A 72,089-nucleotide genomic window follows, 5' to 3' on the forward strand; every position below is an offset into this window, starting at 1 on the left:
GGCGTGCAAAGATTATAAAGCATACAAGTAGCAATTGAAGAAGGTTCAAACGTGTTGCTCCGTTGTAGAGCCCGTGGACATTTTCATAAAAGACAAGTATAGCATCATACAAAGCTTAAGAAAACGTTTGATGAGAATCATAAAAAAATTAGAGCAAGTTGTATGTGTTATCTCTCATGCCTCTCTACCGACAAGTAAATGTCTCAAGCAATGCATCACCTTCATCAGGTCCATTGTTGTGGAAAAATTCCGACCATTCCAAATTAATATACAATTGTTGACCATAGAATTAGTTTACAATGAAATGTGGGAAATTCAATTAGAAAAAAAAAATGAAAGGACACCGGAGTAGAAATTTAATGAGTGCTGTGCCTGTGCCCTTGTGCGTCATGTTGCATATATTGAAAAGTAAAAATATCCTCACCCTTGTGATTATGATCAATGATGAATCATTTGATGAGATTGACACAAAGAAACTATCTTCAATCATTGTTGAGAATTAGCATTTGGTTCACCAATCCATTAAAATATAGCAAAACATGGGATAACAAGTTAAAATATGCAGCCTAAAGTTCTTTGACAGATCATGTTCCTATAAAATAATTGGCAGGATTACAACTGAGTATTGATCCCCTGGATCATCCAATAGAGTAATTAAAAAAAAAAAAAACTTCTCTCTGAATATATGTCAACCTGGTCTTGCATTTGTTTGTGAAGAAAATAAGGCTTTTCTTCTTCGCCAAATAATCTATATAGATGTATTGCAGTTTTAAATGGTAAATTATATTCTTCTTTTTTTAAAAGTAAATGTGTCTCAATCTCAAACCTTTTTATTGTTGGGTACGTGAGTCAAAACTTGGGAGGGGTGGAAATTGCTTATAAATTACAATCTCAAACCTTTTTAATGCATTGCTTGAGACATTTACTTGTCGGCAGAGAGGCATGAGAGATAACACTGACAACTTGCTCTAATTTTTTTTATGATTCTCATCAAACATTTTCTTAAGTTTTGTATGATGCTATACTTGTCTTTTATGAAAATGTCCACGGGCTCTACAACGGAGCGAACCTTCTTCAATTGCTACTTGTATGCTTTATAATCTTTATATGCCAATTTTGTTTTTGTTTTTTTTGTTTTGTTTTGTTTTTTTTTTCCTGCCAACAACCTGTGAAGGTGGTGGAGGAGAAAGAGAGAGAGAAACGTAAATGAGAGAGAGAGAGAGTCAGAAGTCAAACTTTTTTTTTTTTTTTTTTTTTAAAATACAAAATAGAATTTCTACTCTAGTCTAATCTAATTAGAATATTTGTAATAATTATAGCATTTTTTAACTGTTGGATCTACTTAAATCCAATGGTTTAAAAACACCAGGTGTAACTTGAACTCATCTCTCTCTCTCTCTCTCTATATATATATATATATATAATAAAATATTGTCGATGTTGCATTTTTCTTTATATATATTTCGATTGAAAAATTTCTTATGGTTGAATAATGGATTTAGATTCAAATTCTATCTTAAAAAATAAAAATAAAAAAACTAAATGACGTTGTTGGGCCAAAATATTGGTTTTTGTTCAAACAGATGTCTAGGCCCTTTTGAATAAGGCAAGTATTTTCGAGGGTCATATAAATCAAATCCACAAAAAACTTTTCTGTAAAGCTGCAATCTTAAAAGAAATTACCCCAGAAAACAAAACAATCCTAATAGATCTTCAATAGCATGCATGTACGTGTGCTGTTGATTAGTATATTCCTCTCTGAAAATTCAAGGGCTAAGTAAGTGCAACTTGCAATACAGCTACTTATCTTTAATAGAGGAAAGAAAAAATCTATCAAATTGTCAAAAGAAAAATCCCTACAGAACAAGTTCATCATTCGAGGGAAAATTTAATGAATGTGCTCAGGATATTAATTTAGCAGATATTTATAAAAACTTTTTTATCGAAAAATAAAATTGAAATATTTAATTTTTTTTTGACAGGTTTTATATTTTTCATGAAAGCATTATAAAAAACATTCATAAATTGGTCTATTAACAAGTACCTAAGAGCAGCATGTTAACAGGACCTTTTATTTTCTATTTAAATGAAAGGCAGTAGTCATCGATCTCCTTGATCTTGCTGTTTATCCAATGCTTTATGTAGAGCTACTGGACTTAGTATTAGCACCTTGACCACCATGGTTGCCTGCTTGGTCATTTTGATCAACACTTCCATTTATGTTTATAGTCCGCATCTTGAAACGCTCAAGCTTCAATTTCAGTTCATCTCCCTTTTTAATTGGAGGTGTTCGTGGCGATCCAATGCTTAAACTCCTTTGAATGCTTCGAACTTTCATTTGATGCGGGTTCACCTGGGGTGCCCCTTGATTTAATTTCTTAAGCAACCTTCTATGAACTGATTTTCCCACCTTATTCCCTTCAAATTTACGATAGTCGTCACCCAAGTTGTCGTTCACCTTTCTTTGACCTAATAGATGCATATCATTATTTTTAGCACCCAAAATGGTTGAATTCTCAGTGCTTGTCGCCGGAGTGGTAGTTAAGACTACCATTCCGTCATCTAAGAGATACCCTTCGGGCAGCTGATCAACCTCATGAAGATTAGCCATGGAGATTGTACTCTTTAGAAGAAATATTGAGCTATAGGTATATAAGGCTTTGTGGATGATATATAGAATATGTACTATGATATATATGAGTAAGCGCTTTGTGGAAAAGGATATGAGTCTATGAGAACGGAAAGAAATAATGTTGAAGTAGTTGTTGGTGGACTAATGATGTTATGACTTATGAGTTGGATGTTTGGCCTTGGCAATATATATAGAGGAGCCAAAAGCAGGGTTTTTCTTGTTTGTTTTATTTAACGTTTATAAATAAAAAATTAAAAAACGAGTTTTTCCAAGCTATATGACTTGGTCTTTTGGAACTAAGAAACTTGTTAGTGACCTATGCAGATCAATGGATCGCTAAGCTACATGCATGAAGCTTCCTCTCATTTGAAGCTGTAAGCGTACCGCGTACGTATAGCTGTAATTTGATTTATGACTAGATCAACAGACGTGTAATCCAAAATGTTCACATTTACCAACCGTAACTTCTATTCATCAAGATATTAATGTACACTCATGTTAGTTAGTTGAGCACTTGAGCTATAGTTTGACATCAACAGCTCAACCTCACATTAAGCACGTACGTTTGGTAGATTGTAATAGATACTATAATGTAATAGTTATTCCTATAATTTAGCCATTCAATAGTTTGGTTATGGTTTTATTATAAGGAATAATCATTCCTTATAAATAGTTATTCTTTAAAATGAGGAATAATTATTTATTTCTAAAAGGGATGTAATAGTTATTCCTTATAAATTCAAAGTCAACACTCACTACCAAAGCCAACATGTTGGACGATGCAGATTGAAATAAACACACACACACACACGGAGAGAAAGAAAACTAAATTTGAATACACAAACACAATAAATCAAGTCTTAGAGAGTGTCTAAGAAAACTCAATCAATATTTGTATGAAAACTGTAAAGGAAACAGAGATTATGATTTGAAATCGAATAATGAAATTGCAAAGGTCGAACAATTAGAAATCGAAATAGGGAAATCGATGATGAGCTCAGTTTTCTGAGAAATGTGAAACGAAAATCATGGGGAAATCAATGAAAAGTGTGGGTAAACCAAAAAAACAAAAAAAAAATCAAGAGGAAATTAGGGTTTGTGATTCGTACCTAACCGGAGCTGAGAAACACAACGCCAAGAGAGAGGAAGAGTCACAAAATCGAGATCGTACCTAATCGGAGCTGTGCGATCGTACCTAATCAATGATCGTCGAGCTCTATGAGATCTCCATGATCGTCGAGCTCTATGAGATCTCCATGCGCTCTGTGAGATTTCTCAGTTTCAGGCTTTCAACGAAAGAGTGATAAGAGCTCTGTGTTTGTTGGTTACGTTTGGGCTATGTTTTTAAATTTTGTTGGGCTTTTTCAAGGGATGAAAGTTTTGTTGTGGGCTTTTTTCAAGGGCTGAAAGTTTTGTAATTTTTTATCAAGGGTTGTGGGCTGAAAAAACTGACGTGTTTTTTTTTTTTTTTTTCACACCTATTTCAAGGGTGTTTTAATTTGTTTTGAAGGTCTAAATAACTTTTGAAATAAAGTTAAGTAATATATCCTACCGCATTTGTATTTATAGGTTGTATCCACAGATTTTAGTAAACCCTCGATAAAAGAGGGTTGAAATAACTAAAGTTTGTTGTAGTGTTAGTAGATGTATTAATTTATAAAATTAATATATTTCCAAAAAAAGAAACTTTTCATATGCACATAACAATTATAAAAATAAAAAATCATAAAAATAACTAATCTCTCTTTCAAATTTTAAAAAATAATAATACTTTTTAGAAAATATAATTATATGAGTAAGATATTTCCTAAAATATATCTTAAGTTTGTCACCAAACAAATGAGTAGTAATAAGCAATATGTTACAGCGTCTTGTATTTCTTATAATACCTATTCATATTCCTATATAATTACTGTTATGGCCTACCAAACGTACCCTAGTTGTTTCAACAAGTGAAAGCCATTATGGAGTCCTTAAGTCGAACTAACATCACTTGAATTTAAAACCAATCCCACATAAAGACTCTAACCATTAGACCACAACTCCATATCATAAGATTGAAAATGAGTTCGCTAAAGTTTTTATGAACATATTTAGGGTCTTGAGTTTCAACAACCAATAAAAGAATAAAATTAGTTCTTATTATATATAATGCACATTACATATTTAACTCAACCAGTCAAGTAAGTCATGTGCATTGCACATGATGTGACACATGTTGTCTTTTTATTAGTGATTAGAGCCCAAGACTCCAAACATATTTAGACCCAAACATTTTGTACATTTTAGACTAATAATTTTTTTTCACTCTTTTACTTTTAAAACACTAAAAAAAAAAATCATCTTTAGTTTTAATGTCAAAAATAAATTTTAAAAATATTTTAAGAGTAATATTTGAAAACCCAAACCAAACTTCACTAAGTCTTTTTTTATTGATAATTTTTTAAAAATAAATATGGTGGAGCCTCAATCCATACTATTTCCTCTTCTAACAAATTAGCTTTTTGTGCAACTACTACTGCATGAACCTGCCTCAGTCTTAATTTTGATGTCTGGTAGTGGTTGTTGTTCTACCAAACTGGGTCCTACTAATTGCTTTTAGATTATGGTTACAATAAATTTTGGTCCGAATTGTTCTCGTTATCAATTTTGTCCTTGAAGTTATATTCGTTGTCAATATAACCTTCATGTGCAACTCTATTGACATTGTTCTGTTAAATATTATATGACAAAAAAATTTCCATTGAGTAAAACAAGAGGAAATTTCAAAATTTTCCTTTTAGTGAGTACGATAGAAATGATAATCTTGTGAATCGTAAGTAAAAAATGTTTGGCAACATTACCTGTATAGAGCATTAATCATGAAAGCAACCTCCATCTCTATATGAAAGCTAGCTTCCTCTCAACTACACACAAAACTCAAAGGTTTTGCATATATTGTAGGGTTTGAATCGATTTGAGTTCCAGTAATTGGGCTTTGTAAGTTTTTGTTCTTGTTTTGTTTTTGTTTTTTGTTTTTTGTTTTAAGTTGTACTATTAAGATTGGAATCAAAATCTTTTTTCTCACATATTGTGCTCTACTCTACATTAATAAAAAGATGATACGTATCTTTTTGCTTTTCTTTTCAAACTAATGAGAAAGAAGCTAATGCCTAAGAGTATTCACATCAAATGCATTAAAATAGCTAAAATGCCATTTTAATACCTAAAATCTTTATTAAAAAAAAAAAAAAAATCACTACATCAATAGTACAAAATTCAAAACTTTTAATACCTAGCTATAGTAAAGTGTCATCTTTGATACCTTACTGTAGCTAGATGGTAAACACAAAAATTATTATTTAAATGAAAGTTAGAGAGAGAGAGAGAGAGACTCGAGTGATAAAAGAAAGAATATTTATATGAAATGATAAAAAAATAGAGTTTTTAATGTTGGATGTATTTAAAATGGTGTTTTAAAATATATAAAATATTTTTTTTAAGTTATTAAAAGTTAAAATTTTAAAACCTTCGATGTTAATGGTTTTAGAGAGCCATGTTAATCCTCAGTCACAAACACCTACCACCTATCTCTCTATTCGCCATCTGCCCACTTCCCATTTTCACTCTTATTTTCAACCGCTAGCTACTGCACCACCAAAGAAAAGAAGCATTCTCCAGTTAAATTAATCTTTGCATTCCAATGGTTGAAGTTGCAGGTAAGGGTAATTTCTTTTCTTTCGGTGACTTTGGGGTTTGTTGAGGGCAAATCTCTCAAATTCTTCTCTTTTGAATTACACTAGGAAAAGATGAATAAAAATAAGTTGATCTTGGGCTGGGTTTTGCGTTTACATTGGGTAGGTGTGGACTTAAATTAACTTATTAGAGATTTTAGAAGGATCCAATAAGTTATTTTCTAAAATTTTGGACTTTGACTTGAGCCTTTTACTAATTTTTTTAATTAAAAAAAAAATTATTGGGTCCCTACTACTTTAGTCCAATACTAAAACCTAGTATGAGTTTTTTTCCTCTTTTTTCCCTAAAAATTTAGACCACACATTGGCCCCACTTTTCATATTTTCTTTTCCTTGACACTCCAACTCTATATTTTCTTTCTGGACCATGAACATGAATTCCATTAGGAAAAGATGAATATGATAAGCAGGTCTAGGCTGGCCCTGCTTTGGGTTTTTTGGTTGCAATTGGGTAGGTGTGTGAAACAAATTTATTTTGACTTATATATTATGTATTGATACTTTTACATTTGATAAATTTGGATATCAATGTTATAAATATATTTTTATTTGATTTATTTTTTGTTTTGTTAAATATTAAAATAGTCAATAGTTGCATGTGTTCTAATTTTATAATCAGTATACAATATATATATATATATATATATTATATTCTGTAAATTTTACATATTGTTTGTGTATCTTACGATACATGATACAACACGATACATAAAAAAGAAAAAATGATTCACGATACGATTAGTGTTTTGACAACTATGTCTCTCATATAAATTGGCAATTAGAGAGGGAGAATGTAGAGAGAAGAAACGGGGTTTAGCTCTAGGGTTTTAGGATTCTCTCTAACTCTTCAACATGAGAATCAGGGTTGAAAATTTCATGGGAAATGAGGCTTAGAGAGAGAGAGAGAGAGAGAGAGAGAGAGAGAGAGAGAGAGAGAGAGAGAGAGAGAGAGAGAGAGAGAGAGAGAGAGAGAGAGAGAGAGAGAGAGAGGCTAAAGGCTTATATTGTAAAAAAGTTCATAACTGAATTTGTTGGGAAAATTAGACCCCGATTGATAGAATTAACAAGTTTTAAATCCAAGTTATTAATTAGATTTATTATCTATAAAACTTGTTAAAACAAACAAACATCAATATCATGTCAAAATCATGCAGCGGAAAAAATAAATAAGACAACATATGATAACCTAGGAAAACTAATGAAACAAACTAGTTTCACAGTAAAAAAACCTGGAGGGAAACCTTCCTGAAAAGCAATCCACTATAGTAAAGAGAAGTTTCAGATCTATTACAAAACCTTTGTCCCTAGACTCTACAATCCCCGTAAATGAACTAACAGCAAAAACCTTCTACCGTTTCAGAACCTCTGAACTCTTCAATATATGAACGCCACCTTTTGTGTTACACGGATTCCAGTACGTGACTAACTCTTTTGCACGGATCTCAGTACGTGACTCACTCACCAACTTGAGGAAGAAGAATGTTGGCTGCAAAGTTCTTCACTTCATCAACAATGAAGATCAAGAAGCACTTGGTTTCAAAACCCTAAGGCGCAAAGATGCGGTAGCTTCTTTTAGAGAGAATAAGGCATCGGTCACTTTTTGCATATGTTCTCCTTGTATTCTCTTATGTGACAACCTCTAAAATATGCCTTATATAGGTCTAGGGTTGTGAGAAAAGAAACCCTACACAAATACATAAGCTTGGGCCAAAAATTAGATCTAGAAATTTGAATTCCTGTAACCTCGATCGATCAGGAGGTGTCGAGGAGGTGTCAAGCTTTAAACTTCGACAAATACAGCTATCAAGAAGCTATCGAGGAGCTGTCAAGAAGACAGGAGCTTTCTCGATCGATCCACTAGCTATCAAAAGGTGTCGAGATTACGATAACAATCAACTGACAGGCTCGATAGATAGCCCAGCTGTCGAGAGGTGTCGAGCAGGTGTCGAGCTATCTATCTACAGGTGTCAAGCTATCTGTCCAGCTTTAATGAACATCTTTTCTTCACTTGTTTCTTGGTCCAATCTTCATGGCTTTAATACTAGACTTGAACAACATGTTTCTTGAAGTATTAAACACATCTTAGATCTACCCAAATATAAGTAAAGTGCGTTTTGTCAAAGGATTAGCCAATTACATAAAAGAATGACATATGTTCCTAACAAGTGAAACACATATGTCCTAACAGAATTCTCTCAAGTTCAATCATATTCGTGCTTAAGTCAATGAGAGATGAGAGAAAGGTGAAATTGCTATCTTAATTGAATTTCAAAAGGTGAACTCACTTGGCAAATTGCCCGGCCCTTTGAATTGTGCTTGTGAAAAATTCCTTTGCATGCAACTCTAAACTATAGCTTTTGATCTCTTTCAACCCATTACAATTTAACTCACTATTGGGGAGAGATCTCTTTGAGAAAACTCCAATTGAATAGTTAATATACTCCCTTTGTCTCAATTTGTTTATCCTGTTTGAAAAGTCAAACTTTTTAAGGAAACATAATTTATTATCTTGTCTGCCTTATAAAAATGTATAAGTTTTCAAAACTACCCTTAAGTAAATTTATTAGCTTTAAAAAAAAAAAGTTATTCTTAATGAGACAACTAAAAAGGTGCCCTAATTAAATTGATTTTTTTGAATATTTGTTAATTTTCAATTCAAATATTTTTGAAAATAAAGTAGGGGTATATTAAGAATATTTGTAAATTAATGAAATAGGGGACAAACAAACTGAGACGAAGGAAATAACATATAGTGATACAATTTAACCCAAAAATGTTAAAGCTTATAAGTTTAGAATCAATTATGTTATACTAGTATATAGTCTTGTGCATATGCATGAATATAATTAAAAACAATCACAATTATACATTTTTTTAGAAGAGATTCAAATTATACATAGTATTATCTTACACTTTTTTAAAATCATACATTTCTAAAATATGTTATTGTTTCTCATTATATATATATATATATGATTTAGAAATTAATTGGATTTATACCCTTCTGTTTTTTTTATCCAATAATTCACTTGTCACAAAAATTTAAAAATAAGTGGACACATATCGGAAAATTAGACTCTAATTGAAATATAATTTAGAATTTAATTGGATTTGGGCTCTTTGATTTTTACACTCAATAATTCACTGGTTACAAATTTTAAAATTATATAGAACATGTAGCGCAAAATTGAGAATCAAATTAAAATCTAATTGGATTTTCTCTAAATTTTGGCTATTAATATATACTAGTATGTAATCCATACTTAAGCATGTGAATGCTGAATTGTAGTGATGCTATTGATGTTAGTTTGTGTTATTAAATATATAGGACATAGTTTGACCAAGACTATTAGGTTCTAAGGATTAAGAATTGATGTATTAGAACTCTAATTTGTAATGTTGGCAAACCATGATCAAAATAGGTTTTAGTCTTGTTTAGACTTGCTTAAAGTGTATGCGTTTTATGTAAAGTTGGAATCGAGTTACTGCAGAATTTATTGTGCAATTTTGTCTGGCTTGATTGATCGAGAATTAGACTCGATCGATCAAAACTTGGGCAAAACGTTTTTCTACAGGATTTTTCAACTCAGCCCAAGCTCGTTTGATGTGTAGGGTTTTATATTTTGTCATAAGTATAAAAGGGAAAAACCCTAACCACGTTTTTTGAGATGCTCCATATGCTGTGTGTGTGAATCTTTTGTGAGATCAAGAGGTGTTTACCTTCACACATACTTAGGGTTTCCAAGTTTCAAGATTATGTTAAGAACTTGGTGATTGATTCAGTTGCTGCATTAAGAGCTTAAAGATACACAAGTGGGTGTGCTTGTAATTGTTGGGAATCCAAGAAAGAAGTAGTCTTTGGACTCGGAGCTGTCACGTGGTCGTGGTAGTAAGTTTCCTACTCGAGGTAGTAATAGGATGTTAGTGGTAAAAGTCGCTATTGTGAAAATTTCAATTATTTCATAGTAGATTCAGGTTTACCTTGAGGATAGCTAGGTTAAATCCTCCCCAGGTTTTTACTGGTTTGGTTTCCTAGGTCATGATATCTTTGTATTCTTTATTTTCCGCACTTTACATTGATATGATATATTTGTGTTAACTTAGATCTGATTAATTTGAATAAGTAATCACTTGGCTAATTAACTAGGTTAATCTGGTTGTGTTTTAAGGGGTCTAAAAACAAATAAGTGGTATCAGAGCGGGTTGCTCTCTTGTTGTAGATCTTTTGATCTTTGAGCTGATCCTTGACCTCGGTTGTCATGGAACACGGACTCTCTCTTGTTATTCCACATCACTTTGATGGGAATAACTATGCTTATTGGAAAGTAAGGATGAAAGCATTCTTGAAGTCTATTGATGAGAGAATCTGGAACTCTGTTGAATACTGATAGGAGAAGCCCACTACTCCTGTTAGTGAGTGGCAAACTTTTCAAAAAGAAATAGTTGCATTCAATAGCAAAGTTATGAATGCTATCTTTAATGCCGTTTCTATAGAGGAATTTAAGAGAATCTTTAATGTTGAGATTGTTCATACTACTTGGAATAACCTCCAGACTGTGCATGAAGGCACAAAGGCTGTTAAAATGAATAAGTTGCAGCAATTAACTACTAGATTTGAAAGTATTAGGATGTCTGATGATGAATCTTTTGATGAATTCTATGCTAAGCTTAATGATATTGTTAATTTAAAATATAATTTGGGTGAAATCTGTGATTAACCTAAAATTGTGAGGAAAATTCTTAGATCTTTAACTGAGGATTTTAAACCCAAAGTGACAGCCATCACTGAAAGTAAGGATGTGGACTCCATCCCTGTTGATGAATTTGTAGGATCTCTTTAGTCCTATGAGTTGGACCTACCTAAGACTAGCAAATCCAAATCAATGGCTCTCAAGTCTGTTGATGATGTTGATGCAAGTGGATTTGATGATGAGCTCTTTGCTGCAGAGATTGCTTACCTTGTCAAGAACTTTATAAACTTTCTTAGGAACAATAACAGAAGGGCAAGAGTAAAAACACTGCTGAACCTTGAAATTTTAGGAGGAATGATCCCATTAAGGTTAATAACACTGAAAAACCTAAAGAAAAAGTAGGTCAACCTTCTAATTATACTATAGCTCAACAATGTTATGAATGTCAAGGGTATGGTCATGTGAAATATGAATGTCCTACATTCTTGAGATCTAAGGGTAAGACTATGGTTGTAACCCTTAGTGACGATGAAGTTTCTGACAATGAGTCTGGTAGTGATGATGGAAATTTCATTACTTTCACTGCTACTGTAGTAGTTGATGAAAGTGTTACTTGTTACTGTTGAGGAGAACCCTTTTGATGGGGAACTATTTGAGGATGTAGATTTACAAGAAGCCTACAATGAACTTTGCAAAGTTGCTGCAAAAGATGCTATGAGTGTTGATTTAGGCTTAAAGAAAATTGCATCTCTTGAGCTTGAAAAGAAAAATTTGCTTGTGAAACTATTTGATGCTAATGAATTATTGAATAATGTGAAGATTGAGAACATGCTTTTGCTTGATAAAGTTAAGAATTTGGAACTTGAATTATCTGTTGCTAGAAAACAAACTGATAGGTCTGCAAGCTCCAAACTTGATCACATTCTGAGTGTTCAAAAGTCTCCCTTTGATAAAACTGGCTTAGGTTTTGTAGAAAGTATCTTTGTGCCTGCACCCCATTCTACAAACTTTTTTCCTTCTTCTTCTTCCGAACCCCCTGTAAGTGAGGTTGTCAAACCCTCTGTGAGTGAGGCTAAATTTGTAGAAGTTACACCTCCTAGGAAGATTAGGGTTGATTTTCAAGAGTCTAAACTTAAGGCTCCTAACCCTTCTAAGGGCAAGTTGCATGATAAGCCTGCATGGGTTTGTCATGCATGTTGTGTGGGAAGATGTTTATAGTTTTTGATCACATGATCTTGATCTTGAAGTCACATGCTTTTGATTGTCGGATTTGAACTTATTGAGAAAGGCATAAATAACCATCTCATCACTGTTTACTAGCCAATCATAAACACCTTAATGCATATTGTAAGATTTTGTACTCAAGAAAGTATAGCACATGCACAAAAAGAACATAAGGTGTAGCCTCGGCTTTAATAACTTCAAAATCAAATAAAATTGGTGTGTACATTATCCCGGCTATTTTAATAAGTTTCTGCTCAAATAAAATTGGTGTGTATATTATGAGGCAAATCAAGAAACTTACATGATTGCAAGCTTGTTTTTTAGGAGATGTGAGAGTTATATGATGTAACTCTTTAGGTGATAGTCTCTTTCAAATTCTATGTGATGAATTTTGTAGAAATTGTAGTTGATTTCTATTTACATATTACCTCACATGTATTTCAAGTTTTTGCTAGTTGCACACACTACACAAGTTACTCTTTGCTAAACTTTGTACATGTTATTGTGTGTGATTTTGGTTTGGCCAACCAAGTTTGAAAATTTCTTGAATTTTATACAAAATGTGTTTGAAGCCTGAGAATTTAAGGAGAATTGTTTGAAAATCTTAATTTTGGGAAAACTGGGTTCAAAACAAGTGTTTTTGAGAAGCATTTTATCTCATGCTCATGCATTTTATTCATAAAATTCAATGCTTTGAAGATTTTCTGTATAAAATTGCTTTGTTTTTCAAAAAATTGGTTTTTCCAGAATTTCAATCGATCAAATCTGTTTCTCGACCGATCGAAATTGCGATTAAAAGTTTTGGCTTGGCTTTGTGTATTTCGATTGATCGAATTTGTTTTTCGATCAATCGAAATTGCAATTAAAAATTCTTGGCTTGGTTCTGTATATTTCAATCAATCGAACCTATTTTTCGATCAATCGAAAATCGTATAGAAAGTTTTTTAGAACCTTTGTTTCTCACGTGTTCTTCACTATTCAAACTTTTCCAAAACATGTTCCCTCTCTATTCGATCGGTCCAAGACTCCTAGCAAGATTTCTGTCGTTTTCCTCCAAAATTTTTGCAAAGTTTTTCTCCTCTAAGGCCGGTAAGACCTTTTTACCATTCCTTTTGCATTTATTTTCATGTTTCATGCATTAAATCATGCATTTTGGGGAAAATTTCGGACCTTGAAAATTTTTGGGATTTTGATGTTTTAAGCTTTTTCTTTCACAATTGATCATTGGGTTTTTTTGTGGGACACTATAAAATTGTTCTTGGTGAATTGATTTGATCAATTTGATGAATTTGGTGAAATTGAAATTTCTAGGGCTTGAAAGTACCCGATTTGGGGTTTTTGTTCAATTTGGTTTAAATTGATGAAATTGGCTTGTTTGGTCGATTGATTTGGTCATTATAAACTGTTATCTATCATGTATAATGATCAATTTGGTCAATTTGTTGGTTTTGTGAAATTGGGTTTTTCAAATTTTGGGGTTTTTGATGTAAACTCTATGCTCAAGCCAATTTTGTGATTTTAAAGCTAAATTGAACTTATTCTCATTGCATTAAGGCACGCATCATGTGTTAATAATGTTCATGCATCATATAGAATTTTTATTTCTATATTTTTTTTTGTGCTAACTTGCAGTCTGCCCTTAGTTTTTCTTGTTTCCTTTTTGGTTCTTTCTTGTTTGTCTTGTTCTTTCCTTAGCATCATACTTAGGAAAACTAGAGCCAATAGGACCTCCACTTCTTCTCCTTCCCCCACCTTTGATAGTGAGAGGTTTCTAATTGAGAAAAACCAGGAAGTGTATGAGAAGCTTAACCTTAGGAGAAACATTTAGGTTGAGAGAAATGTTCTTTTAGATGAGCTGGATCCTGAGATTAGGCGTAACTTTGAGCGTAGGGGCTAGTTACCTTTATTGGATATTTCTCATCCACCTCCGGCTACCTTGATCAGAGAGTTCAATTCGAACCTCTCTTTCCACTCCTATGATGCCAACACTCTTGTGAGGAGTTGGGTACGGGGTGTAGGGTACACCATTACCCCTTCGGTAGTGGCTGATACCCTTGGGGTGCTAGTGGTCTAGCATTCTGTCTACCCTTATGATGAGTCTCCTCCCTTGGATGACATCATGTCTTATATCACTAGGTCTTCTATCCAACGGGGTTCTGATCCTCTGATCACCACTGCTGAGTTACTGAGATTCATTATCTTTTCTTTAGGATTGCTGTCATTCTTTTTGGCCTATCTCTCATTTGCACACCATTCCTTTGGAGCGTTGTGCATTTTTTTATGCCCTTGTTACTGATGCTCCTATTAGTTTTCCTCATCTTTTTATTCATTCTTTGATTGAGGTTCATGGGAGTAGTTCTACTGCTCATGCTTTATTCTTTCCCGTTTTTATTCACCAGATTCTTTTGCATCTAGGTTTAGTTTAGTTTCCCACGTCTAAGCCTGTACACATAGTTGCTCCCATAGGTGCCACCTTTCTTAGGCAAAGGGTTGCTCAGTTGAGAGCTAGCTCTAAACACCCTAGGGTAGAGCCTTTCGGTTTCGCACCTCCTCCTCCCTCTTCTATAGGTGATATTATGGCTGAGGAGCCTGTTGATCATGCTGCTGATTCTGCTACAGCTGATGTTCCTCCACCTCTTGCCTCGGATGATTCAGACATTCGACGTATGTTGGAGACTGTCATGACCGTTCAAGCGGCTCATGGACAGATTTTGGTGGACATGCTTGATGAGCTTCGTGCTTTGCGAACGGATTTGGAGCATTTGAGACGATCGCCTCCGCCACCTTCTTTTGATGATGTGTGATTTCCCTTTGGCATTCTGTCACAAAAAGGGGGAGTACATTTGTAGAGGATTTTTGTAGTTAGGGGGAGATTTATTTATTTATTTATTTATTTTTTGTGTGGAGCTTGTGGAGCTATTAGATTGTATCTAGGTATTTCATTATGTATTTACATTTTTGGCTCATGATGTATTTTTGTTTTGATTGGGTTATTCATGATAGGGGGAGATACATTGATTTGTATATGTTTCTTGTTTCACATTGCTTATTGATTTATATTTATGAGTTATTCATGATATATGTCTTTATTGTGTGTTATGTGAAATCAAGAAGTTATTTTTGTTTACTTGTATTTTCCACACATGAGTTTATGTGTTTGTTGAGTGTTTTAGGAAAAATACAGGTTGATTTAGTCGTGTTACTGTCTACACTTGCAACTGATAGATAGTAGTTAGGTTGAATTTGTTGTGTTGGGCTATCTTTTTGTATTAGGCTTTTTTATGTAAACTTTGAGCAATTTTGTTTAGTTTGTGTTTTGTCACGGATTGCCAAAGGGGGAGTTTGTTAGGTTCTAAGGATTAGGAGCTAATGTATTAGAACTCTAATTTGTAATGTTGGCAAACCATGATCAAAATAGGTTTTAGTCTTGTTTAGACTTGCTCAAAGTGTATGCGTTTTATGTAAAGTTGGAATTGAGTTATTGCAGAATTTATTGTGCAATTCTGTTTGGTTCAATTGATTGAGAATTAGACTCGATCGATTGAAACTCGGGCAGAATGTTTTTCTGCAGAATTTTTTAACTCAGCCCAAGCTCGTTTAACGTGTAGGGTTTTATGTTTTGTCTTAAGTATAAAAGGGAAAACCTTAGCCACGTTTTGGAGATGCTCCATATGCTGTGTGTGTTAATCTTTTGTGAGATCAAGAAGTGTTTACATTCACACATACTTAGGGTTTCCAAGTTTCAAGATTATGTCAAAAACTTGGTGATCGATTCAGTTGTTGCATTAAGAACTTAAAGATACACAAGCGGGTGTGCTTGTAATTGGTGGGAATCCAAGAAAGAAGTAGTCTGTGGACTCGGAGCTATCCCGTGGTTGTGGTAGTAAGTTTCCTACTTGAGGTAGTAATAGGATATTAGTGGTCTAAGTCGCTATTGTGAAAACTTCAATTCTTTCATAGTGGATTCAAGTTTACCTTAAGGATAGCTAGGTTAAATCCTCCCTAGGTTTTTACCGGTTTGGTTTCTTGGGTCATGATATCTTTGTGTTCTTTATTTTCCGTACTTTACATTGATATGATATATTTGTGTTAAGCTAGATCTGATTAATTTGACTAAGTAATCACTTGACTAATTAACTATGTTAATCTGGTTGTGTTTTAAGGGGTCTAAAAACAAATAAGGACATTAGGAGTTACTAAAATAGTTTTTTCTTGCAATTTTCATAATACTAGTTGCACCAAGTTTCTCATTACATTGCTATTATGTATATAACTTTGAAAATCACTATTAGATACTACATATACAATATCAATTCACAATTACTGTTTATGAAATTCTACTATATGTAACACAAATAAAATAATATATTGGTCAAATAGTATCTCCTAAATTGAATGTGGATAGATGTATGAAATTGTTCAGCTCAGTTATAGTTTGTTATATTCTATATCTTCGCATACAAAATATTTGAATAGAAACTATACAAAAAATATGCTCGTTAGTTCATAAAAAAAAATAAAAGCAAAAATCTAAGGGTATGTTTGACAATTGTTTTTTCCCCTTATTTTTTGTTTCCAAAAACAATTTTCTTTTTTTGAGACTGAAAAACATATTTTGCAACCCAAAATGGACAGAAAACAAAAATTATTCTCAAAACTCAATTTGTGAAGAAAACTGAAAACATGCAAAAGATTGTTTTCAATTTCTAATTCTCAAAAGTTAATGAAAACATGCATTTAATTTAATGAATTTGTCTCATTTAATAAGTTAGCATTAGAGTTCAAATCCTAGTAACATCATATTTTAGTATTTTCTATTTTTTTCTTCAAAAAGTATTTTTTTTTTTAAATTTCAACTAACCAAACATGTTTTTTATTTAAAAAATACAAGAAAATTATTTTTCTTTATATTCCCAAAAACGAGTTTTTGAAAATAGAAAAAAAAAATTGTTACCAAACATAACCTAAACAATTAAATTTGTATGGAAAGCTAACAAAAGCAAAATTCAATTTTGATTCTAATTGAATTTTCTCTAAACTTTGATTTGAAATATATATAACCAAGTTAGTAATGGACTATACATAGTTATGGTATATTACACAAATGACTTACAAATGTGTATTGTTTTTAGTTATATGATTAGGTATTTTATAGTTTATTTATATTGGACTCCTCATTTTCTATACTAAATTAACTCATTTAGCACAAAAATTAAAAAAACTTAGATTATATGGGATACGTGGGGCAAGATCAAACTATAACTTTTTTTTTTTTAAGGTTGAAATCCAATTTTTACATTGAATTAACTCACTTAACACAAAAATTTAAAACTTAGATTAGAAGGGACACATGACATAAAATTTAAAACTTAGATTAGACTCTAATTAAATTCCAATTTGAATTTGAATTGGATTTTTTCTTAGTTTTACCGATATATATCATCCACTTTTCTCATTATTATTATTCAGTGTAGAACTTTACTCATACATTTACACCCAATACCCACAATAATACAAAGTACATTGAAATTAAAGATCAAACAATAAAAATACATTGAATCAAGTGTGACACAAGTGCAACTTGCAATACAGATATTTCTCTTTAACAAGAAAAACAAAAATCTATCAAATACATTGAATCAAGTATTTTGTTCTATTGATTTACATGAAATGCAGTAGTTATTTTCATGATCTCTCTGTTAACCCAATGCTTTATGTAGAGCTGGTATTAGTTTTAGCACCTTGACCGCCTTGGGTGCCTTGGTAACGTTGTTCATCACTTCCATTTCTAATTATAGACTTTATCTTGAAAAGCTCATTTCTTAGTTCCTCTCTACCTTGGTTGCCTTTGTCACTTTGTTCAACTCTTCCATCTAACATTACAGTCCGCGTGTCTCTTGAAAAATTCGAAGTTTTGTTCCAGTTTTTCTTCCTTTTTATACGGCGATCCAATGCTAAAACTCCTTTGGAGGCTTCGAACTTCCATTTGGTGCGAGTTCACCTTAGTGGCAGCTCTAGATTTTTTTTTTTTTTTTTTTTTTTTTTTTTTTTTTGTGTGGTTATTATGAAACTTAAATTATACAAAATCTAATAAAAAGAAAATTTTATATATTGACAAAAAAAAAAAAATGCAAATATATAGAATCTTACAATTCCCTTCTATGAGTTTTCTTATTTTGAAATCGTTGCATGATAGTTTCATTATCAATACTACAAATTACATCTCTTTTAAAATTATAGTTCAATAAGTTTTTCTTGGAATTTTTATTTTTGTTTGTAAGGACCTAAAATATTGTTAAGAGGATCAATGTTTATGGAAAAAATTTGGCTACAATTCAAGAAAATCTCTAATGTTGAGGTTGCTCACGCTGCTTGGAATATTCTTCAAACTCTGCATGAAGGCACAAAGGCAGTTAAGATCAATAAGTTGCAGCAGTTAACAACTAGATTTGAAAGTATTAAGATGTCTGATAATGAATCTTTTGATGAATTCTATGCTAAGCTTAATGACATTGTTAATTCTGCTTATAATTTGGGTGAAATCTATGATCAACCTAAAATTGTTAGTAAGATTCTTAGATCCTTGACTGAGGATTTTAGACCTAAAGTGACTGCCATCACTAAAAGCAAGGATGTGGACTCTGTCCCTGTTAATAAACTTGTAGGATCTCTTTAGCCCTATGAGTTGGACCTACCTAAGATAAGCAAATCCAAATCAATGGCTCTTAAATCTGTTGATGATGTTGATGTGAATGGATTTGATGATGAGTTCTCTGTTACAGAGATTGCCTATCTTGCCAAGAACTTTAGAAACTTTCTTAGGAACAATAACAGAAGGGCAAGAGGCAAGAACAATGCTAAACCTAGAAATTTTAGGAGGAATGATCCCACTAAGGTTAATAACACTGAAAAACCTAAAGAGAAAGTAGGTCAACCTTCTAATAACTTTATGGGTCAACAATGTTTTGGTTATCAATGGTATGATCATGTGAAATCTGAATGTCTAACATTCTTGAGGTCTAAGGGTAAGGTTATGGCTGTAACCCTTAGTGATGATGAAATTTCTGACAATGAGTCTAGTAGTGATGAGGATGGAAACTCCACTGCTTTCACTGCTACTGTTGTAGTTGATGAAAGTGTTGCTGTTGAAGAGAACCCTTCTGATGGGGAACTCTCTAAGGATGCAGATTTACAAGAAGCCTATAATAAACTTCGCAAAGTTGCTGCAAAGGATGCTATGAGTGTTGATCTAGGCTTAAAGAAAATTGTATCTCTTGAACTTGATAAGAAAAATTTGCTTGTGAAACTGTTTGATGCTAATGAATTATTGAATTAGTGATGAAACTGTTGCTCGACCAATTGAAAATGTGATTAAAATTTTGGTTTGAATCTGACCATTTCGATCACTGCTCGACTGCTTCTGGATCAATCGAAGGCATTTTAGATCGATCGAATCTAATTTTCGATCAATCGAAAATCCCATAGAGAGTTTTTTTAAAACTTTGAGTTTTCACATGTTCAATCACTTTCAAACTTTTTCAAAACACTTTTCTCTCTCTCGTTAATCGGTCAAGGCTTCCAATCACTATTTTTATTGTTTTCCCTCGAATTTCTTCAAAGGTTTTTGTCCGCTAAGGCCGGTAAGACCTTTATACGATTCATTTTTCATTTATTTTCAAGTTTCATGCATTTTTATCATGCATATTGGGAAAATTTCGAACCTATAGAAAATTGGGGTTTTTGTTGATTTAAGCCTTTTCTTTCAAAATTGATCTTTGGGTTTCTGTTGTGGGATGATATAAATCTGATTCTTGGGAATTAATTTGATCAATTTGTTGATTTTGGAAAATTTTAATTTTCTAGGGCTTGAAAGTACCCGATTTGAGGTTTTTGTTCAATTGAGCTTTAATTGATGAAATTCGCTGGTTTGATTGATTGATTTGGTCAATATAAACTGTTATCTCACTTGTGTAATGATCAATTGATCAATTTGTTGGGATTTGTGAAAAATGGTTTTCAAAATTTGGGGTTTTTGAGATAAACTCTATGCTCAAGCCGATTTTGTGATTTTGAAGTGCAATTGAACTTATTCTCACTGCATTAGAGCATGCATCATGTGTTGATATTGTTCATGCATCATATAGATTGTTATTTTCTATATTTTTGTGCTAACTTGTAGTTTGCCCTTGGTTTTTCTTGTTTTTGTCTTTTGTCTCTTTTCTGTCTTTCCTTTCTACTTTTTAGCATCATGGTTAGGAAGACTAGAGCTCATAGAGCCTCCACCTCTTCTTCTTCTACCCCCACCTTTGATAGTGAAAGGTTCCTTAGTGAGAAAAACTAGGAAACTTATGAGAAGCTGAACATTCGTAGGATTGTGTGGGTTGAGCGTAAGGTCTTTTTAGATGAGTTAGATGGAGAGATTAGGAGAAACTTTGACTGTCGGGGCTGGTTGCCTTTGTTGGATGTTGATCATCCTCCTCTGACTACCTTAATCAGAGAGTTCTACTTGAACCTCTTTGTCCAATCCTATGATTCCAACACTTTTGTGAGAAGTTGGATACAAGGTGAAGAGTACACCATTACTCATTTTGTAGTGGCTACTACTTTTGGGGTGCCACTGGTCCAGCATTCTGTTTATCCTTACGATGAGTCTCTGCCCCTTGATGACATTATGTCATTTATTACTGGTACTTCTATCTAGTGGGGTTCTGATCCTCAGATCACCTTTCACGAGTTGACTGAGATTCACTATCTTTTCTTTCAGATTTATTGCCATTCGATCTGGCTTATCTTTCATCTGCACACCATTCCTTTGGAGAGATGTGCATTTTTGTATGCGTTTGTCATTGATGTTCCTATGAACTTTCCTCATCTTTTCATTCGTTCTTTGATTGAGTTACATAGGAGTAGTTCTACTGTTCATGCTCTTTTCTTCCGCGTCTTTATTCACCGGATTTTGTTACATCTAGGAATAGATGAGTTTTCGGCGTCTGAGACTGTTCATATTATTACTCCTATAGGTGCCACCTTTCTTAGGCAGAGGGTTGCTTAGATGCGAGCTAGCTCTAAATGCCCTAGAGTTGATTCTTCCTCATCTGGTGCACCACCTCCTCCTCCTCCTCCCTCTTCTATAGGTGATCCGGCTGCTGATGCATACGTTGATTCGAATGCTACTATTGTTCCTCTGCCATCTACTTTGGATGATTCGAACATTCGTCGTATGCTGGAGACTGTCATGACCGTTCAGGCGGCTCATGGTTAGGTTTTGGTGGACATGTTTGATGAGCTTTGGTCTTGACGAGCAGATTTGGAGAGTCTTCGACAATCACCTCAGCCACCTCTTTTTGATGATGAGTGATTGCCCTTTGGCAATTCTTCACAAAAAGGAGGAGTATATATGGGTAGGAGATTTTGTTGATAGGGGGAGATTTTCGTATTTTGGAGCTGTGGTGCTTTAGATTATATCTAGGTGCTTCATCATGTATTTATATTCTTTGGCTCATGAAGTATTTTGTTTTATTTTGAGTTGTCTTTGATAGGGGGAGATACCGTGATGTGTTTATATATGTTTCTTGTTCCACATTATGCAACATAGATTCTTGATTTTATATTTATGAGGTTATTCATGATATATGTCTTGTAGTTTATGTTTATGTGAAATCAAGAATTTATTTTGTTTTACTTGTATTTTCCACATATGCGTTTATTGTTTGTTAAGTGTTACAGGAATATACAGATTGATTCAGTTGTGCTGCTGTTTACACTTGCAACTGATAGATAATGATTAGGTTGAATTTGTTGTGTTGGGCAATGTTATTGTAATGGGCTGTTTTTGTCAACTTTGAGCATTTTGTTTAGTTTGTGTTTTGTCACGGATTTCCAAAGGGGGAGTTTGTTGGGTTCTAAGACTTTAGGTTTAAATGTATTAGAACTTCAATTTTTAATGTTGGCAAACCATGATCAAAACGTTTAGTCTTGTTTTAGACTTGCTCAAAGTATGTGTTTATTGTACAGTTGGAATCAAGTGTATTGCAAGATTTACTGTGTAAATCTGCCTCGCTCGATCAATCGAGAATTAGACTCGATCGATCGATCGAAGCTTGTGCAGATTGTTTTTTCTGCAGAATTTTCCAACTCAGCCCAAGCTCGTTTGATGTGTAGAGTTTTATGTTTTGTTTTAAGTATAAAAGGGAAAACCCTAGCCACGTTTTGGGATTGCTCTTTATGCTGTGTGTGTGAATCTTTTGTGAGATCTAGAGGTGTTTGCCTTTATACACACTTAAGGTTTCCAATCTCAAGATTGATGTCGAGAGCTTGGTGATCAATTCAGTTGTTGATTTAAGAGCTTAAAGATATACAAGCGGGAGTGCTTGTGCTTGCTGTGAATCCAAGAGAGAAATAGTTCGTGGACTCAGAGCTGTCACGTGGTCGTGGTAGTAGGTTTCCTACTTGAGGTAGCAATAGGATGTTAGTGGTCTAAGTCGCTACTGTGTAAACTTCAATTCTCTATAGTGGGTTTGTTTACCTTGAGGATAGCTAGGTTAAATCCTCCCTAAGTTTTTTACCGATTTGGTTTTCCTGGGTTATCATATCATTGTGTTCTTTATTTTCCGCACTTGTCAATGATATGATTTATATGTGTTAAACTAGTTCTGTATAATTTACCTTAGTTAATCACTTGGCTAAATAACTAGGTTAATCTGGTTGCATTTAAAAGGTTTAAAAACATACACATTGGATTTGGATCACGACTCTATATATATGGTAGGATTAATAATAATTTACCCTAGAGTTTTTTTTATTAGTCATAACTAAGAAACTTCCTTTAAATGCAAGGAAACATATAGCCAATTAATAATAGTTTTTTAAAATTACTTGGGTTCAAGTTACATCTTATATAACTCTAAACAATATTACACTACTTAATAACTTTTTATTGGATTAATATTTCAAAATGTTCACTGTTAGATTACATGTTTTCTATATTCTTAACACTAGTCGCTAACCCGTGCGATGCACGGGAAAACTATTAAAAGTAAGATCCAAAATAAATTATTCACGAAATTATGGTATTAGAATGTATTAAAATTCGATTCTCAAAAAAAAAAAAAAAAAAGAATGTATTAAAATTCATGTAATTTAAGTATCGTCTAAAATAAATACTTAATAAGAACTTTCTCTACATTTTTTATAATAATATTAATAATGTAAATTTTCAATTAAGTTCATATATTACCTTGCAGAGAGGTGCACAATATTTGCCTATAGTATCTATACATCACTATATATTTCTTTATACATTGTTATATATCCTACTTAAAAACAATCTATATTTAGATATAGATCATTGTAAGTTTCTTTAAGACCTTCTCCTTTCTTGTTAAGAATATTTAGTTTTCTAAAAAAAAAAATTCTATATAATTAGGAATTGTCTAAAAATCAAACTGAATTAACAATTGTTTTTTTGGAGAGAGAGACCCACTAATATTAATGAATTGACAATAAAGTGATATTAAATTCTTGGTTAATCACATTGACCATCAATCAATTAATTATAACTTGTTTAATGATTATATTTAACAAAAAGAGAGGAATTACTAATAACAAATTTCATAATTTAAATCAAAATTCAAATCTACATATATGCATGGTAATTTTAAAAAAATCAGAACAAAATACTTTTCACAAACTTCAACAACAAATATGTTTCTTAAAAAAAAAAAAAAAAAACAACAACAACAACAAATCTTACAAACCTCAAAACCTCATAGTTCATGAACATATTCTAACATAAAATTTAATAAATAAAAGTGTAGAGATTTTTTAAAATTTTTTTTTTTTAACATAAAAAGCAAATCAGAGTCGTCCTCATCAAAAAGTCAATATTTTATAAGTATACATCAAAGCACCGTCCCAAAAAAATTGGTTTGGTTTGATTTTTATTTATTTAGAGAAAAATTGCATTAAGATTTATTGGTTCTAAATTCTAAACAATGAAAAGGAACCATAAACAGTCATAGGCACAAAATAAAATAAAATCTTTACAAAGCAAATATAAAGAAAGACATTAGCTTTGAATACAAATGTTAAACTCTAGATCCACTCACACCAAAAATAAAAATAACACCAATAAAAAAAAATTGAAATAAACAACCAACAAAGAAGCTAAAGCTGTAATCAAAATATGCCAAAACTATTTCAAAAACAAAAGCGTGAATGAGAGAATTTTTACCTCGACGGAGAGATTAGAACACTCAAAGAGAAAGAGAGAGATTGAGAGTGCTTAGTATACATATATAGAGAGGAAATGTCCCTAAGAGAGAGGGATTTCTTTTTCTATTTGGTTTTGAATTTTACTTTGATAGGTTTTTTTTTTTAATCCAAAGTTTTATTTATTTATTTATTTATTTATTTTTTTTTAAATCCTAATCCTAATGTGTGTCTTTCTAATATTGCAATCTGCCCATATTTCAATTCTCATTTATTTTCCTCTATGGCTCCAAGCATTCACTATTATTTTAATTTTAATTTTATTTTCCTTGTTTTAGTTTATCTCTTCCACGGTTCCACCTACTTCCTCCTTTTTTGTCTTATCATATTTCATTCTACTTTATCTTTTAATCAAAATTCTGTATTATCCTCTTTCGATGGCTACACGTTTGTCAAAAAGTAGATTTGAATGCTTCACGTCTTTTATTGAGGAGTCTAGTTTCGACTTTCACATGAAAAAGTGAGAAAAACAATAAGAGAGAGGGAGGGAGAAAGTATAGAAGAAGATGCAGAGCAAAACACGCCGATGGATGCTAGTGAAAACGAAGAAGAAGTAATCTGAAAGCAAAGAAAAAACAAAAAGAAGAGAGAGACCAAAAATTTAAAATCATCACAGACACTGTTAGATCAATCTAACCAAAATAACCAAATCTAAATTTGTCTATTAAGAATACCTTACCAATACCGGTTGTGGGATGTTGGCCTATGCTTGCTTGACGGTTGTAGTGCCCTCAAATTTCTCACTCTTTTTTCTCTCCTTACGCCTTACTTATGTTTTCTTCTCAATGACAATTTTTTTTTTTAATATATATATCTTATGTAGTTAGTTAGTTACTGAAAATTGAATCAACAAAATGAAAAAGCATAATTGTTCAAGTTAATATCTTGTGAAACGAATTGAACTAAATGGAAAGTTAAAATCTCAAAAGAAACAATTGTTCAGTGTTTTTAAATGCAGAAGTGTCAATAATTTATGTAGCCACATGGTGCAATGAGGCGCGGTCAACAAAAGTCAAACGTTTCGGCTATTAGTTATTATATAGATATAGATAGATGCATGCCAAGTTTTGTGTCAATTGGATTCCATATCCTATTCCATTTAGGAACCCATATTTTATGCATAATTTTAAATACAAAAACTTGAATTTTAAACATGTGATCCATGACATGGTAATTGATCTCAAATCTTTTTGCAAGCATGTGGAGTATAAGAAGGAATTTTAATCCAACAATGTTTTTGTTCAAATTCACATCCAATAAAAAAAAAATTTAGTTGTGTAATATAACTTAGAGTTACACCTAGGGATAGCAAAGGGGAGGGGCAGGGCTGAAGGATGAGATCTTCACCCCCACATTGCATTGTTTTGACTTGCCTCATCCTTGCCCCACCCTCCATGATGGGGAAACTTCCTTATCTCATCCTCGTCTTTTAAAATTCTACTTCGTGTTAATTTGCTCCACAAATATTACAATATTTCAAAAAAATAAAATATGTTTCTTTAATATAAACATATTTGAAATTACAACTAAATTTATCATATCAAATCAAAATAATATTTAGCAAGAATTGAATAATATTATCCAACTATTTCACAAGACAATATCATAAAAGAAAAAAACAGAAATCTTAATATCCATGCATTTAAATAAACTAGTATTGATTTATTGTTTAAATAGTAAGGATTTAGGGTATAAGAAATTTACAATTATAGCTCTTATCAACAATGAGCGGGGTGGGGTGGGGCTAAATTAATGTCTAAATCCATCATTGCGTTGTCTCGTAATAAGGGCTAAAAATCTTGTCCCATCCCTGCCCTACCACCTATGTGGGGCAGAAAAAACTTGCTCGGGACGAAGTAGAGAGATAGAGGTTAAGGAAGGGTAGGGCAAAAGTTTTAGTTGAGCACTGTAACTTAAAGCCATTCCTTTTAAAATATTTTGCAAAAGATATTAGTTAAGCACTTGAGCTATAGCTCGACTTGAATCTCACATCAATCACTAAGGGCCCGTTTGGTTTAGACATGACTCAATTTTCATAATTTAGTAATCGTAACTCATAACTCAAACTCAAAAGCCATAACTTATAACTCAAACCCCACTATTACTCAAAAACTCCAAAAATTTTGTTTGGTAACAAAACCCAATCACATATCTCAGTTTTTAAGTCCACTTTTTGCCAAAACGATGGAGCCCACCAATCAATCTTTTTCAACTGTCTTCTTCCCTTACCTGCGTGACTCTACACAAAGAACATGAAACCCACACCCAAACCCAGTTTCATCGTCACCACCAACGGCAAACCCGGATTCCACTACCATCAACACCACCAACAACCACACAAAAAATCCAAAAGAATAATGCACAAGAAACCGACAATCACAACCAAAAATCCAAACCCACCAATAGCCCTCAACCATAATCACAACTTCCCCAAAAAAAATCCAAACGAATGCACAGGCAACCTCCACCACAGCCCAAGCCTTAACAACCACAAACAAAAATCCAAACCCACCAACACATAAATGCACAGGAAACCCAAACCACAAACGTATCAAACCTAAACTCAGAATCCTTAAATCAGATATCCAAATCACGAAATTAGACACAGAGATGAACCAATCTAGCCAAAGGGATGAGAGAGAGAAAAAACGACTAAGAGAGAAATTGATCTGGCAAAGGGAGGAGAGAGAGAGAGAGAACGAAGGCCCGATTTGGGCTGAGCTTGAACTGATCTCATGATGGCTTGTGGTGGTGGCTCGTGATGGTGACAATTGGTGTGGTGGTGGTGGCTTGTGGAGGAACAATGAAGGTTCAGTGAGAAGAGAGAACTTTGGGTAAAAGAAAAAAATGAAGAAGGAGAAGAGATAGAGATCAGAACGGGTTGGAGTGAGAATGCCAAACTGATTTTTGGTTAGAGACCTTATGTGATGGGATAAGTCATACGGGCGGGTCCCATTATTTGCTTAATTTTACAAAAATGCCATTGAAACTCAATTCAATAAAACTGAAAACATCAAAAATTTGTTTTTTGTTTCCATAACTCATTCTCATTTTTTTTAAGTATAGAGTTATGGAAATTGAGTTAAGAAACTGATCTAAACAAACAAAGTTGGTGTGGGGCCCACAAAATTTGGAAAATAAGTGATGAAAACTGAAAATTGGGTGTTGAAAACCCATAAACCAAACACCCTCTAATTGTTTCAAATGGCGAGAGACAATGTTTATAAAAAAAAAAAAAAAAATAAAAGTGAAAGACAATGGTTACAAAGTCAAACTAGCATTTATCACTTGTCATGAGTCCTGATGGGCAAAAATTGCCAAACAGTCTATTTTTGGGAAAAAATTAGGCGTGTGACATGCGTTCAAAGTTATTTTGTAAGTTAGACTCTTTTTGAAAGTCGAGTTTGGCAAACTCGACTTTGGGCTGGAAAATGAATGCTATAGTGGCGTTTTTTTAGTGCCTATAGCAGCGTTTATATAAAACGCCACTATATGGTACCTATAGTGGTGTTTTGACAAACGCCACTAAAAAAAACGCCACTATAGCGTTCGTTTTCCAGTCCAAAGTCAAGTTTGCCAAACTCGACTTTCAAAAAGAGTCCATCTTACTAAATAACTTTGAACGCATGCCACGCGCCTAAATTTTTCCCAAAAATAGACTGTTTGGCAATTTTTCTCGTCCTGACGCTTAAATTCAAAACCTATCAAACATAAAGACTCTATATATATAGTCCTCAAGAAAATCCCAAACTTCTGCAATATCACGCTTTCCAAGTTGTATGACTGTTTGGTATGTGATTCCAAACAACAGTTTTCAGTGTTTAAATACTGAAAACTGTGGTTCTAAAAAAAAAAAAAAAAACACATTTGGTAAAAGTGTTTTTTTAGGAGTGTTTGATTTACGTTGCACATTTTAGGGTATTTAAACATTTAATTTGAAAAACTCTTCTGACTAGTTTTTAGATTTTAAACAATGTTACTCAATGACACATTTGTAAATATTTTGAAAAACATGGGGCCCACTTGATTAGATAACACATAAAACTTCATTTTTTAATTCCCACAATGGGGCCCACTTGTTTTCTTTTTTATAATAAAACACACATACACACACATACACACACGATTATGTTTTTTCACACATTAAAACATATTATTTGAAACATGGTATTAAACATATTTTTTGCTTTATGAATACTATAATCATGTGTTTTTCCACTGTTTTCATATCATTTTAAACAATAATACTAGAAATCTCCAACCAACGGGCCTAGCCCTCCAAGTGACAATTTTACTATTATTCTTCTCTCAGTCATGTGCTTTAGACTTAAAATCTTCATTCTTTTCGCATCCTTTTTTTTTGGGATATTTTTTTACCAATAATATATTTCTATAAATCTGTAAACTTTAAAAAAAAAAAAAAAATCATCCTAAAGTATTGGTGTGAGAGTGATCACACCGTAATGTGTGGTCATTCTCACATGATTTTTCCCTTGAAAGGAGGAGTTTAGACAACCCTAAATAGTTGTAGGAAGTTGAGTGCTGCACATAGAATAAAATCCAAGAAGGAACCATAAATCCTCATAAGATAAGAAATTAAGAGATTTATCCACAACACACTCTAAAATCTCTAAAAGAAAAGAAATTATCTTTATTCGCATCTTCAACCATTAATGGAGTGTGAAGACTTACTAAACCAGAAAGTGGTCCTTTGGTGGTGGAAAACCAGTTGAGAAAAAGAGAGAGGAAATTTGTAGACAAAAATATGTGGGAGGTGGTGTTTGTGAGTCAGTGAGTGAGTCATTAATGTGGGCATGTGAGGCATTAATGTTAGGTTTTCTTGATAGTTTAGGGGGGGGGGGGGGGGGGGTGGTGTCGTCTATTTAATTTGTGGAGCATAGAGTGGAGAATAATATTTGGGATAGAAGTATTTTTTTAATAATTCAATAATTGGGGAGGGGTGGTTCTGAACCGTGAATGTCAAGAAATTGAAAGGGCAAGAGGTACCAATTGAATGAGCCACAAGTCTCTTGGCATTGGAGCAGAAGATTGATTATTAGGAAATATTTCAATCCCACCACCAAAAAAAAAAGAAAAAAAATATCATCATGGCATGGTGTGTGTGTATATATATATATATATTATCAATGTAGCATTTTGGTTTATATATATATTTCAATTGGAAAATTTCTTATGGTTGACTAATGGATTTAGATTCAAATTCTATCTTAAAAAATAAAAATAAAAAAACTAAATGATGTTGTTGGGCCAAAATATTGGTTTTTGTTCTATCAGATGTCTAGGCCCTCCTGAATAAGGCAAGTATTTACGAGGGTCATATAAATCAAATCCACAAAAAAACTTTTCTGTAAAGCTGCAATCTTAAAAGAAATTAACCCAGAAAACAAAACAATCCCAATAGATCTTCAATAGCATGCATGTACGTGTGCTGTTGATTAGAATATTCCTCTCCAAAAATTCAAGGGCTAAATAAGTGCAACTTGCAATACAGCTACTTATCTTTAATAGAGGAAAGAAAAAATCTATCAAATTGTCAAAAGAAAAATCCCTACAGAACAAGTTATTCATTCGTGGGAAAATTTAATGAATGCGCTCAGGATATTAATTTAGCAGATATTTATAAAAAAATTTTTATTGAAAAAGAAAATTGAAAGATTTAATTTTGTTGACAGCTTTTATATTTTTCATGAAAGAAGTATAAAAAACATTCATAAATTGGTCTATTAACAAACACCCTAAGGGCACCATGTTAACAGGATCCTTTATTATCTATTTAAATGAAAGGCAGTAGTCATCGATCTCCTTGATCTTGCTGTTTATCCAATGCTTTATGTAGAGCTACCGGACTTAGTATTAGCACCTTGACCACCATGGTTGCCTGATTGGTCATGTTGTTCAACACTTCCATTTATGATTAGAGTCCGCATCTTGAAACGCTCAAGCTTCAATTTCAGTTCATCTCCCTTTTTAATTGGAGGTGTTCGTGGCGATCCAATGCTTAAACTCCTTTGAATAATTCGAACTTTCATTTGATGCGGGTTCACCTGGGGTGCCCCTTGATTTAATTTCTTAAGCAACCTTCTATGAACTGATTTTCCCACCTTATTCCCTTCAAATTTACGATAGTCGTCACCCAAGTTGCCGTTCACCTTTCTTTGAAGCAGTGTACCTTGACCTAATAGATGCATATCATTATTTTTAGCACCCAAAATGGTTGAATTCTCGGTGCTTGTCCCCGGAGTGGTAGTTAAGACTACCATTCCGTCATCTAAGAGATACCCTTCGGGCAGCTGATCAACCTCATGAAGATTAGCCATGGAGATTGTACTCTTTAGAAGAAATGTTGAGCTATAAGGCTTTGTGGATGATATATAGAATATGTACTATGATATATATGAGTAAGCGCTTTGCGGAAAAGGATATGAGAACGGAAAGAAATAATGTTGAAGTAGTTGTTGGTGGACTAATGATGTTATGACTTGGATGTTTGGCCTTGGGAATATATATAGAGGAGCCAAAAGCTTGGTTTTTCTTGTTTGTTTTATTTAACGTTTATAAATAAAAAATGAAAAAACGAGTTTTTCCAAGCTATATGACTTGGTCTTTTGGACATAAGCAACTTGTTAGTGACCTATCCACATCAATGGATCGCTAAGCTACATGCATGAAGCTTCCTCTCATTTGAAGCTGTAAGCGTACCGCATACGTATAGCTGTAATGTAATTTATGACTAGATCAACAGACGTGTAATCCAAAATGTTCACATTTACAAACCGTAACTTTTCTATTCATCAAGATATTAATGTATACTCATGTTAATTAGTTGAGCACTTGAGCTGTAGTTTGACCTCAACAGCTCAACCTCACATTAAGTACGCACGTTTGGTATACAGTAATAGATACTGTAATGTAATAGTTATTCCTATAATTTAACTATTCAATAGTTTAGTTATGTTTTTATTACAAGGAATAATCATTCTTTATGAATAGCTATTCTTTAAAACGAGAAATAATTATTTATCTCTGAAAGGGATGTAATAGTTATTCCTTAGTAGGTGTATTAATTTATAAAATTAATATATTTCCAAAAAAAGAAACTTTCCATATGCATATAACAATTATAAAAATAAAAAATCATAAAAAATAACTAATCTCTCCTTCAAATTAAAAAAAAAAAAAATTAGAAAATATAATTATATGTGATGTGCATGAAATATATATGATAAAATACTCTCATATTTGCATTTTTTACCATATTTTTATGCCATCTTGTGATTGATTATATATTATCTTTGTTTAATAGGTGATAAGGGTTTTACATGCAACGTGGAGCTAAGTCAATCGCTAACCCATCTTGAAGGACGTGGAGGGCATGAAGTAAAGAAAAGAAAAGCAACACGAGCTAAGCAAGTAGAAAGAAAATTAAAGAAAGAAGGTCTAGGCCTATTGATTCAAAGCCAACATGAAAAGAATAAGGACCTGGAGACATGTGGAGCACAAGAAAAAGAAATTAAAAAAATAACAATAGAAGTGCTTTCATGGGTCAGGCGGCTAGGACTTTGTTAACTTGGGCTCTTTGTTAACTTGGGCTTCTCTTTTGGGCTAGTCTTTGGTTTCGGCTAGGCACAACTTGAAGTGTAGCGTGTGGCTTACAATCCTAGTTTCACTTGTATTAGGAATTTTCATAGAGTCAGGCGGCTTCTCTTTTGAAGTGCGTGTCTTTGTGTGATATAAATAGAGAGCAAAACAGAAAAAAATAAGGAGACTGAATATAGAGGCTGCGGCTAGGACTGGTGCGTAGGAGCAGAACGTGTTCTTTTTGTCTATGGCTTTTCTCTAGCACTGTGACTATTTCTTTCTCTATTCTATTTGTTTAGTTTAATGATTAGTATTTTATTTTTTATGTTTTCTTTTAATTACTATGAGTAGCTAAATTTATAATTAGGGTTGAGGATGAAACCTTGTTAAGGATTATTAGTAATATTTATGTGATTTGATTTTTCTCACAATAATTGTTCTTTAATGATTTAAATTGTTCTTGCTTCATATCAATTGACTAAGATGAGATTCTAGATATGAGTTCAATCATGTTTTTCTCATGATTTAGGATTTGTCTTAATTAATTGAATGCTTGGTTTATTAATTCTTGATTATAAAATCGGATATATCTTGTGATTTGTTTGACTACGGATACAATTTATGATTGGATTTTATACTTAAGAAGCGAAGAAGAACATGCTTTTGATTTTTAAAATAAGGGTTTAAATGATGATATTTTCCATGATAACAAGATTGATTTCTAGATTATCATGTAGTGAGTTAGGAAAAATTAATGATCATAAATATATGCTAATATGACTTACAAGGCGGATTCCAAAACCTTAATTCATTTCTCTTGATTGTTTACATCTTTTTATTACTTTATATATTTTTCTTAGTTTAACTATTTGCTTAATTTTATTAATTGCTTAGTTTATATTATTGTAACCAACCAATTTTTATTTAAACTAGATTAGGATTAATTTGGTTAAGGTTTAATTAATTTTCCTACATTCATACAAGTCTCTGTGGGTTCGACCTCGTTCTTGTCCAACTATACTTCGGTACGGTTCGTACACTTGCTAGTATTTTAAAATTTCACAACAATATGAGTAAGATATTTCCTAAAATATATCTTAAGTTTGTTTTAAAATACCTTCATTTTATTGTCTCTAGAGTTCTATTATTGTGTTGTTACCAAACAAATGAGTAGTAACAAGCAATACATTACAACGTCTTGTATTTCTTGTAATACCTATTCATTTTCCTATATAATTACCGTTATGGCCTACCAAATGTACCCTAATTGTTTCAACAAGTGAAAGCCATTATGGAGTCCTTAAGTCGAACTAACATCACTCGAATTTAAAACCTATCCCACATAAAGACTCTAACCATTAGACCACAACTCCATATCGTAAGATTGAAAATGAGTTCGCTAAAGTTTTTATGAACATATTTAGGGTCTTGAGTTTCAACGACCAATAAAAGAATAAAATTAGTTCTTATTATATATAATGCACATTATATATTTAACTCAACCAGTCAAGTAAGTCATGTGCATTGCACATGATGTGACACATGTTGTCTTTTTATTAGTAATTAGAGCCCAAGACTCCAAACATATTTAGACCCAACTTTTTTTTACTTTTTAGACTAATACTTTTTTTTTTTTTCACTCTTTTACTTTTAAAACATTAAAAAAAAAAAAAATCATCTTTAGTTTTAATGTCAAAAATAAATTTTAAAAATATTTTAAGAGTAATATTTGAAAACCCAAACCAAACTTCACTAAGTCTTTTTTTATTTATAATTTTTTAAAAATAAATATGGTGGAGCCTCAATCCATACTATTTCCTCTTCTAACAAATTAGCTTTTTGTGCAACTACTACTGCATGAACCTCCCTCAATCTTAATTTTGATATCTGGTAGTGGTTGTTGTTCTACCAAACTAGGTCCACCTAATTGCTTTCAGATTAGGGTTACAATAAATTTTGGTCCGAATTGTTCTCGTTTTCAATTTTGTCCTTGAAGTTATATTCGTTGTCAATATAACCTTCATGTGCAACTCTATTGACATTGTTCTGTTAAATATTATATGACAAAAAATTTTCACTTGAGAAAAACAAGTGGAAATTTCAAAATTTTCCTTTTAGTGAGTATGATAGAAATAATAATCTTGTGAATCGTAAGTAAAATTGTCTGGCAACATTACCTGTATAGAGCATTAATCATGAAAGCAACCTCCATCTATATACAAAAGCTATCTTCCTTTCAACTACACACAAAACTCAAAGGTTTTGCATATATTGTATATGTAGGGTTCGAATCAATTTGAGCTCTAGTAATTGGGCTTTGTAAGTTTTTGTTCTTGTTTTGTTTTTTGTTTTTGTTTTTTGTTTTAAGTTGTACTATTAAGTTTGGAATCGAAATCTGTTTTCTCACATATTGTGCTCTACTCTACATTAATAAAAAGATAATACGAGAGAAAACTGTTGGATTTATTTAAATCCAATGGTTTAAAAACATCAGGCGTAACTTGAACTCCTCTCTCTCTCTCTCTCTCTCTCTCTCTCTCTCTCTCTCTCTCTCTCTCTCTCTCTATATATATATATATATATATATATAATGTTATGAAAATATTGTCGATGTCGCATTTTAGTTTATATATATTTCAATTGGAAAATTTCTTATGGTTGAATAATGGATTTAGATTCAAATTCTATCTTAAAAAATAAAAATTAAAAAACTAAATTATGTTGTTGGGCCAATATATCGGTTTTTGTTCTAACAGATGTCTAGGCCCTCCTGAATAAGGCAAGTATTTACGAGGGTCATATAAATCAAATCCACAAAAAACTTTTCTGTAAAGCTGCAATCTTAAACGAAATTAACCCAGAAAACAAAACAATCCTAATAGATCTTCAATAGCATGCATGTACGTGTGCTGTTGATTAGTATATTCCTCTCTGAAAATTCAAGGGCTAAATAAGTGCAACTTGCAAACAGCTGCTTATCTTTAATAGAGGAAAGAAAAAATCTATCAAATTGTCAAAAGAAAAATCCCTACAGAACAAGTTCTTCATTCGTGGGAAAATTTAATGAATGCGCTATTAATTTGGCAGATATTTATAAAAACTTTTTTATTGAAAAAAAAAATTGAAATATTTAATTTTAAAAAACATTCATAAATTGGTCTATTAACAAACACCCTAAGAGCACCATGTTAACAGGACCCTTTATTATCTATTTAAATGAAAGGCAGTAGTCATCGATCTCCTTGATCTTGCTGTTTATCCAATGCTTTATGTAGAGCTACCGGACCTAGTATTAGCACCTTGACCACCATGGTTGCCTGATTGGTCATGTTGTTCAACACTTCCATTTATGATTAGAGTCCGCATCTTGAAACGCTCAAGCTTCAATTTCAGTTCATCTCCCTTTTTAATTGGAGGTGTTCGTGGCGATCCAATGCTTAAACTCCTTTGAATAATTCGAACTTTCATTTGATGCGGGTTCACCTGGGGTGCCCCTTGATTTAATTTCTTAAGCAACCTTCTATGAACTGATTTTCCCACCTTATTCCCTTCAAATTTACGATAGTCGTCACCCAAGTTGCCGTTCACCTTTCTTTGAAGCAGTGTACCTTGACCTAATAGATGCATATCATTATTTTTAGCACCCAAAATGGTTGAATTCTGGGTGCTTGTCCCCGGAGTGGTAGTTAAGACTACCATTCCGTCATCTAAGAGATACCCTTCGGGCAGCTGATCAACCTCATGAAGATTAGCCATGGAGATTGTACTCTTTAGAAGAAATATTGAGCTATAGGTATATAAGGCTTTGTGGATGATATATAGAATATGTACTATGATATATATGAGTAAGCGCTTTGTGGAAAAGGATATGAGAACGGAAAGAAATAATGTTGAAGTTGTTGTTGGTGGACTAATGATGTTATGACTTGGATGTTTGGCCTTGGCAATATATATAGAGGAGCCAAAAGCTTGGTTTTTCTTGTTTGTTTTATTTAACGTTTTAAAATAAAAAATCAAAACACGAGTTTTTCCAAGCTATATGACTTGGTCTTTTGGAACTAAGCAACTTGTTAGTGACCTATCCATATCAATGGATCGCTAAGCTACATGCATGAAGCTTCCTCTCATTTGAAGCTGTAAGCGTACCGCGTACGTATAGCTGTAATTTAATTTATGACTAGATCAACAGATCGTGTTATCCAAGATGTTAAAACTAGTAGGTCAGGCTTGGAGTTTCTAATTATCTGATTAAGTGAAGATATTAACGAGTTAATTCACTTATTGTACTGATTAATAAGTAAATTAACAAAACGAATGGAAACAATAAAAGAAAGTTTTTTTTTTTTTTTTTTTTGAGTGAAAGTTAATTAATAATAAATTATCAAAATGTTTTCATTTACCAACTGTAACTTTTCTATTCATCAAGATATATATTAATGTATAATCATGTTAGTTGAGCACTTGAGCTATAGCCTGACCTCAACGGTTCAACCTCACATTGAGCGCTAATTGTATCAACAAGTGAAAGCCTATCCCACATAAAGACTCTAACCATTGGACCATAACTCTATATGGTAAGATTAAAAATGAGTTCACTAAAGTTTTTATGAACATATTTAGAGTCTTGAGCTTCAACAACCAATAGGAAAATGAAATTAGTTCTTATTATATACTATGCACATTACATATTTAACACAATCAGCTAAATAAGTCATATGCATTGTACATGATGTGACATGTGGTCTTTTTATTGATAATTAGAACCCAAAACTCCAAACATATTTGGAGCCAAACTTTTTATACTTTTTAAATTAATAAATTTTTTCACACACTCTTTTACTTAAAAAAAAAAAAAAAAAAAAAAAAAACGCGAAAAGAAAAATCATCTTTAGTTTTAATGTCAAAATTAAATTTTAAAAATATTTTGAGAGTAATATTTGAAAACCCAAACCAAAATGCACTAATTCTTTTGTTATTTATAATTTTTTTAAAAATAAATATGGTGGAGCCTCAATCCATCCTATTTCCTCTTCTAACAAATTAGCTTTTTGTGCAACTATACTACTGCATGAACCTCCCTCAGTCTTAATTTTGATGTCTCGTAGTGGTTGTTGTTCTACCAAACTGGGTCCTACTAATTGCTTTCAAATCAGGGTTATCAATTTTGTCCTTGAAGTTATATTCGTTGTTAGTATAACCCTCATGTGCAAATCCATTGACATTGTTCTGTTAAATATTATATGACATATATGTACATGTTGAAAAAAATTTTCACTTGAGTAAAACAAGAGGAAATTTCAAAATTTTCCTTTTAGAGATTACGATAGATATGATAATCTTGTGAATATATAGTAAATAAAAATGTCTGGCAACATTACTTGTATAGAGCATTAATCATGAAAGCAACCTTCATCTCTATATGAAAGTTATCTTCCTTTCAACTTCAAACAAAACTCAAAGGTTATGCATATATTGTAGGGTTTGAATCGATTTAAGCTCCAGTATTTGGGCTTTGTAAGCTTTTTTTTTTGTTTTTGTTTTTTTTTTTTTTTTGGTTTTAAGTTGTACCATTAAGTTTGGAACCGAAATCTTTTTTTCTCACATATTGTGCTCCACTCTACATTAATAAAAAGATGATACATGTCTTTTTTTCTTTTCTTTTCAAACTAATGAGAAAGTCTAAAGCTAATGCCTAAGAGCATTCACATCAAATGTGTTAAAATAGCTAAATGCCATTTTAATACCTAGAATCTTTATTAAAAAAAAAATCCACTACATCAATAGTACAAAAGTCAAAATTTTTAGTACCTAACTATAGTAAAGTGTCATCTTTGATACCTTAATGTAGCTAGATGGTAAACACAAAAATTATTATTTAAATGAAAGTTAGAGAGAGAGGGACTTGAGTGATAAAAGAAAGAATATTTAAATAAAGTGATAAAAAATAGAGTTTTTAATGTTGGATGTATTTAAGATGGTGTTTTAAAATATATAAAATAATTTTTTTAAGTTGTTAAAAGTTAAAATTTTTAAAACCTTTGATGTGAACGGTTTTAGAGAGCCATGTTAATCCTCAATCTCTATTTGCCAAAATGATGGAGCCCACCAATCAATCTTTTTCAATTGTTTTCTTCCCTTACCCGTGTGACTCTACACGAAGAACATGAGACCCACACCCAAACCCAGTTTCATCGTCACCACCAACAGCAATTCCAGATTCTGCTACCATCAACACCACCAATAGCCACACAAAAAATCCAAAAGAATAATCCACAAGAAACCCACGACCACAACCAAAAATCCAAACCCACCAACCACCCTCAACCATAACCACAACCTCCTAAAAAAAAATCCAAACGAATGCACAGGCAACCTCCACCATTGCCCATGCCTCAACAACCACAATTGAAAATCCAAACCCACCAACACATAAATGCACAGGAAATCTAAACCACAAACATAGCAAACCCAAACTTAGAATCCTTAGATCGGAGATCCAAATCACGAAATTAGACACAAAGATGAACCGATCTGGCAAAAGGGATGAGAGAGAGAAAAAAAAAACAACTAAGAGAGAAACCGATTTGGCAAAGGGAGGGGAGAGAGAGAGAGAGAGAGAGAGAGAACGAAGGCCCTATCTAGGCTGAGCTTGAACTAATCTCATGGTGGCTTGTGGTGGTGACGACTGGTGTGGTGGTGGTGGCTTGTGGAGGAGCAATGAAGGTTCAGTGAGAAGAGAGAACTCTGGGTAAAAGAAAAAAAAATGAAGAAGGAGAAGAGACAGAAAGTAGAATGGGCTGAAGTGAGAATGTCAAACTAATTTTTGAATAGAGACCTTATGTGATGGGACAAGTCATACTGGTCGGTCCCATTATTTGCTTAATTTTACAAAATTGCCACTGAAACTCAATTCTAAAAAACTGAAAACTTCCAAAATATGTTTTTAGTTTCCATCACTCAAACTCATTTTTTTGAGTATTGAATCATGGAAATTAAGTTAAGAGACTAATCCAAACAAACAATGTTGGTGTGGGGCCCACAAAATTTGGAAAATGAGTGATGAAAACTAAAAATTGGGTGATGAAAACCCATAAACCAAACACCCTCTAATTGTTTCAAATGGAAAAAGACAATGTTTATAAAAAATAAAAAATAAAAAATAAGTGAAAGACAATAGTCATGAAGTCAAACTAGCATTTATCAGCTGTCACTTCTAAGTCCTGACGCCTAAATTCAAAACCTGTCAAACATAAAGACTATAGATATAATCCTCAAGAGAATCCTAGAATTCTGCAATTTCACTTTTTCCAAGTTGCATACCTGTTTGGTATGTGAAAACGCATTTGGTAATAGTATTTTTTTAGGAGTGTTTGATTTATGTTGCTCATTTTAGGGTGTTTAAGCACTTAATTTGAAAAACTTTTTTTACCAATTTTCAGATTTCAAACAACGTTACTCAATAACACATTTGTAAATATTTTGAAAAGCATGGGGCCCACTTGATTAGACAACACATAAGGCTTCCTTCTTCAATTCAAACAATGGGGCCCACTTAAAAAAAACACATGTACCAAACATACGATTATGTTTTTTCACACATTGAAACATATTATTTGAAACATTGTATCAAACACATTTTTTTCTTTATGAATACAGTAATTATGTATTTTCACATTATTTTAAACAACGATACTAGAAATCTCCAACCAAACGAGCCTAGTCATCCAAGTGACGATTTTACTATTGTTCTTCTCTCAGTCTTGTACTTTAGATTTAAAATCTTCATTCTTTTCACATTTTTTTTTTGGATATTTTTTCACCAATAACATATTTCTATAAATCTGTTTCCCTTTTTTTTTTTTTTTTTTTTTAAATCATCCTTAAAGTGTTGGTGTGAGAATGATCACACCATAATGTGTGGTCATTCTCACATGGTTTTTCCCTTGAAAGGAGGAGTTTTAGACAGCCCTAAATAGTTATAGGAAGTTGAGTGCTGCACATAGAATAAAATTCGAGAGGGAACCCTAAATCCTCATAAGATAAGAAGTCGTTGAGAGATTTATCCAAACACACTCTAAAATATCTTAAAGAAAAGAAATTATCTTTATCCACATCTTCAACCATTAAGGGAGTGTCAAGACTTACTAAACCAGAAAGTGATTCTTTGGTGGTGCAAAACTAGTTGAGAAAAAGAGAGAGGAAATTGGTAGACAGAAATATGTGGGAGGTGGTGTCTGTGAGTTAGTGAGTGATCATTAAAATGGGCATGTGAGGCATTAATGTTAGGTTTTCTTGAGAGTTCAAGGAAAAAAAAAAAAAAAGACGTGTCATCTATTTAATTTGTGGAGCATAGAGTGGAGAATAACATTTGGGGTAGAAGTATTTTTTTAATAATTCAATAATTGGGGAGGGGTGAAACGGCATAGGTACCAACCAAATGAGCTACAAGTCTCTTGGCATTGGAGTAGAAGATTGATTATTAGGGAATATTTCAATCCCACCACCAAAAAAAATTAAAAATATATCACCATGGCATGGTATGTATATAAATATATATATATATATATATGTTGTCGATGTAGCATTTTTCTTTATATATATTTCAATTGGAAAATTTCTTATGGTTGATTAATGGATTTAGATTCAAATTATATCTTAAAAAAATAAAAATAAAAACTAAATGATGTTGTTGGGCCAAAATATTAGTTTTAGTTCAAACAGATGTCTAGGGACTCCTGAATAAGGCAAGTATTTACGAGGGTCACAGGGGCGGAGCCACGTTATGCATTTTTTGGGGGTGGGGGTGGGGGTGGGGGGGGGGGGGGGGGAGAATGGCCCCTCCAAATTTTTTCAAAACCTCTCTAATTATAAGTAAAACTAGGTTACAATCATTTTGAGTTAAAAGCTAGCCCCCACAAGATTAAAAGATTGGCCCCCCCTCCAACACATCACTCATAAAATTCTCCCCACCCCAAATCCCAAATGTGCAATCATAAAAATTAACTCCTTTTGTCTTTTCCATTCTTCTCTAAAGCATGATAGCCATGCCCATATTTTTTAGTTTTTGGTTCTTCAATTTTTGTGAAAGGATAAAACTGAGGTTTAGTACATTAGATTACCTAATTAAACTCATTTGTATTGAATTTAATTGTCCTTAAAAATAATATTATTGTTTGTATTTTATTGGACATGTTAAATATGTGCTTGAATTTAATTGAAAAACCTAATATATTACACTTAGGGTATTGTACTTAAGTTTTATACTTTCTGAAAACTCTTACAATATCTCCTTCTACTTTACAATTCCTCATCACATGGTGCTCTCTCTTTAGTTTCTCTTCATTAAATCTTCCACAGGATTATCTCACGTAATCACATTTTCATTGTTTTCTCCCTCTTCCTTAACAAAGAGTTTTCTTATTTAAAGCTAAGCAAATATTGAGAAATACCAACTTCTTCTTTTTCTTCTTCTATAGTTTTGTTGTATACTTATATTTGGTTTCTATGAATGTTATGTACTTGATGGTTTTTCAAAAGAATAGGAGAAACTCAAGAAAAAAAAAAAAAAAAAGACTTAAGATGCTTAATTGGTCGATTAACTTGTTAGTATTTTGATTTTTGAGTGCTATAGAATTACACTGACAAAAAGAATTCTATCAATAAGCTTGTGTTATAGATATACTGTACTTTGAGTTTTTCTTTGAATCAAAAAATGATAGTTTTACCTTGGACCCCCAAGCAAAAATTCCTGGCTACACTCCTAGAGGGTCATATAAGTCAAATTCACAAAAAAAAAAAAAAAAAAAAAAGGGTATAGCTGCAATCTTAAAAGAAATTAACCCAAAGAACAAAACAATCCTAATAGATCTTCAATAGCATGCATGTACGTGTGCTGTTGATTAGTATATTCCATTCTGAAAAATCAAGGGCTAAACAAGTGCAACTTGCAATACAGCTACTTCTCTTTAACAAGGTTTTCAGATCTGGACCATTTATTGAATCGTAAAAGGGAGAAGTTTAAGGTTTTTGAGGTCGAACCGGGGTCGAACAGTGATGACGTCATAATTAATTTAATAATTAATTAAAGCCTAAATATTGATATTAAATTTATAAAACTAGCAAAATTGACAATATATCTATATATGTGAGGGAAATTTAATGATTTTCAAGCATATATTTAATAATTAAATAAGAAAGTTAATAAAATAAAATAATAACCATGATAACATTAAAATTTATGATTAATTTTTGAAGTAAAGTTGAATATCTTTGAAGGATTTTAATTATAATTTTTTTTATTCCTTGTAAGAGATGGATAATTTAATTAAGTAAAATAAAATTGTGTTAAATTGTTTTTTATAAAAAAATAAAATAAAATAAAAAATTGCTAAGGGGTTGGACTGCACGGTTCTCACCGGTTCGTATGGTCTAACCCCGGTTTTAGGGGTTCATGGAATTAACAAAAAATCCGTTTCTTTAGGCTTAAGAAACTGATTTCCATCTCGATTCTCAGTTTTCACGGTCCAACGTCCCGGTCCGGTCCGGTTCTGAAAACCTTGCTTTTTAATAGAGAAAAGAAAAAATCTATCAAATTGTCGGGAGGAAAATCCCTCTAGAACAAGTACTTCACCTGTGGGAAAATTTAGTGAATGCACTAGGGATATTAATTTAGCAAATATTTATAAAAAAAAATTAGGAGAACAGAAAATTAAAGTAATTAATTTTTTTTTACAACTTTTTATATTTTCTATGAAATTGATATAAAAAACATTCATAAATTGGTCCATTAACATATACTCTAATAGCACAATGTTAACATGACCCTTTGTTATCTATTTAAATGAAAGGCAGTAGTCATCTCCTTGATCTTGCTGTTTATCCAATGCTTTATGTAGAACCGGACCTAGTATTAGCACCTTGACCGCCATGGTTGCCTGCTTGGTCATGTTGTTCAACATTTCCATCTATGATTAGAGTCCGCATCTTGAAACGCTCAAGCTTCAATTTCAGTTCATCTCCCTTTTTAATTGGAGGTGTTCGTGGCGATCCAATGCTTAAACTCCTTTGAATGCTTCGAACTTTGATTTGATGCGGGTTCACCTGGGGTGCCCCTTGATTTGTTTTCTTAAGCAACCTTCGATGAACTGATTTTCCCACCTTATGCCCTTCAAACTTATAATAGTTGTCACCCAAGTTTTCGTTCATCTTTCTTTGAAGCAGTTCACCTTGTCCTAATGAATGCATATCATTATTTTTAGCACCCAAAAAGGTTGAATCCTCGGTACTTGTCGAGGGAGTGGTCGTTAAGACTATCATCTGAGATGAATTCGCGTCATCTGAGAGATATCCTTCAGGCAGTTGATCAACCTCATGAAGATTAGCCATGGAGGTTGTACTCTTTAGAAGAAATGTTGAGCTATAGGTATATAAGGCTTTGTGGATGATATGAGTAAGGGCTTTGTGGAAAAGGATAACAATGGAGTTCTTAGAAAAAGGATATGAGAACGGAAAGAAATAATGTTGAAGTAGTTTTTGGTGGACTAATGATGTTATGACTTGGATGTTTGGCCTTAGCAATATATATATAGAGGAGCCGACAGCTGGGTTTTTTTTTTTTTTTTTTTTTTTTTTTTTTTTTTTTTTTAATTTTTAAAAAAAAAAAAAAAAAAAAAAAAAAACGAGTTTTTCCAAAATATATGACTTGGTCTTTTGGAACTAAGCATCTTGTCAATGACCTATCCAATATCAATGGATCAATAAGGTACATGCATGCAGCTTCCTCTCATTTGAAGCTGTAAGTGTACGTATAGCTGTAATAACTAAATTACATCTATACGTACGCTTATTGTACCGATTAATAACTAAATTAACAAAAAGAATGGAAACAAAAAAAGAAAGTTAATTAATAAAATATCATCAAAATGTTCACATTTACCAACCGTAACTTTTCTATTCATCAAGATATTGATGTATTGTGTATACTCATGTTAATTAGTTGAGAACTTGAGCTATAGTCTGACCTCAACGGCTCAACCTCACATTCAGCACTAATTGTGATGTCCTAATTTGATTGATTGTGTGATGTGTGTGAGTATGTGGTGAGTCCCACATAGGGTATTACTAGATAGATCTAAACTTTATTAATAACTACAAGGAGCCTCATTTGTGACTAATCTTTTTAAGGTATAGCGCAGATGTGACTAGTGCTTTTCCTTGGGTCGTTACATATGATATCAGAGCTAGCTTGGTAACTCCGTGTGGGCTCAGAGACGTTACTCCACAAAGTGAACCCTAACGAGGATGTTAGGAATTTAAGTGGGGGAGATTGTGATATCCCAATTTGATTAATTGTGTGATGTGTGTGGGTGTGTAATGAGTCCCACATAGGGTATTTACTGGATAGATCTAAACTTTATTAATAACTACAAGGAGCCTCATTTGTGACTAGTCTTTTTAAGGTATAGCGTAGATGTGACTAGTGCTTTTCCTTGGGTCGTTACATATGATATCAGAGCCAGCTTAGTAACTCCGTGTGGGCTCAGAGACATTACTCCACAAAGTGAACCCTAACGAGGATGTTAAGAATTTAAGTGGGGGAGATTGTGATGTCCCAATTTGATTAATTGTGTGATGTGTGTGGGTGTGTAATGAGTCCTACATCGGGTATTTACTAGATAGATCTGGACTTTATTAACAACTACAAGGAGCCTCAATTGTGACTAGTCCTTTTGAGGTATAGCGCAGATGTGGTTAGCGCTTTTCTTTAGGTTGTTACACTAATTGTTTCAACTAGTGAAAGCCATTATGACTCTAACCTATCCCACATAAAGACTCTAACCATTGACCATAACTCTATATGGTAAGATTGAAAATGAGTTCGCTAAAGTTTAATTTTATGAACATGTTTAGCGTCATGAGCTTCAACAACCAATAAGAAAATGAAATTAGTTCTTATTATATACAATGCACATTACATATTTAATCCAATCAGCCAAGTAAATCATATGCATTGCACATGATGTGACATATGTTGTCTTTTTATTGGTGATTAGAGCCCAAGACTCCAAACATATTTGGAGCCAAACTTTTTGTACTTTTTAGACTAATAATTTTTTTCATACTCTTTTACTTAAAAAAAAAAAAATCATCTTTAGTTTTAATGTCAAAAATAAATTTTAAAAATATTTTGAGATTAATATTTGAAAATCCAAACCAAACTGTACTAAGTCTAAACCAAACTGTACTAAGTCTTTTTTTATTTATAATTTTTTTAAAAAAATAAATATGGTGGAGCCTCAATCCATACTATTTCCTCATCTAACAAATTAGCTTTTTGTGCAACTCTATACTACTGCATGAACCTCCCTCAGTCAGTATTAATTTTGATGTCTGGTAGTGGTTGATGGTCTACCAAACTGGGTCCTAGTAATTGCTTTCAGATTAGGAAGAAACGATAAAATTAAGGTTACAATAAATTTTTGGTCCGAATTGTTCTCGTTATCTATTTTGTCCTTGAAGTTATATTCGTTGTCAATATAAACTTCATGTGCAAATCCATTGACCTTGTTCTGTTAAATATCATATGACATATATGTACATCTTTGAAAAAAAAAAAAATTATCAAAATTTTTAACTTGAGTAAAACATTAGGAAATTTCAAAATTTTCTTTTTGGAAACTATGATAGAAATGATAATCTTGTGAATAGTTAGTAAAAATATCTAGCAACCTCCATCTATACGAAAGTTATCTCCCTTTCAACTACACAAAAAAACTCAAAGTTTCGTAGAAATTGTAGGGTTCGGATTTGAGCTTTTTGTAAGTTTTTATTTTTGTTTTTTTTTTAAGTTGTACCAGCAAGTTTGGAACCAAAATCCTTTTTCTTACATATTGTGCTTCACTCTACATTAATAAAAAGATGATGTGTTTCTTTTTGCTTTTCTTTTCAAACTAATGAGAAAGCCTAACGCTAAATCGCTAATGCCTAAGAGCATTCACATAAAATATACTAAAATAGCTAAAATGCTATTTTAATACCCAAAACCCTAAAAAAAAAAAAAAAAAAATCCATTACATCAATAGTACCAAGAGTCAAAATTTTTAACACCTATTACAGTAAAGTGTCATCTTTGATACTTTACTGTAGCTAAATGGTAAATACAAAATTTATTATTTAAATGAAAGTTAGAGAGAGAGGGACTTGAGCGGTAAAAGAAAGAATATTTAAATGAAGTGATTAAAAAATAGTCTTCGAAGTTTGATGTATTGTAAAGTAATGTTTTAAAATAGATAAAATGACTTTTTAAGTTGCTAAAAATTAAAAAAAAAATTTAAAACCTTCTATGTGAATGGTTTTAGAGAGCCATTTAATCCTCAGTCACAAACACTACCACCTATCTCTATTTGCCGCCACCTGCCCACCTCCCATTTTCACTCTTATTTTCAATGGCTAGCTGCTCCACCACCAAAGAAAAAGAAACGTTCTCTAGTTAAATTAATCTTCGCATTCCAATGGTTGAAGTGGCAGGTAAAGGTAATTTCTTCTCTTTGGTGACTTTGGGGTTTGTTGAGGGCAAATCTCTCAATTTCTTCTCTTTTGAGATTTTCCTTTCCTTGACAGTTGACACTCCAACCCTAGATATTCTTTTTGGACTATGAACATGAATTTCACTAGGAAAAGATGAATATGATAAGTAGGTTTGGGTAGGGCTTAAGCTGGGTTTTGCATTTACATTGGGTAGGTGTGGACTTAAATTAAGTTAACTTATTGGAGATTTTAGATGGATCCAATAAGTTTTTTACTAAAATTTTGGGCTTTGACTTGAGCCTTTTTCTACTTTTTTTTTTTTTAATAAAAAAATAAAATAATTGGGTCACTAGTACTTTAAGCCAATACAAAAACTTAGTATAAGTTTTTTTTTTCCCTCTCTTTTTCTCTAAAAATTTAGACCACACATTGGCCCCACTTTTCAGATATTCTTTTTCTTGACACTCCAACTTTATAAATTCTTTTTGGACTATGAACATGAATTTCATTTGGAAAAGATGAATATGATAAGTAGGTCTGGGCAGGGCTTGCACTAGGTTTTGCGGTTGCAATTGGGTAGGTGTGAACTTAAATTAAGTTAATTTATTGGAGATTTAGAATGATCCAATAAGTTTTTTACTAAAATTTTGCGCTTTGACTTGAGCCCTTTTCTACTTTTTTTTTTTAAATAAAAAAATAAAATTATTTGGTCACTATTACTTTTGCCCAATACAAAAACCTAGCATTAGTTTTTTATTTTCCCTCTCCTTTTCCCTAAAAATTTAGACCACACATTGGCCCCATTTTTCAGATTTTCTTTTCCTTGACACTCCAACTCTATATATTCTTTTTGGACTATGAACATGAATTCCCATAGGATAAGATGAGTATGATAAATAGGTCTGGGCTGGGCTTACGCTAGGTTTTTTGGTTGCGATTGGGTAGGTGTGTTTAAAAATTTTATTTTGACTTATATATTATGTATGGATACTTTTACATTTGATAAATTTGGATATCAATGTTATAAATATATTTTTATTTGATTTATTTGGTTTTTTTTGTCAAATATTAAAATAGTCAATAGTTGCATGTGTTCTAATTTTATAATCAGTATACAATTTAAAAATATATATGTTTATATGTTTTCCATAAATTTTATATATTGTTTGTGTATCTTACGATACACAATACAACACGATACATAAAAAAGAAAAATGATTCACGGTACGATTAGTCTTTTGTCAACTATGTCTCTCATATAATTTGGCAATTAGAGAGAGAGAGAGAAGGTAAAGAGAAGAAATGGAGTTTAGCTCTAGGGTTTTAGGTTTCTCTCTAACTCTTCAACATGAGAATTGGGGTTGCAAATTTTATGGGAAATGAAGCTTATATAGAGAGAGGCTAAAGGCTTATATTGTAAAGAAGTTCATAACTGAATTCTCTCAAGTTCAATCATATTCGTGCTTAAGCCAATGAGAGACAAGAGAAAGATGAAATTACTGCCTTAACTAAATTTCAAAAGCTGAATTCACTCGGCAAATCGCCCAGCCCTCTGAATTTTTCTTGTGCAAAATTACTTTGCATGCAACTCTAAACTACAACTTTTGATCTCTTTCAACCCATTACAATTTAACTCACAATTGGGGAGAGAACTCTTTAAGAAAACTCTAATTAAGTAGTTAATATAACATATAGTGATACAATTTAACCCAAATAAGTTTAAGCTTATAAGTTTAGGCTTAATTATGTTATACTAGTGTGTAGTCCCGTCCATATGCACGGGTACAATTAAAAACAATCACAATTATACATACTTTTTAGAAGAGATTCAAATTATACATAGTATTAGCTTACACTTTTTTAAAACCATATATCTCTAAAATATGTAATGGTTTCTCATTATATATATGATTTAGAATTTAATTAGATATACACTCTTTGATTTTTTTCACCCAATAATTCACTTACCACACAAAAATTTTAAAAATAAATGTACACGTGGCGGAAAATTAGACTCCAATTGAAATCCAATTTAGAATTTAATTGGATTAAGACTCTTCGATTTTTACACTTAATAATTCAGCTGGGCCTCTAGTGTTTCTCTTCTTTTTCTCTTTGTAAACTCTTTTCCTTTTATTAATAATACTTTTATCTGTTATCTCAAAAAAATAAAATAATAATTCACTTTGTATAAAATTAAAAATTAAATGGAACATGTGGCACAAAATTGAGAATCCAATTAAAATTTAATTGGATTTTCTCTAAACTTTGGCTATATATATATATATATATATATTAATCATCCACTTTTCTCATTATTATTATTCAATATAGGACTTCACTCATACATTTATACCCAATACCCACAATAATACAAATTACATTGAAATTAAAGATCAAACAATACAGATACATTGAATCAATTGTGACATAACTGCAACTTGCAATAAAGATACTTCTCTTTAACAAGAGAAACAAAAATCTATCAAATTGTTAAAAAGAAAATATCTATAGAACTAGTATTTTGTTCTATTAATTTACATGAAAGGCAGTAGTTATTTTCATGATCTCTCTGTTAACCCAATGCTTTATGTAGAGCTAGTATTAGTTTTAGCACCTTGACCCGCCTTGGGTGCCTTGGTAACGTTGTTCATCACTTCCATTTATAATTATAGACTTCATCTTGAAAAGCTCATTTCTTAGTTCCTCTCTAACTTGGTTGCCTTTGTCACTTTGTTCAACACTTCCATCTAACATTACAGTCCGCGCGTCTCTTGAAAAAATTCAAGTTTTCGTTCAAGTTTTTCTTCCTTTTTATACGGAGGTGTTCGTGGCGATCCAATGCTAGAACTCCTTGCCTTTGGAGGCTTAGAATTTTCTCCATGCTCAAACTCCTTTGGAGGCTTGGAACTTCCATTTGTGCAAGTTCATCTCAGTGGTGGCTCTATGAATTTTTTTAAGGGTGGTTATTATGAAATTTAAATTATACAAAATCTAATAAAAAGAAAACTTCATTGGAAAAAAAAAATGCAAATACATAAAATCTTACAAGTCTCATTATCAATGCTGCAAACTACATCCTTTTAAAATTTTAGTTCAATAAATTTTTTTCTTGGACTTTTTATTTTTGTTTGTAATAGCCTAATATATTGTTAAGGGGATCAAAGTTTAAAGACAATTTTTGGCTTCAAACTTAGTTGTAGTCTTAGGCTACAAACTTAGTTGTAAAATACCTATAGCAGTGTTTTTTGAAAACGACACTGAAAAAAATTCTACTATAGCTAGCGTTTTTTGTAGTGTCACTAAATAAATTAACATGACTATATTTTTGAAAATCTAACAATTTAATTGCATGTTCTTTATATTTTTAAAACATATGTTAAATTTTATGCCAATCGAATGCTATTTGCTATTCAATCCATAAACTTATTTTTTATATATAATTTTAGACTATAAAAACTTGAAATTCAAACATTTCATTGATAACATGGATATTAATTTTTGATCTTATTGAAATTTTGTAAGTATTGAGGATATAAGAAGAAATTATAATCTAATGATAGATTTGTCAAAATTCACATCCAATAAATAAAGAGAGATGCTACGTCTACAATATTTTTACAATATTTTTACAACAAATCACAGGTGGTTAGTTGTTATTGGTTCAAATTTCAAACTAACGCTAAGATTACTTTTTTGCCCTAACAATAACAACTAGTAACAACTTGCCACTTAGGATTTGTTATAAAAATGTTGTAGAAATGTTGTAGACGTATCATTTCTCATAAATAAATATTAAGTGGAGTTGCATGTAGTCTTAATTTACAACTATCATCAAACTTTCCTAAAAAAATCTTGGATGGTCACAAATTTGTTCTAAGTGTAAAAAAATCATATAACTTTTAAATTAACAAAAATAGTGGTGTTTCTCAAAAAGAAGAAGAAGAATAATGGAAACAAAAAAGAAAGTAAATGAATGAAATATCAACAAAATGATATTGGTGACTCTAATAATAACTTTTCTATTCATCAAGAAATTAATGTATAATAATAATAATAATAATAATGTATAAGGGGACTAAGCTGGGATGGGGTGCTTTAGCCTGACCTCAACCTCAGATCAAGCACTAATTTTTTCGAGCAGTGAAAGGCACTAGTTCTTATGTCAAACTAGCATTATCATTCCGTCGTACCTGAAGTTCGACTTCAAAACCTATCCCACAAAAAGAGACTCTTAACTATTGGAGTCCACGACCCTATATGGTCCTTGAGTCACATTAAGCACTAAATGTTTCAAGCAGTGAAAGGCTATAGTCCTTAAGTCAAACTAGCATTATCACTTTGTCACATCTGAAACTCGAATTAAAATCTATCCCACATAAAGACTCTAAGCATTGGATTTGGATCACGACTCTATATATGGTAAGATTAATAATGATTTCTCTAGAGTTTTTATGAACCTGAAAAAGTCATAACTAAGAACCATCCTTTAAATGCAAGGAAATATATAGCCAATTAACAATAGTTTTTTAAAATAAGTTGGGTTCAAATTACATTTTGTGTAACTCTAGAAAATATTACATCACCTAATAACTTTTATTGGATTAATATTTCAAAAATTTTATTGTTAAATTACATGTTTTTTATGTAATTAACATGCATGTCAAAATTTTGTGTCAATTAAATTTCATTTCTTATTCCATTTAGAAACCCATTTTTTATGCATAACTTTAAATATAAAAACTTGAAATTTAAACATTTGATCCATGGCATAGTAACTAATCTCAAATATTTATACAAGCATGTAGAGAATAAGAAGGAATTTTAATCCAATAATGTTTTTGATAAAATTCACTTCCAATAAAAAAATATTTAGTAGTAGAATATATCTTAGAGTTACACCTAGGGATGGCAATAGAGAGGGGCAACGCTGAAGAATAGGATCTTTACCCTTGTCCTACATGGTTTTGTCTTGCACCATCCCCGCCCCATAAAATTCTATTTCCTGATAATTTGCTCCACAAATATTACAATTTTAAAATAAAAACAAAATATGTTTCATTAAGATAAATATACTTGAAATTACAACTAAATTTATCATATCAAATCAAAATAATTTTTAGTGAGAATTGAATAATATTATCCAAATTTATCAAAAAAAAAAAAATAAATAATATTATCCAACTGTTTCACAAGACCATATCACAACAAAAACTAAAATCTTAATATCTATGCATTTAAATAAGCTAGTCTTGATTTGTTTGTTTAAATAGTAAGAGTTTAGGGTATAAAAATTTTATAATTATAGTCCTTATCAACATGGGGTAGGGCAGCCTAACAGAGTAAGACTAAAATGTCTAAACCCATCCACATCTCATCTCATAACTGGGGGGGCTAAAATCTCATCTCATTCCCGCTTCTCCATCTATGTAGGGTGTTCATGCAAGTTAGATTTTTAAGACTATGTGAGAGAATGGATAATGCATCTAACAGTACATTTAAGTGAAAAAAAAAAAAAAAAAAAACACCCTTAAGAACAATAAAAATAAAAGTTTTAACACTTTAACATTGAGAGAAATGGAAAGTAAAGAAGGCATGGCAAAATACGTGGAAAACCCTTTGGAAGGAATGAAAAACCACGGTTGAGGAAGGGGAGAATGTCCCTTACTTTTTAGAGCTTTCTATTATGTGAAAACAAAAGCCTTTGTACAGGGGTGTTGTTCTTCCCAAAGAAAGCCTTTTCTCTACCTCATTTTCCTACACAAACTTTTTGCTCTTTCTCTTGTTTTCTCTAGCTTCTAGCACTAATTGTTCAACAACATGTTCCTCTTATAGTATGAGGAATGTTGTGAGGTACATCAATATAGGTGTCAAACCCTTATTCACCCAATTCAAACCCTAATAAAGCACGCCAATGTCAGGATAGTGGAACAGAGGGTGGCTCTGCTACTACGTGGGGAGCAAACCTTGGACAAGGAAAGGGACATCAGGGATACTAGGAGTTATTCATGTGTCCTCGATAGTGGTCCAACACAAGCTCAGTCAATAAAGAGTGTTCTATAGCTTCTGACCATAGGGGGTCGCTATCTCCCTTTTGTGCAAGTACTGAGTGTCCATGTTAGATGCAAATCCCACACTTCCCCAAGATGGTCACGCCGTTGGCATGGACCAAAGATCCCTTTCTTCAGCCAACATTTCCTTTCCTTTGCTCACAGCTATTCCATGTGTAGGGTTTGGATCTAGCCATGTCAGCACTCTCACGTGCCTTAGCTGGTGTAATGTACATGAAGTAGGAAAAACTTGTGTAGGGCGAAGTAGGGAAAGGAGCCAATAGGCTTAGGAATGGTGTTAGAAATAGTGTTTTGGTTTAGTCAAGTTTTTGGACTCATTCTAATGCTACTAAAAAAATCTTTCATATTTATTAAAGGCATTTGGTCAAGTACACCAATTTTTTTTTTATATATTATATTATCTATATAAAAAAAGAGCGAATGCCTTAAAGTTATAGTAGCTTCATTACAGTATCTCTAGTTTGTTCAATTTCCACTGTTTTACTGGCCCTTTTTTTTTGAATGTGTAAAGCTACAGTAGTTTTATTATATTATTTTTGATTTGTGTAAGGTTGAATTTTATCAACCATCTTGTTGGCTTTATTCCGTACCAAATTTGCTTGTATTTTAGCAATTAGTAACCCTGTATTTAGGTGGAAATCATGTAAGGGTAGTGAGTGAGAGAGTGTGAAGAAATGCTCAAGATTGTGCAAGGATGCAGAGACTCGCGACTGGACTCGTGGGTGACTCGCGACTGGTAAGCCGCCAAAGTTGGCACACGTGTGGAGCATGCAGGGGAGCTGAAGAGTCATGCCAGCTGTTGCACTACAGGACAAAAGTCCCAGGCTGGCCAGGCCGTTAGCTCGCGGCTTGAACTCGCGACTCAGCCCAGTCGCGAGGTCAAGTCGCTAGACCACCCTATTTGGGAAAAAACTGACTTTTCACATTCCTTCTCACCCTACTATATATATACCCTTATACCCACGATATTCAGAGAGCTTCCAGAGAGAATTTTGAGAGAGAAACCCTAGAGAAAAAAAAGATTGATTCATCCACAATCTTCACATAGAGACTCTTCAAATTCCTCTACTCTCTTCCTCTCCATTGTCAAATCCTTGAGAGGTACATTACCAAAACCTTTTCTCACCATACTCATATCTGTGAGAAGGCCATTTGGTATTTGGAAAGCAGTTAAGAAGGGACCAATTCCATATTAGTTGATGCTATGGTCAAGTAGCGGAATCTGGTAAGCTAAAGAAGAAATAGGTTCGGCGTAACCTCGTTGGAGTAGGAGCTTGGAGGGCTTAGGTACATTTGGTAGATTAGGCTTGGAGGGTCTTCCGCTGTTAATGTATCCCAACTACATTCTTGAGTGGATTGTTTACCGCTTGGAGGGCGGCGGAGAGGTTTTACGCTGAGGGCTTCGGTTTCCTCTTCGATAACATATCGAGTGTTGTCCTTGTGTTTGCATCTCTCTTCCCTTAATCTTTTCCATTTAATTTCTGCTGTGGATGTGAATTTATTTGGTTTAGATTGTTTATCAATTCTGTATTAAGCTTATGTTCATATTCCGCACATTAATTGTTTGATATTAAGCTTGAATTGGTAATTTGTAAATTGGGGGTCTAAACATTTAAGTTGTTTTATACACTTATTGAACTTTCAATTGGTATCAGAGCGGGTACACTTTTATTGGTTTCATTACCATAATGTGATCCTTGACCCCATATTGAGATGGACTGGTCTCAATCTTTAAATGCTCCACCATATTTTGATGGTAGCAACTATGCCTTTTGGAAGGTAAGGATGAGAGCATTTCTGTGTTCTATAGATGAGGCTGTTTGGGATGCTGTTGAAATAGGTTGGACAAAGCCAGAGGCAGCCAAATCCACTTGGGATAAGGCAGCCCTCGCGGTGTCAAATGTTAATAGTAAAGCACTTAACGCAATTTTTTGTGGTGTGTCTCCAGATGAATTCCATCGGATTTCTCATATTACCGTTGCCCAAGAAGCATGGCAGATTTTGGAAATCACTTATGAGGGTACAAAGAAAGTTAAGGACACAAAGCTACAGATGCTGACTACCCGGTTTGAGGAGCTCAGGATGAGCGAGGATGAGTCCTTTGACTCTTTCTATAGTAAGCTAAATGAAGTGGTCATCGGCAAGTTTAACTTGGGAGAGAAAACGGAGGACTCGAAAGTTGTAAGAAAAATTCTTCGTTCGTTGCTAGAGAGCTTCTGTGCAAAGGTGACTGCAATTGAGGAGAGCAAAGACCTTGATGAAATCAAAGTCCAAGAGTTGATTGGTTCTCTCCAAACGTATGAACTTTCATTACCAAATCAAAGAAAGAGCAAATCACTGGCTCTTAAGACAATAAATGAAAGGGTAGAAGGTCATGGTTCATCGGATGAGGATGCAGTAGAAAAGGATGTTGCCTACCTTGAAAAGAATTTCCGAAAATTTCTAAAGTTCAAGAACAGTGAGAAATTTGGTGATAAAGGGAAATTCATGAGTTCCGGAAAGGAGAAGAAGGACTTCAAAAAGAGAGAAGGGAAGGAGTCCCAATCCACACAAGGAGTCACTTGTTTTGAGTGTAATGGACAGGGCCATTTCAAAGAGGAATGTCCTAATTATTTGAGATCGAAGGGCAAGGTGTATGCCACGACTCTCAGTGACTCAGATTCCTCCACCTTTGATTCGGAGGATAGCTGTGATGAAGAAGGGAATTTCTCAGCATTCATGACTGTTGCTCATGTTAAGTCTTCGGAGGACTTGAATTTGCTTGTGGAAGAGTTTGGGGAGCATAGTGATGAGGAATTCATGGGAATTGTAAAGAATCAGATGCTGAAGAAGATGAAGATACAGCTGGTCTTAAAGAGAACTATAATTCTCTACTTGAGAAGTTAGGAGAATATGCAAGGGTGGCCAAGGCAGCTGTGAAAAAGATGAAGAAAGCTGAGGAGGACTATAAAAGTCTTCTAGTGAGATATAAGGAGGCCAAGTGTGAGATAGAGACGCTAAATGGCGAGCTAACCGAAGCTTACACCAAGGTAAAATTCCTTGAAATTGAGGTGGTTCAAGCAAATGCCAAGGTAGAGTGAGTCTCTACAAAAAAGCTTGACGATGTCCTTTCCTCTCAAAAGACTTTCTCCGACAAAACCGGATTAGGATACACCAGAGAAAGTAGTTCAGCTGTGAACATCTCCAAAGAAGTGAAGTTTGTGAAGGCCAAAGAGCCGGTTGTAGTTGCCCCTACTATTGAAAAGGCAAATGTTGAGAAGAAGAAGAATGTAACTGACCAGCGGGTGTTGAACAAGTCCCGTAATCAATCTGAGGTCAAGTTTGAAGCCAGAGCAAAATCTCTTCCACGATCGCAAAGAGGTCCTAGAACGAATCATGTGTGTCATCACTGCGGACGTCAAGGGCACACCCGACCCAATTGTCATAAGCAGGGAGTATTAAGGAATGCTAGTAATCAAAGGTCAAGAAGACCAAGAAATGACAAGAGGACTTGGGTTGTGGAACCATCAAGAGATCGAAATGTTGATCCCGGAATGATGGACGTGATGAAGATGATTGGTGCATTCCCCAACTGCTTGGAAAGTTTCACTAGAAGGTTTGAAAGTCCTAACTCTCGTACCCAATCTTATAAGGATATCACCCCAAATGCACGTGACGTGTGGGTGATGAAGGGTACTCATGCATAAGCATTACCATATGTCCATGCATTAATACTTCCTATGTTGTGTGACTGTTGGTTTGATTATTGATTATGAGAATTGAAAATTATTTGTTTGTTTCATTTTTTGTTTTTACATTGTTGCTTCTAATCAATCTTTTCCTTCCTGTATGTCAAAAAGCTAAAAACCACATAAAAAGTAGAAAATCCAAAAAGATTGATCGACATTGTTGAGTTTTGTCTCAAAATATGTTTTACCTTGTACCTTTATGCAAATGGCTTTGTGCATCTTCGAGCATAACTTGTTTCCTATGCACTCATATTATTGTGGGAGAAATCTTGAAATCTATGTGACTGTTGTAAATAGATCTTCAACCTTATCATGAGTGATTAGTGAATGGTTTTGTTGATCTTGAGACATGCATAGATTTGTGTCTATATATCTTCCCACTTTTTATTTTATTGTTATTGCTAAAAGAGCTCACCAAATGTAAATCTCCAAATGAAAAGAGATATTGAGCTGCAAAAGCCTGTCGCACATACTAGTATTTGACTAGGAAAAAGGGAAAGCGACCAAAAATTAAAAATTGTATGATGCCCAGAAAACCAAAGGCTAACTCATCAATGTGAAATATCAAAAATTTCAGGCATCAATCTCACAATGAGATGTGTTGATTCAAAAAGATCAAATGTTATGTCAAACATGGAGCCAAATGAAAAGCTTCAAAGATATTGTACTCAAGCCTTTGTAGGAGGTCATATATACATATTTCTATAATTGAGATGGATCACATTATCTAGTGCTAGTTGTGTATGCCTTGATTGAATTGATCATTGAAGCTTCACATTAGACTAAGGACTATCTCATTTTTATATTCACACACAACACACATGTCTATGTTCAATGAATGCCATATTCATTCGTGTGATTGTACTTGACTAAATGTGTTTTTACATACTCAATCTTTGTTGATCAATCACAAAAAGATTTTTGAGTGTTTTAGTTGTTTTTGAAAAGTACTTTGTTTTTGCAAAAATTGTCAAAAATTTCAAAAATTGTATTGCCCTGTTTTGGCGACTCAGTCACGGGTAGAACTAGTCGCATGCCCCAGTTGCGAGTCCATCACAGAGATTTTTCGCGACTCACTGGCGACTCATTAGCGGGTAAATGCTTTAGTCGCGAAAAAGACTTAGAATATTTTTCAAAAATTTGGAATTTCATGTTTTTCGCGGCTCAGGCTGGCGACTTGTTCGCGGGTGGAAGGTCCCATCGCGAGAGGTACACAGAGATTTTCGCGGCTCAGTTTGCGACTCTCTCGCGAATGGAACTTCCAGCCGCAAAAAACACTTAGAAAATTTTTTCAAAAGTTTTCTTTCAAGTGTTCTGGCGGCTGGCCCTGGCGACTTGCACGCGACTTGTTTCAGTAGCGAAAATCGCGTGTTTTGCACAAAATGGGTCAGTTTTTAAACTTTTTCAGTTTTCCCTCGAACATTTCTGACTGTTCATCTCCTTCCTTACCTGAACACTCTCAAACTCACCGTATCACTCCCAAACAAACTTCCATTTTGAATCATTTCATTCTCAAATCTTCAAGGAAAAACGTATGGGTTTCTATTTTCTCACTCTATTTTACCTATTTCTCCATGCATTTCCTCATTTTATGAAATTTTGTTTGAGTTTGTGTGTTTTGCAATGTTCGTACATGGGTTTACTCTATTGGGTTGGCTAAAGGGGTTTTGTTGATTCTAGTGATTTGATGCTTGCTTCTCTTGTTTTCTTGACTGTTTCTTAGATGTCTATCTTGATTGCGTTGCTCTGTGCATATCATTCTCATGGTAGAATGTCACAATGACAGATATTTGTGACTTTGTGACTGACCATAGTTTACAGTGAACTAAACTGTGACTGTTTATTCATCATTGCTGGACATCTGTTACATGTTTTAGTATACATTGCTTCAATGTTGCTCATTCTCACATACTGCTGACTGGGTTCATGTACTATGTTTAAGTGTTTTCTCGGTCTGAATTTCAATGAGTCTCCAATTTTTTACTGTCTTGAATCTAATCAAGTTGTTGTTTGTGTCATGTGTATGTGCACTTGGATCTTTGTTGTGTGTTTGTTATTTTGCAAATGTCTTGCCAATCGTCCAAAGAAAAAGAGGTTGTAATTGCTGTTTCATCATCCCCTGTTGCTAAACGAACTCGTCTTTCATCTCAGTCGTCTAAAGACTCAAACCGTGAGAGGTTCAAAACTCCTCTCGATTCACAGATTCACTCAAGCATTTTTGAAGGTGCTACTCCCATAGTGGAACGAGTGGTAAAGTTTGACACTTTGGGGACAACATTTATCCCTAGAATCTTTGATGCTAAAGATTGGGCCAATCTGTTCGGGAATTTCGAAGACCCGATGGAAGAGTTGGTTAGGGAATTCTTCTCAAATGCGAGATACATTGGAGTTGAGTTAAAATGCTGGGTAAGAGGAAAAGAGTTTTCCATCAATCCGAACTACATAGCCAAGGTCCTTCGCATCACTAGACCTGAGAATGTGGACCTCACCCCTTATGATGATCAAACTCCTAAGGTTCAAGAGATTCTACAAGTTCTTGGGCCTGATCATGAAGTCTCCAGTAAAGGCACATCTATAAACACTGCAAAGTTTGCTCCTGAGTTGACCATACTGAAGCTGATCATGTTCTCCAATCTCTACCCATTGTCCAACACTGCTTTCATTAATCTTGGAAGAACTCAATTCCTATGTGATCTTATTACAGGAGCCCCGATTGATATCTGTGCCCATATCTTCCAGACCATTGGGAAGACCGCGGCTCGATCAGCAACACGAGCATGTATTTCGTTTTGTAGTCTCATCATGAAGACCATACTTCTTGAAGGTGTCAATCCCCCATCAAATGGAAAAATGATCAATCGTCCTCGACCAATATCCATGATATCTCTCCAAGCTAGCAAGAGTCACTCCTCTCAAAAACCAAAGAGTGAACATATGTCTCCTGCTACAACATCTGCTCATGGGTCAGATACACCTATGCATACCACAACTATCTCTCCTGTCACCCCTGAGTTACAGCCAACTAGTAATCAGCCAGAATAGGTTGGTCCTCAAGCTGATAGGTTGGGTCTTTTGTTTGAAAATCTTCATATGCGCATTGCCTGAATTGAAAGACTTATCTACTCCACCAACAATCAAGTTCAATTATGACTCACGACCATGGAGAATCAGCTAGATGCTATTCAGCAAAAGCTAGAGGACAGTCTTTAGCTATTCGTGCCAAAAAGGGGGAGAGCTTATTGAAAGGGGGAGAGCAACACAAAGGGAAGTGTGCATAGTTAAAGGGGGAGTTGTGTGCTCAAGAGGAGAAAGCTGTCATATACACTCACACATTCCTTTGGACATATTGCCTAACTTTGGCTAGCCTAGTTTATCAGTCATTTACTTATAGTCTTCTATTGTCTTTACAAACTTTTGGTTTTGTCTGGCTGTGTTTCTTGGGTTATTGTTTTGGTTTTAAACTCATGCATCTGTTTTAAAACACTCATGTTACTTTGGTTTGTTAATATTTAAAGTTGTTATTCAGTATGTATATGTTTGTGCCCATGTTGCTTTTGTAAGCTTTTAGGGTTTGTTTCCATGTTTTGTAGGCTTTTATGGTTTGTACCTTGCTTATGCAGCCTTTTTTTTTGTTGTCTAATACTTCTAACTAAATGTTATGCATTTTCTTCAAGTATTCTCACTCTTGTGCCCTTGTAGGATTTTGTTTCTAGATGCCTATACTTTATGTATTGTGCATTGGTTGAGTGTTGAGCATGCAAGTGATTTGCATTGAGCTTATTGGCTTGTGTGTTCGGATGTTCATTCCAAGTGTGAATGAGCATTGTGGTCACTATTTTATAGTGATTGCCTGTTTGGTCAAGCCATGGTTTATTTCTCATTCCATTTTGCTTGATCGCATTGTGCTTGTCTCATATGCAATTACAAGTTTTTCTGCATACAATGATGATACTGTGTTGTTATGTTTCAGGAGATTCTTGTTCTTATGATTCAAGAGCTTATCCGATTCTAGAGCTAGGTGTGAGTGAGTTTTGTTCAACTATTCCCAACTCACATATTAAGTCTAGAGTTTGTTTTAGGGTTTTGTCACGGAATGGCCAAAGGGGGAGATTGTAAGGTTGAATTTTATTAACCATCTTGTTGGCTTTATTCCATGCCAAATTTGCTTGTATTTTAGCAATTAGTAACCCTGTATTTAGGTGGGAATCATGTAAGGGTAGTGAGTAAGAGAGTGTGAAGAAATGCTCAAGATTGTGCAAGGATACAGAGACTCGCGGCTGGAATCGTGGGTGACTCGCGACTGGCAAGCTGCCAAAGTTGGCACACGTGTGGAGCATGCAGGGGAGCTGAAGAGTCATGCCAGCTGTTGCACTACAGGACAAAAGTCCCAGGCTGGCTAGGCCGTTAGCTCGCGGCTTGAACTTGCGACTCAGCCCAGTCACGAGGTCAAGTCACCAGACCACCCTGTTTGGGAAAAACTGACTTTTCACATTCCTTCTCACCCTTTTATATATATACCCTTATACCCACGATATTCAGAGAGCTTCCAGAGAGAATTTTGAGAGAAAAACCCTAAAGAAAAAAAAGATTGATTCATCCACAATCTTCACTTAGAGACTCTTCAAATTCCTCTACTCTCTTCCTCTCCATTGTCAAATCCTTGAGAGGTACATTACCAAAACCTTTTCTCACCATACATATATTTGTGAGAAGGCCATTTGGTGTTTGGGAAGTAGTTAAGAAGGGACCAATTTCATATTGGTTGATGCTATGGTCAAGTAGCGGAATCCGGTAAGGTAAAGAAGAAATAGGTTCAGCGTAACCTTGTTGGAGTAGGAGCTTGGAGGGCTTAGGTACATTGGGTAGATTAGGCTTGGAGGGTCTTCTGCTGTTCATGTATCACAACTACATTCTTTAGTGGATTGTTTACCGCTTGGAGGGCGGCGGAGAGGTTTTACGCCGAGAGCTTCGGTTTCCTCTTCGATAACACATCGAGTGTTGTCCTTGTGTTTGCATTTCTCTTCCCTTAATCTTTTCCATTTAATTTATGCTATGGATGTGAATTTATTTGGTTTAGATTGTTTATCAATTTTGTATTAAGTTTATGTTCATATTCCGCACATTAATTGTTTGATATTAAGCTTGAACTGGTAATTTGTAAATTGGGGGTCTAAACGTTCAAGGTGTTTTATACACTTATCGAACTTTCAATTTGTTCAATTCGCAATATTTCACAAAATAATAAAATATTAACACAACAAATTGACACAATATTTTTACAATTGTTGAGGTGTTAATTTCTTATAGGTCAAAATAAAATAATTAAATATCATATTGGAACCAACCACAACTAAAAATAAATGTAATGTGAAAAAAAACGAATGCTACATCCACAACGTTTTTCACAAGACTTTCATAAAAAATTATATGGTAAATTGTTATTGGTTCTAATTTAAATTTGCCAATAAAATTAATTTTTTGCTCACCAATAATAAGTTATAACAACCTACTACATATAATTTGTTATGAAAATGTGTGCATATAACATTTCTTTTAGGAAAATGTCAAGATATCTTGTTATCGTCATAATATTTTTAGAACTATTGAGCTTTCAATTCTTTACAAGTCAAAATAAAATATAAAAAAATTAAAAAGGTATTATGAAAATGCTGTGTCATTTTGCTGTGTTTCTATAAACTTTTTATTGGTTTAGTCAACTTTTTTGAGAAAAAATTCATTGTTTCACATACAATTTCTTAAGTTGAGCTTCTCAAAAAAAAAATTTCTTAAGTTGACTTTATGTATTTGTTTTTTTTTTTTTTTACACACCATTTTAAGTAAAAACACATAGTTTTACACACAAAAACTATAAAAAAAAAAAACAAAAATTAATGTTTCTTTTAATTAATGTGAATCTCTATATACTTTAAAAATAAAATGATTTATATATTTATTTTATGATATAAATAAAATTTAGAATTAATATTAATGGTTGACAAGGCAAAATAAGCCCAAACAAAACACAGCCCAAATACTTGTCGGAAGGCCTATGAATGTAGGGCTGGACAAAAACTGGGCCTAAAATAAGCTCAAAACGAGCCCAATTACTTGCTATGGCCTAAATAAGTAGGACTGGTCGAGGACTGAGCCCACTAGCCCAGTAATTAATGTCTCCAATTGGGCTTTGGAATAAATTTTGAGACACAGGAATAAAAGGGAGGAATAAAAGGGGGTGTTTGGTACACCCACTTAAACACAACTTTTCAATTTTTAAACAATATTACACGCATTTACATACACTTTTTCACCTACACATATTTCTACAAATATTTTCAAATAACAAAATATATATTTTCAAACAAATGTTCCCAACACTCTCAAAATTACTCTAGCATAAATACTATTTATTGGACCAGGACCCTATATAGGCCTCAAGTCACATCAAGCACTAATTGTTACCTATCCCCACATAAAGACTAACCATTGGACCACGACTCTATATTACTATTACTATATATGGTCAGAGTGATAATGATTTCTCTAAAGATTTTATGAACATAATATATCCATGACTAAGAACCTTTTTTTTAGTTGCAAGGAAGTATTTATCCGATTAACAATAGCTTTTTAAAATATTTTGTAAGAAATTATATTTATAGGACTGTAAATGGCTATGTTTAAAGCAAATTGATACGGCACTGAATCTCGAAACCAAGGGTTTGTTTGGTTGTATTGTTTAAACAACAGTTTTCGTTATATAAACAACACAACACATATTTTCACAATATTTTTTCACCCATACGTATTTTCACAACATTTAAACAAAGTTAATCTTTTAATCTAATGGCTCCATCATGAGCTTAAATGGGCCTTCTAGAGTTGATGGTCAACAAATTTAAAAATGAACACTCAATTTCTACTAGTTGGAATTTTGTGTGGTGTTTTGATGTTGAGAACGGATTTTTTGTCTTCGTTGGGATGGGTTGTCATTGGCTCTAGGTTTGAATTCCGTGAATTTGGGTTTGAATGGTGTGAATGGGTCTTGTGTGGTTTGCTGATTACGTTTGTTGTTTGTATCATTGTATGTAGAGGTGTCAATGTTTGACCCAACCCGCGAACACGACACGAACCCAACACGGGTTTTTCCGGGTTAGGGTTGGGCCTTAATGGGTTTGGGTTATAAACGGGTCAAACCGAAAGCGACACGATAAGAAACGTGTCATAAGCGGGTCAACCCGTGTAACCCGCAATAGACACGTTTGACACGCCAATTTATTTGTATCAACTCGAAATGACCCACTTAACACAACTCGTTTAACTCGTATAACAAATAAATATTTATTTTATTTTAGATTTATCAAATACCTTTTATATCCAACATATATTTTAAATTTAAAAAGCAAAGTGAGTAATTACAAAAATTTACAAGGGATATAATTAGAAATTGAAACTTTTAGATCCTAGAACTACTAATACTTTTTTTTTTTTTTTTTGTGGCATAGAACTTGCACAAATAAAATTGGATGAGCTTGTGGAAGATGTTATGAATTTTGACATCAACAAAGAATCTATGGATGATAATCGTGGTCATAGTCAGGATTAGTCTACTGTTTGCTCAAATTCTTTCAATATTGATACCTAGCATCTGGCGAGTTTCGAGGATATTATATTTTTGTTGAACTATATTATTTTATTTTTGTTAAACTTTATTATTTTGAATTTGGGTTGAAGTGTATGCACCTCTTTTGGAGTGTAAAGAACTTATTTCTAGATAAATGTTATATTTTTGTTGAACTATATTATTTTGAATGTGGGTTGAAGACTTAAGGTGTATGCACTGCTTTTTGGGATGTAAAAAAAAATATTTCTAGATGGATGTTATATTTAATATTATGCAGGTTGAAATGGGTTGTGTTACATTCGTGTCAACCCAACACGACTCGTTTATTAAGCATGTCAAATGGGTTGGGTCAGGTCAACCCGCCTTATTAATAGGTCGGGTTAGGGTTGAAGGATCATGACACGATTATTAAATGGGTCGAGTTAGGGTTGAGTCATTTAGTCGAATATCCCTACCTCGACACAACACGAACCCGACATGCTAACCCAAATTGACACCCCTAATTGTATGTATGGGTTTATTGTTTTATTTTTATTTTTATTGTTGGTTGTGTATTAAGAAAAATTGTTTTTAAACTTTTATTTTCATAGTCCCATTTTCTAAAAAACAATTTAAAATAATTTTTTCCACACATACAAAAATCATCTGTAGTTTTAATCTCAAAAACAAATTAAAAACAAATTTAGAGTAATTTTTGAAACCCCAAATCAAACCGCCCTCAGTCTTTTTTCTTTTTTTAACAAAGATTACTGCATTTCATTTACAAATTGAACGGGAGATAAAATCTCCCATTCAACTTAAAAATCTGCAGGTGGTGTCTCAATCTATACTCTTTCCTCTTCAAAGTTCAAACAAATTAGCCTTTTGTTCTGGTACATGAACAGCCCTCAGTCTTAATTAATCTTGGTGTCTAGTGGTTATTGTTCTACCAGACTGGATCTTATGAGGCAACAAAAAATAATTTTTTTTCTTTATATATATACATATTAATAATAATATAAGTACAATTCAATATACATGTTAAATATTTAATATGTACTAAAAATATGTATTTATTAAAATTAAATAGTCAAAAGACAATATTAACAAAAATAATGAGTCAATAGTTTTTAATTTGTCCATAAACCTAGATTTTCGAAATAAATTATCACCATAATAAGGTATAATGATTAAGATAAAATAATAATAAATTAAAAAATGTTAAATAGTAGACAAACAATCACTCAAATTTAAATACTAAAAAAAAAATAATACTAATAAGAAACAACTGTTATAGTATTATATATATGTGGGGTCATGGGTCCAAAATCATACAATGGGGCGTGAGGCTTTGGCCGAGAGCGCGGCAGTCCAAGTCCGAGGAGGAATATATCCTCGGACATATACAATGGGGCGTGAGGCTTTGGCCGAGAGCGTGGTAGTCTAAGTCCGAGGAGGAATATATCCTCGGACCAGCTAAAGCACGGTCAGATATAAGTCCTAAATAGTCAGAGTGACCTTCTAGGAAGTTCTAAAGGATAGGAACTCAGGAATATTTAAGGGAAAGTTGCTAACACCGCATTTATGTGGACAAGACCCTTGAACAGTGCTATCTTGGTTACCGCAACTCACAGAACGCCAGAGAGGGTGTCTGATGGGACAGGCACTCAAGTATAGGCTTGGATGATCAACAAGTGGAAGACCAAGATCGTTCAAAGGGGACTATATAATAGGAGAGACTCACCATGGAGAAAGGCCTCGGGGATTAAGAGAGAAAGCACTGTAGCAATCTCAAGAACTCCTGTAACCATTATCATCCAATATATACTAGAACAGAGCTCCTCGGATTGTAACTTTCTTGTACAAACTTGGTTCGTTTCCGTTTGATTGCCTTGGAGACTCATTATAACTGCTATCCCATTCACTAAAGCCTAGTTCTTCTACCCACTCTCTACAAATTTATTGTACTGGGTTCACTGGGCCAGTATCCCATACATTTTGGGCCTGGGCTGAAAATCGTGTCCTTACAATTGGCGCCGTCTGTGGGGAGAGCTTGTGTGATAGTGAGTGCAACGGTCAACTATGGTGGGTTCGGGTCCTCACCAGGCAGAGTCCACGGCGTCCCAACGCGAAAATCCTTTCGCCAACCTTGAGCGTAGGAGGAATCGAGAGGGCAGCGTGCATACTACGCATACAAGCAAAAGCCACTCTCGAGTTGGAAGTCACATCTCTCAGGAGCGACGTAGAGTCTGGGACCCGTGGCGGTGAGATGGTTCGACGGCCTAAGAGCAAATTCCATAGACTCCTTCAAGGGGCTCCCCTCGGGGCTGAGCCTTATAAGGCACCCGGGAAAAGTGGTTAAACAAAACCTTACTCATGCATGTAGTCCTCGGACCAGATGCTAAGGGGAAATTAACACACAGTGACATCTTTGCACTCGGGGCTGAGCCTTATAAGGCACCCGGGAAAAGTGGTTAAACAGAACCTTAGTCATGCCTGTAGTCCTCGGACCAGATGCTAAGGGGAAATTAACACACAGTGACATCTTTGCACTGGGGGCTGAGCCTTATAAGGCACCCGGGGAAAGTGGTTAAACAGAACCTTAGTCATGCCTGTAGTCCTCCGACCAGATGCTAAGGGGAAATTAACACACAGTGACATCTTTGCACTCGGGGCTGAGCCTTATAAGGCACCCGGGAAAAGTGGTTAAACAGAACCTTAGTCATGCCTGTAGTCCTCGGACTAGATGCTAAGGGGAAATTAACACACAGTGATATCTTTGCACTCGGGGCTGAGCCTTATAAGGCACCCGGGAAAAGTGGTTAAACAGAACCTTAGTCATGCCTGTAGTCCTCGGACCAGATGCTAAGGGGAAATTAACACACAGAGACATCTTTGCACTCGGGGCTGAGCCTTATAAGGCACCCAGGGAAAGTGGTTAAACAGAACCTTAGTCATGCCTGTAGCCCTCAGACCAGATGCTAAGGGGAAATTAACACATAGTGACATCTTTGCACTCGGGGCTGAGCCTTATAAGGCACCCGGGAAAAGTGGTTAAACAGAATCTTAGTCATGCCTATAGTCCTCGAACCAGATGCTAAGGGGAAATTAACACACAGAGACATCTTTACACTCGGGGCTGAGCCTTATAAGGCACCCGGGGAAAGTGGTTAAACAAAACCTTAGTCATGCCTGTAGTCCTCCGACCAGATGCTAAGGAGAAATTAACACACAGTGACATCTTTGCACTCGGGGCTGAGCCTTATAAGGCACCAGGGAAAAGTTGTTAAACAGAACCTTAGTCATGCCTGTAGTCCTCGGACTAGATGCTAAGGGGAAATTAACACATAGTGACATCTTTGCACTCGGGGCTGAGCCTTATAAGGCACCCGGGAAAAGTGGTTAAACAAAACCTTAGTCATGTCTGTAGTCCTCGGATCAGATGCTAAGGGGAAATTAACACACAGAGACATCTTTGCACTCGGGGCTGAGCCTTATAAGGCACCCGGGGAAAGTGGTTAAATAGAACCTTAGTCATGCCTGTAGTCTTCAGACCAGATGCTAAGGGGAAATTAACACACAGTGACATCTTTGCACTCGGGGCTGAGCCTTATAAGGCACCCGGGAAAAGTGGTTAAACAAAACCTTAGTCATGCCTGTAGTCCTCGGACCAGATGCTAAGGGGAAATTAACACACAGTGACATCTTTGCACTCGGGGCTGAGCCTTATAAGGCACCCGGGAAAAGTTGTTAAACAAAACCTTAGTCATGCCTATAGTCCTCGGACCAGATGCTAAGGGGAAATTAACACACAGAGACATCTTTGCACTCGGGGCTGAGCCTTATAAGGCACCAGGGGAAAGTGGTTAAACAGAACCTTAGTCATGCCTGTAGTCCTCAGACCAGATGCTAAGGGGAAATTAACACACAGTGACATCTTTGCACTCGGGGCTGAGCCTTATTAGGCACCCGGGGAAAGTGGTTAAACAGAACCTTAGTCATGCCTGTAGTCCCCGAACCAGATGCTAAGGGGAAATTAACACGCACTGACATCTTTAGAAGCAGTTAAACAGAGCCTTAGCTATGTCGGGTCCCTCAGACCTCCTGCTAAGAAGAACCTTAGCTAGGTCGGATCCCCTCGGATCTCCTGCTAAGCGTTATACAGAGCCTTAGCTATGTCGGGTCCCTCAGACCTCCTGCTAAGAACAACCTTAGCTATGTCGGATCCCCTCGGATCTCCTGCTAAGCGTTATACAGAGACTTAGCTATGTTGGGTCCCTCAGACCTCCTGCTAAGAAAAGCCTTAGCTATGTCGGGTCTCTCAGACCTCCTGCTAAGAAGAACCTTGGGTATGTTGGGTCTATCAGACCTCCTGCTAAGTGTTAAGCAGAACCTTAGCCATGCATAAGTCCTCGGACCAGATGATGCGGGAAGGTTAACACTCCATGACAACTCTACAATTGTTTAAACTGAGCCTCAATCATGCTTCGGTCCTCGGACCAGATGATGCGGGAATGTTAACACTCCATGACAACTCTTCAAATGTTTAAACTGAACTCAAATCATGCCTCGGTCCTCAGACCAGATGATGTGGGAAGGTTAACATTCCATGACGACTTGTTAAGTGTTTAAACAGAACTTTAGTCATGCCTGGCTCCTCGGACCACATATTTTGGGGAAAGTAACGTTCCATGATATCTGTTTATTTCTCACTAAATGTCAAGACAGACCCAAGATTATAACCGACTCCTCAGATTGGTAGCTCTGAAATGTGCAATTTACAGTACAAATATAGGGCGTGGAAACGGCACTCCCACGGGTGTAAATCAAAGGATCAAGTAGAGTTAACTCTTAAAAAAATCAAAACCCCACTTTTCTCCTCTGGTGAGAGGAAAAAACCGGAGTTTTGAGGGGCTATTGTGGGGTCATGGGCCCAAAATTATACAATGGGGCGTGAGGCTTTGGCCGAGAGCGCGGTAGTCCAAGTCTGAGGAGGAATATATCCTCGAACATATACAATGGGGCGTGAGGCTTTGGCCGAGAGCGTGGTAGTCTAAGTCCGAGGAGGAATATATCCTCGGACCAGCTAAAGCACGGTCAGATATAAGTCCTAAATAGTCAGAGTGACCTTCTAGGAAGTTCTAAAGAATAGGAACTCAGGAATATTTAAGGGAAAGTTGCTAACACCGCATTTATGTGGACAAGACCCTTGAACAGTGCTATCTCGGTTACCGCAACTCATAGAACGCCAGAGAGGGTGTCTGATGGGACAGGCACTCAAGTATAGGCTTGGATGATCAACAAGTGGAAGACCAAGATCATTCAAAGGGGACTATATAATAGGAGAGACTCACCATGGAGAAAGGCCTCGGGGATTAAGAGAGAAAGCACTGTAGTAATCTCAAGAACTCCTATAACCATTATCATCCAATATATACTAGAACAGAGCTCCTCGGATTGTGCCGAGGACAAACTTTCTTGTACAAACTTGGTTCGTTTCCGTTTGATTGCCTTGGAGACTCATTATAACTGCTATCTCATTCACTAAATCCTAGTTCTTCTACCCACTCTCTACAAATTTATTGTACTGGGTTCACTGGGCCAGTATCCCATACATTTTGGGCCTGGGCTGAAAATCGTGTCCCTACAATATATATATATATATATATTATATGATATATAGTAGCGTAATTTCATCATGTTTACTAATAATTTATTATATTATATTCATAATGTCATATAATTTATTTATTATTTTAATAACAATTAAATATATAGAAGAAAAGTCCAATCAAAAGAAGGTAATAATAAAATAAAATAAAAAAAACCTTGGATTCTAGACCAATACACTAGCTTTTGCAGGCTTTTCCTCTTTACCATACACGTGGTTGAGGTATTAACTAATTGGGTGGTTGTTTTAAAATTGAAAGTGTTACACACCACTTGCTTCGTGTATAAGAAGTGTAGAAGAAACAGCTAAAAACAAGGCAGATAATCTTCTCAAAAAAAGAAAAAAAGAAAAGAAAAGAAGAGCAGGGCGGCTGAGAGACAAGAGAGATAGATAAAATGTCAAAGAGTCACCTATTTTGAGTGCCAGAACTTGATGGTGTTTGCAACTGCGTGGTGCTGCAAATAGGTACTCCAGCTGTGTGCAAGTAAGTCCTAAAATTGTTTTTTAACTAGGAAAATCAGATTATTTTTTCTTTTATTTGTTGAAATAACGGTAAATGTCTAAATATTTTAAGTTTTTGATATATATCATAACATTTTACACAACATTTTCCCAACAAATTTTAAATGATTAGTTATTATTGATTGTTATTGGTGAAAAAAAAAAAGATTTGGCTTACTTTCAGTATTTTTTAAATTGGAATCTCTTTTTGTTTTAACGAGAGATTGTTACGTCGCTTACTAACTAAATAAAATGTGAAGATTAAAACTCACTACCACTTGTCATTATATATTTAAAACAAAATGACATATTCAATTAAAAAAGTACTGGAGATAAGCCAATAATCATTTACTATCTATAATTTGTTGTGAAAGTATCATGAAAATATAGTGTACCACTTCTCTTATACTTTCCTTATTTATACAATAGATATTTTTCTAGGATTGGGGGTGGAAGGAATATCTAGCCGTTGAAAATTGTTTAATTGGTTGGAATAACTCATATCTCTATATATATCTACTTTTTTTTTCTAAAATTTTGGAGGGGCCATGACCCTCTTTGGCCCCAACGTCGGCCACAAAGCTATCCCACAACTTGCTGGGTTGTGATTGTTTTTATCTATAGATTTATCTCCTTATAAATTGATCTTTAAGGTTCGAAATCAATCCATTTTGTCCATGAAGTGGTATTTGTTGTCATTGATATAACCTTCTTCATGTGCAAATTCATTGACTTTCTTCAGTTAAATATCACATGTGACAAGTACATGTTGAAAATTTCATGTCATGAGATCAACGAGAAAAAAATGTTATTAATTGATTTGGATGGAAGAGGTTTTTTTTTTTTTTTTTTTTTTTTTTTTTTTTTTTTTTTTTTTTTTCCTTTGAAAAATAGAGACACATACAAAAGAGAGACAAATGATTTTAACACAAAGAGATACCATAATCTCCACTAAAAAATTATTGTAATTTTTAAGAGAGTGTATTGTGTAAGACAAATTATTATATTCACACAACACATTTTTGAAGCAATAAATATTCATATTTACAATCAATGAGCCCTTTCAAACTTCAAGGACCTAATTAGAACTATCGCAGATCAGTTTGACTCAAGTCCTAAGAACCTCTGGCCACTAGCAAAAGGTACATCCCACAAATAAAAGATTTAGGAATGTGAAAAATAAGTAAGAATATCTGGCAACGTTACTTGTATAAACCATTGTATAGAGCATTAATCATGAAAGAAACCTCCATTTATACCAACATGATCTCCCTTTCAACTATTCATCAAATATATATATATATATATATAAATAATTCTATGTGGCAAGTTATTATTGGTTCTAATTTAAACTCACCATAAATATTACTTTTTTGCCCACCAAAAACAGCTTAAGATATAAAATTTATTGTGAAAATATTGTAGATATAACATTTTTTTTTTTTGGTAAACCGAAAAGTTCGTTAAAGACTAAGGCAAAATACAACGTCTAGGGTAAACAATACCCCAAGAGTCAACCATAAGCTGGTACAAAATATAGGGGGGGGGGGTGGATAACAAAATCAGAGGGGAAATTTATTCCTTCCTTAGCTAGGATGTCCGCACAATGATTGCCTTCTCGGTGGACATGGTTGACGTGGGCGTCCTCAAAATGCTGGAGAAGGTACCTGCAATCAATGATTAGCACACTGTAAGGGTGGGAAGAGTCAACGCTGGTATTAGTATTAGAGAAGAAACTTGCTACTGTTGAGGCGTCAACTTCTATAACAAGCTTGTGGATGTAGAGATTTTTAGCAAGCATGAGTCCATCACGTAGTCCCCATAACTCAGCAGCCAGGGAGT

General features: G+C 33.8%; 1 protein-coding gene across 1 annotated transcript; it reads right to left on the bottom strand.

The window, feature by feature from the left end:
• Nucleotides 1–1,905: 1,905 nt before the first annotated feature.
• On the bottom strand, nt 1,906–43,690 carry LOC126722900 (uncharacterized). Its single transcript, XM_050426050.1, has 2 exons — nt 43,251–43,690; nt 1,906–2,353 (listed from the first exon to the last, which is right to left on the bottom strand). The coding sequence occupies exons 1-2, from the start codon at nt 43,533–43,535 to the stop codon at nt 2,138–2,140; spliced, it is 501 nt and encodes a 166-aa protein (XP_050282007.1). The 5' UTR covers nt 43,536–43,690; the 3' UTR covers nt 1,906–2,137.
• Between the last annotated feature and the right edge of the window lie 28,399 nt (nt 43,691–72,089).

This window comes from Quercus robur, chromosome 4 (genome assembly GCF_932294415.1).
Source record: "Quercus robur chromosome 4, dhQueRobu3.1, whole genome shotgun sequence".
Taxonomy (NCBI): Eukaryota; Viridiplantae; Streptophyta; class Magnoliopsida; order Fagales; family Fagaceae; genus Quercus; species Quercus robur.

Coding starts and splice junctions, on each gene's coding strand:
- LOC126722900 (XM_050426050.1), bottom strand. CDS start 43,535: ATGGCTAATCTTCATGAGGTTGATCAACTGCCTGAAGGATATCTCTCA. Junction 2,354..43,250: donor CAAATCAAGGGGCACCCCAG/GTGAACCCGCAT, acceptor GGGGCACCCCAG/GTGAACCCGCATCAAATGAA.